At 41.3% G+C, this 72089-nt stretch overlaps 3 protein-coding genes across 6 annotated transcripts; all 3 read right to left on the reverse strand.

Annotated features, from left to right (window-relative positions):
• Nucleotides 1-8478: 8478 nt before the first annotated feature.
• ccn1l2 (cellular communication network factor 1, like 2) lies at nt 8479-13033 on the reverse strand. The gene is made up of 5 exons (XM_076731127.1): nt 12703-13033; nt 12314-12527; nt 11201-11563; nt 9927-10129; nt 8479-9704 (listed from the first exon to the last, which is right to left on the reverse strand). The coding sequence occupies exons 1-5, from the start codon at nt 12775-12777 to the stop codon at nt 9402-9404; spliced, it is 1158 nt and encodes a 385-aa protein (XP_076587242.1). The 5' UTR covers nt 12778-13033; the 3' UTR covers nt 8479-9401.
• A 16055-nt stretch (nt 13034-29088) lies between these two features.
• On the reverse strand, nt 29089-48645 carry fkbp15b (FKBP prolyl isomerase family member 15b). 4 transcript variants are annotated; one of them, XM_076731057.1, is made up of 30 exons: nt 48458-48645; nt 46075-46178; nt 45882-45960; nt 45654-45723; nt 45492-45566; nt 44424-44522; nt 44170-44319; nt 44000-44068; nt 42990-43133; nt 42654-42808; nt 42507-42555; nt 42283-42399; nt 40291-40375; nt 40073-40173; nt 39885-39972; nt 39521-39630; nt 38278-38376; nt 38023-38117; nt 37555-37657; nt 36083-36115; nt 35360-35531; nt 34653-34789; nt 34312-34467; nt 33983-34135; nt 32922-33014; nt 32572-32685; nt 31697-31804; nt 30714-31375; nt 30340-30448; nt 29089-30116 (listed from the first exon to the last, which is right to left on the reverse strand). In XM_076731057.1, exons 1-30 carry the CDS (start codon nt 48505-48507, stop codon nt 30039-30041), a joined length of 3657 nt encoding a protein of 1218 aa, XP_076587172.1. In that variant the 5' UTR covers nt 48508-48645; the 3' UTR covers nt 29089-30038. The 4 variants fall into 4 exon arrangements, with proteins under 4 accessions (XP_076587172.1, XP_076587173.1, XP_076587174.1 ...); XM_076731058.1 differs by having other exon boundaries at nt 39885-39954; nt 48458-48635; XM_076731059.1 differs by lacking the exon at nt 36083-36115 and having other exon boundaries at nt 48458-48644.
• A 2813-nt stretch (nt 48646-51458) lies between these two features.
• fgf17 (fibroblast growth factor 17) lies at nt 51459-56022 on the reverse strand. Its single transcript, XM_076731171.1, has 5 exons — nt 55991-56022; nt 55870-55906; nt 55435-55612; nt 53540-53646; nt 51459-51749 (listed from the first exon to the last, which is right to left on the reverse strand). The coding sequence occupies exons 1-5, from the start codon at nt 56020-56022 to the stop codon at nt 51459-51461; spliced, it is 645 nt and encodes a 214-aa protein (XP_076587286.1).
• Nucleotides 56023-72089: the final 16067 nt, after the last annotated feature.

Here is a 72089-nt window from a genome sequence, read left to right on the forward strand (position 1 = left end):
CTAATGGGATGTGGTTATGGTTAGCATGGTTGTACACGCAAATAGGTTGCATCAGTTTTTGGTTGCGGGAGTATTCCACAAACTTGCCCAAAGGGCAGGGGATCTTTCTCTGGACCCCTGCAGAAAATGTTCCCTGAGAATTATTTTGCAAAGTTTTCTTCTCTTTGACCATTCATCATTAAATCCATCATTAGAACATGGAAAGAATATGGCACAACAGCAGAGGAGCACACCAAGAGAAGGCCATCCACCTAATCTCATGGAGCGAGCAAGGAGAGTGTTAATCAGAGAAATAACCAAGAGGCCAATGGTGACTCTGGAGGAGCTGGAAAAATCCACAGCTCAGGTGGAAGAATGTGTCCACAGGACAGCTATCAGTCCTGGACTCCACAAGTCTGACCTCTACAGAACAGTGGTGAGAAGAGAGACGAGAAGAAGAGTTTGACAGACAGGTAGAGACACAGCAGACATGTGGGAGATGGTACTCTGCTCAGATGAGACCAAAACTGAACCCTGGTGAAAAACACTTTGCTACAGTGCACACCACCCTGATCACACCACCCCCACAGTGAAACAGTGGTGGCAGCATCTTGCTGTACAGATGCTTTTCAGCAGCAGGTACAGGGAAATTGGTCATGAGGGCAAGGTGGATGGACTGAAACATAATGCCTTGAGACTGGGGCAAAGGTTTCCCTACCAGCTGGACAATGACTCAAAGAACACAGAACTACACTGGAATGGTTCAAGGCAAAGACTGTTAATGTCTTCAAATGGCCCAGTCAAAATCAAGACCTCAATCCACTTCACTCAATCTGTGGCGAGACTTCAAAATTACTGTGCACACACTGTCTCTAAGATGACTGGCTTTGAGCTATTTCACCAAGAAGAATGGGCAAAAAGTTGAAAGTGTAAATATGAAAGGCTGGTGGAGACAAACCCCAAAAGATTCACCGCTGTAAAAAGTGGTTGGACCAAGTATTGACTGGGGTGCTTCAAACAGATGTCTGCTTACTGTCTTAATTATTGTTTGTGTTGCAACAAAAAGTGTTTTGCACCTTCTAAGTACTTTGTGTGCTGTCTTAATCAAATGATAAAAAGCCCAATAACATTAGTTTGAATCCCAGGTTGTAACACTGCAAAATGTGGAAAAGTCAAATGAATTCTTTTGCAAGGCATTGTTTGACACCACACAGCTTTGACCCTGACAAATGTCTACTGTTGGATAAGTTTTCATCAGTTGCCATAACCATCTGCAAAGGAGGTTGGAGGAATTTTATTTACAATTTAACTTATATATTTCACACATGTGATGGCCACCAACAGGATTTGGACCTACAGCTGTAAATTCAGGGTTGCTAACTGATTCCAAAATTGAGTCTTTCGGAAATCAGTGCTTAAGATTGTCCAAAAATGTTGGGAATGTGCTGTAAAGATGTACAGGAGATATCAGCAGATGACACATAGACAGGTTGTTAAAGACTCACTAAAGTTGAAGAGCTCACACACAATTTTTGGACTGAAGGAAGTACTGAAGTAGTGCAAGTTGAACCAAAGATGGTGCTGACAAACTATGAACAGCAGCTCTTCAGTAACACATATCAAAATGGAGTTTCAAGAACAGTCAACACCATCTGTAACTAGGCAGAAAAAGAGACGACTGTCTGAGTGTTACATGTTTGTTCATCACATACAAACAAAGCATTATGATCAGACAAATATATGTTTAGCTCTTTCCTCTAGATGAAGCTACAGTCAGTGGTTTGATGCAACAAACAGAACCTCTCTGTGTTTACCCATAGCCATTCAATTCCAGCCGACCCAAAGCTTACACCGAGAGCATCTGCTACATGATATTTGTCCGATAGCCTCTGTGACAGTGTGTCCCAGTTTCATAAAATATACAACAATCAAAACAAACTGCACACTTGTCGAGGGTGCACTATTTTTGCAATTTATATACAAGAAGTAAATGTATTTGTTACATTTAGGAAATCCCAAGTAGCACACATCACAGTTTTGTTGTCACACTGAATTTTGCCATGGACAGACACTGCACAGCAGAAATTGTGGACGGAAACACTAAATAAACATCAGGCACTACTGAACAGCCAGTCAGCATCAATGGATCCAACCCAGAAAGCTTACAATCACCTTTAGAATGAGGTGTGTTGTGTGCCCATCCTCCAGCTTCACTGACCTCACATTCTGGTGGGGTCTCCCACAAACTTCAAGGCTAAATGAACAGATTTAGGGCATGACCCAGTTCCTGTCCAGTTCAAGAGGGAAAACTCTTACTGTGCTGTCTCTTCATTTCAACTGAATTAAATAGAGCAAAGCAATCACAGAAACATATGTACCATCTGTAGATATGTAACTAGTGTATTTACCAGTTGTTTTTGGTTTGTGAGGAAAACAAAGAAGAAAGTAGCCATAGTGTTTCTGTGTAGAGACATGAGATGAAGACAGTGAGTGGAGCATCTGTCCTTCATCATGAGGCTGATGAACTGTAATAGTATGATTTAATTTAATTTAATTATTAAACATTTTAGTTCAACACTATTAAAATGCAGGTGTGCTGTCCTTCACAGGTAATATTTTCCACATGTAAGAAAATTGAAACCACAGTCTCTTAAATGTGGATTACCGAGATTGTAATGCACTTTAGAATCACTGTTTCTTCCCCCTCCACGCTCCTTTAACCTTTTAATTTTGATTTGCAAGTAACAACATAAATGGAACTGTTCAAATATATTTTGACTGAAACTCTGACACTTATTCCGGCTAGTGCTTGTTGTTGACTCATAATGAAGACATTAGGCTATCTGCTGCCAGCTCTTGCAGTTTGTTATCTCCTTGGTAAGTGCACATTCTGTGCAGAGGCAGACGGAGTGATAAACACAGACACAGACACCACTCTGTGTGTAATGATATTATGACAGTATGAGAGTCCAACATTGTGACCACAAATCCAAGCCTTTTCTGAAGGCAAGAAGAGGAGCATCACATCTCTAATCAATCAACATTTTAACTTAATAACTTAAATTAATCCAAACTCAATCTTAGTCAAATCAAAATCTTTTTGAAATTGCTGAAATTTTTCCATCAAGCCATATATATATGTGTGTGTGTGTGTGTGTGTGTGTGTGTGTGTGTGTGTGTGTGTGTGTGTAAAATGCCATAAGTACCCATACTGGACCCCCTCAAATTTGCATACTACCATAACAGTTGTAAGGACATCATCTCCATGGTGTGTCACTCCACCCTTTCCCACCTGGATAACAGCAATATCTATTCCCTATGTTTAGCATGTAACACCTGGATTTCCAAACCAACGATGTATGTCAGTTTAGACAACCATACATCCTCAACTTTCACCCTGAACACCGGCATCCCACAGGGTTGGGTGCTCAGTCCTCTCCTCTACTGCCTCTCCACCTATGACTGCATGCCTGTACATGTTTCAATACCATTATCAAGTTTGCAGACAACACAAAATTGGTTGGCAACATCAACAAGCAAGCGAGTCAGCCTACAGGGAGGAGCTTCAGCACCTGGCAGTGTAGTGCACTGACAGTAACCTCTCTCTTAACACCAAGAAGACCAAAAAGCTCATTTTGGACTTCAAGAAGAAGACAATTACAATTACAATTTGTCATTTGGCAGACGCTTTTATCCAAAGTAACGCACATGAAGAAAGTCACACACACCCTCATTAACTCAATGGAACAATCAGGAGAATCCTTACCAACTGCATCACAGTGGAAAGGGTTCCGAGGTTGGGGAAAACTGCACAATGTATCACAAGCTCTCCACATCACTAAGGCTGTCCAGCACAAGCAGTGTCTGCAGAGGGCGCAGACCCTGTCATCAGACTGTTTGCCTCCCTCCCCTCTGAGAGGTGCTATAGGACCAGCAGGTTCAGGAACAGCTTCTCTTCCGCAGCTGTCACCTTACTGAACTCACCCCCACCCCTGGATACCTCGTTACCTTCCCAATCAATGACTGAACTTTTTCCTTTCCCCCTCCACCCCAGACCCTTGCCCCCATACACCTTCTCTGACCACACAAGTCTCTATACTGTACATATCTGATCTATCATGTATACACTAATCATATCATACCTGTAGCTGTTCATTCTGTATATAATGTCTTACTATTAGCATTGTTTTAGTATATATTTTATACATGTTCCTGCACTGTCAACTGTACCTGCTGCAGCATATTCAATTCATACTGTTCATACTGTTGGTATGGTTCAAACTGTATGTAATATCTTTGCATATTCATATGTACCCTTTACTGTTTATACATATCTATATATGTATATGTACATTGCTGTGCACTTAACAGCTTTTTCCTTTGTGGTTCAATGAGAAACCACAATCTGTCTCTGTCTCTGCATTTCGTTGTCTCTACTTATACTGCAATCTTTTGCAATCTTATGCACAGAGTACAGTCTGTCTTTTGATATCCCTTTCAGACATGCAAACGGCAGGACTCTGTGGGTGGCAGTGTCATTTGGTCCACCACTTTGGTCTAGACTGAAATACCTCAACAACTATTTGCTGTATTGCCATAAATTTTTTAATTGTGCTGCAGATATTCAGTTCCTCCTGACTTTGCTGACCCCCTTAATTTTTATCTGGCATGATCAAATTTTCAGTTTGTTCCATACTCTGGTGTATGACCACATACTTGCAAAACTAACTAATGTACAACCTCATCTGTACTTCTGTGTTAAGTGTTAATTATCAAATTTTTGCATGCTAACAAACTCAATTAAGACATTATGGTAGTTACACCTGTTAAATATCAGCATGTCAGTATTGTCATTGAGCTGTTACCTTAACTACACACTAGTAGCAGTACTAGACACAGTGGTTGTAGTAGTTTTAGTAGTGATGGTCCTTTGAATCAGTTTTGACGTCACAGTGTTTACTTGACTGTGAACCCTCAGTCTAAACAGGATCCTTTGTGGAAATATTGACTTTAGTTCCATAAAAGATGTTAGCTGTGACACTCACAAAAGAGGATGAGTCATGTCCCACACATTCGTTTTCAGCACAACAAGCCAATAACAACTCACATGGAGACATCTGTGTTATTATCCCACATTGTGCTGAAGAGGAACCACTTCGACACTTCCTTTTTCAGAGTGCATGGTGGGGTGGGGATGGATGGATTTCCTCTGCTGTGGTCGGTGTGGCAGCCCAGGCCAACTTCCACCACTCTCTGAGGCCCTCTTGATTTCCGACATATTTCCTGTTCCTCTGTCAAGGCTATGCTGAAAGTCACAGCTCTCTGTGAGGCTGGACAACACCTGTAACTTCCAGTCTGGGTTCTCAGCCAATCTAAACCACTGTGGAGCATCACAGCACTGTAGGCTGCCAAGACAATCACAGTTATGAAGCCCCCTCACTGTGATGTGAAGAGATCCTTCCATCTGAGCCTTTATTTTCTCTTTCTTGAGGGTAAGCACCCCAGTGTCATATTTTTGTGGGATTAGTTTAGAAATGAGTCATCCTTGATGTCTCCTGAGTCCACAGGTACAGGTTTGTCATGGAGTTTGGAGTGGTGTGTTGCAGAAAAGGAGAGTCAGCAAATTAGTCATTTCTTAGTGGAAATCAGAGAATATCAGTATGATTCTTGAGCTCGGAGAATATTTTTTTCCCAAATTGTTTAACTCTGACTGCATTCTATGGTATCAAACGATCAGGTCATGCAAGAGATAGTTATAGTTATAGAAAGTCCCTGGACAAGTCCGACATTATAAGTCATGGTCAAGAACTAGTCTGTCAGTGGGCTTTGGTAGGATAGTCTAATGCCACAGTGACACCACAAAGATGTGATGCATCTCTCTCAATTGGAGTCTAGACTTGCTGTATATGAAAAATGTCATTAGGTGACTTTCATACAAATAAAACCCAATTCAACAGAGCCAAATTGAAATATCTTCCTAATATCTGCCAGCCTCTGATTCTCATTGTGCCATGAATGTCACTGAAATGTCAGAATGACTCTTAAACAAATGAGCAGTCAAACGTTGTCATGGGACACCAGCGTTCGTGTACAACAATCTTCTTGAAGAAAAATTTCCCAGAATTTACACCAACCAAACGGCCCAAGCAGACAAACATCGTCATCAAGGGTAATGTTGAGCTGTCTGAGTCAAGTGAGAGCCAGTGGCGCCATCAGTGACGAAAGCAGATAGTAAGGAAGTCTCCATGGTGAGATGGTATGCCATGTGTGCTTTTTGGCTCCTGCTTGACGGTCAGATTGTGAAAGAAGCCTCAGCCTTGTCTGACAGGGGATGCAGAGAGGGATATTAGTATCTCAACTAAGTTTAAGATAGTTCCAATAAGAGAACGTACTAACATTTTATCCAGCCCAGCTTAGAACACCCATGATGAAAAGCATTCAGACACTGGAGATGTAGGTGATGGTACTGACAAAAGCTTTAGATTAAACCTCATCTGAAACATGCTTCTACTGGAGGTGTGTCGCTCTCTTAGGACTGCACGACAGCCATATTCTGTTGACAGGTGTTTGCAAGAGTTTTGCAAACAATTCTGAGACATTTGGTTTAGTTATGGACAATCATGCTGTCTGAGAATGTGATCACTAAAAGTTCTGAGGTCACCATTGTAGTGGGCTACGCAGCATTAAAGCTTAATGAACTCTTCATGTAAACATGCATTAATACATTTTTGACCACAGGCTAAGAACACTTAGATCTGAAATCTTCTTTCAAAGTAGTTATGGTGAGCATGTTTGCTTACAATTGCACATATACAACAGATAAAGAGCGAGAGGAGTTGTGTTTGCAATATTCACTCTCCTTTTAGATCTGGTTTTCTTTCCATGTAACTCCTGCAAAACTGCTGAATGTATCTGTGTCTTTAGCGGCTATATGTCCCACTTTTTTCACCAGATAGTCTGCAACTGTGTCTGTCTCCTGTTTTAGCAGATAGTGATACTAGAAAGCACTTGCCTGCTGCTGCTTGAAACAAGCTTGATGTCAGCGGAGTTTGCAGGGTATAAAACCAAACAACAAGCTAAATGTGGCTTAACAGCTCTGTAAATCTATTTCAGATTTTACAGATTCATTGGATCCATTGTTAGAATTAAAAAGGATGATAGGTTCAGTGTTACCTTTAAAACCCAAGAGTACTGAGGATTTTTTCAACAAAATAACATTTGAAACAAATCATTTATCTTTATTTCTATTTACAGTATAATTCCAGGCCAACAGTTCTTTATGTTTGAGTACTCGGGTATCTGAAAAAGACTTTCATTTTTACACCACTAGTGGTGTGGCCCAAAAATGATAATGTCATTAGGTCATTCATCCGTCTGTTAATCCATCCAACACCATGGTTCAGAGCAATATATATTCTTGGATTACCAGACCACTGTGAGGTTCGCTGCAGATATTCAGCAGAACAAGAATCAGAGTCAGCTTTATTGACAAAGTATGTGTGCACATCCAAGGAATTTGACTTTGGTTTAACATTGCACTCTGTACTTACATAGGAAAAAGAAAAAGGACATAAAACAGACAAAAAAAAAAATAAAAAAAAGTAAACAATGGTCCAGATGGAGAATCCTAATGGTTTTATTCATCCTTATCGACTGTACTTCTAGCGCACCATAAGGCCAAAATAGACACTTGTACACATGAAGTATTGAAATCTAATGGCGCAATGACTTTGCTCAACACTGTCACACTCCCCCCAATGAATGAACCCTTTCAATTTGTGACACTTTCCACTCTCAGGTCAGAATGTTACATTTCTGGTAGTCTGTGTGTAGTACCCACCAACCAGTTAATATACTGCCTCAAGTGTGATCCCACCACCCTAAATATCCCTGGTCCAGTTGTAAGTGCAGGCTGGCGAATTGGTAGAGATGGAGCCCACAGCAGTAGATATGATTGGGTCAGTCAGGAGGTCAAAGTGTTCGGCCCTTCTCTCAGAAGGAGGCAGAGGCCAGGGTGAGGAATCTAGTAGTCCATCGTAATGTTTGTGCTTCAGAGCCAGCTGGAGCATTGTGTAAGGCCAAGAGGCAACTTGAATGCAGAGCTCTGGCTGAAAATGTATAGGCGACTGAAGCTCTGTGGTAAGAGTAAGACACTGAGGATGAAGGTGAGGGTGATGATTGCCAAACCAAGGACACTGGTGTGCAAAGCATGTATCAATGGCTGACCAACCCATGAGGAATGTTTCAATATGAAATTAACATATCAAAACCTTTTTGGCTCATAAGCAACACCATGCAGTCATGGCCAGGGGGTAGAGTACATGTATGATTTTGGTTTCTTTTGACATGTAACAATCTGAAGTTGCATCCCCAGCAGTCAGAATCACTCTCTGCAGCCATTTTGAGACCAACACAGTGTATAGACGGCTGAAGATTTAGAGTACAACTGCAAAGCCTCTTGATACATTTAATCTAATTAGCCAATAAATAAGACAATTTACAGGTTGATACATATTTATTTGATGTACAGGAGTTTACAGACAAAAACATCCAATGAACACTAGTAACATGTCTTAAATATACAGTATAGCATTATTTCAGCCCTCAAAATAAAGCATTGTATGTACACTGTGAAGGACACGCACACAAACAAACAAAAAAATCACACCCCGAAAAATGAGGTGATCCTAGAATTCACCACTCCACAGCTAAGAGTGAAGTCTATGCTTTAATCTACACAGTATACTGTAATAGCATGATGAGCACATTCTCTGTAAACTCTCTTGTGAAAGTTCCTTGTTCTTCAGACAGACCAATACACTTCCACCTACACACACACACACACACACACACACACACACACACACACACATACACACACACCTCATTCTACAATTCCACAATCAATACATGTGTAGGAAATGTATCACAAAGGACAGGCAATAATGGACACAGTCCCTATAGTCACTAATGAATATATCTTATGTCATCTAGTTCTTCCTCATTAATTAAAAATGCATGTCCATAATCCCCATCACTAATAAATGTCTGTTACTGGTCTAAACAACCTCCGTTCTGTTTAACAAACTATCACGTCGCCCTCTATGGAGAGGACACAAAGTTTCAAATAAATAAAAGACGTTTCAGTAAAAGCTCTCTGCCAAACATCTAACAGAGCAACACATTGCAGTGTGTTGTCCTCAGTGCTGCCCTGGTACTAGAAAGGTAACACACCTGTAGTGTGGTCAAACTGATGTGATCATGGCAGGAAGCTTAAAGTGCAAGCGAGCATATTGGATGGGGGGGGGGGGCTCACCCAGCTGACACTCAGGGAGGCAGTGGGTTTGGAGCGGGGATGGGGATGTTGGGGCCCGAGTCTTTACCCAGTGTGCCAGGCCATGGCTAAGCATGATCAGTCAGCCTTAGTGCCTGAATGTATGGATATCGTTGTGGAGGCTGACTGAAGGGCTGGAGGGCCCTTTGTGTATAGGACAGCTTGTTTTGCAGCTGCAGCGCTGGATCCACATGACATTTCTGTAGAAGCCCTCTCCATCAGAGCAGTGGAAGCGAAGCCTTACAGTGCGAGAGACGGAGGGCGTGCAGCAGCGGCCATCGGTGCAAGTCCCACAGGTGCGAGGGCGGTACCACTGTGCTGTTGAGCATCCAGCGAAAGTTATTCTGGCCGGTTCCTGGGGACGGACAGTTCGCTGACACTTCTTCCCTTTCTGGGTGACAGAAACAGAGCCACCATTTAAGTGATATCATGAAGCTCCTATATTCATCAATTGATTTATTTATTAATTTAACATGAAATTCACATGAATTCAGAGGATTTAAGAGGACTGCTCACAGAAATTGAGTTGAGCTTGTCCTGTAATACCTTTAAATCCTACTAAGATTTTTTGTTTATCTCCAATTTCTTTAAATTTCCTAATGGGTATGTTTACCTTGCTAGCGACAGGAAGCTGCAGCTCACATTGCCGGATCTGACACAGTCTAGTTTCTCTGACCAGCCGACAGTCTGGGTTGTTATTGGTCACTCTACTTGAAATGCCCATCCCACATGTGGTGGAACACTCAGTCCACTCTGTGGTTTGTGGGAAACAGCCGTATTTCAGTAACACCTCAGACATGGGGAATGCCACCACCTCTGTGGGAGAACCAAAAAACAAAAGACAGTGAGTGACAATCAAACAATGAATCCTAGCAACCATTTGAGCATTATGATGTATTTGTAAAAGAAAATGTCATCCAAATATTCATCATCTGACTGATTGACCATGATTTAAATTGTGGTTATATGATGCTTTGTTTTTTCTTTACTGGAAGAAGCTGGGGATGGAGATACGAGGCATTTGGCTGTTTTGTTTTACACACTCAGGTCCTGAATGTGTAAAACAGAACAGCCATGGAACACATTTTCATGAAGTTAGGCTTGGACCTTTATGGTTCCCAAGGGATGAATCATAAAGATTTTGGCAACGCCATGACCATAGTGTTCATGCAAAATCTTCACCTGTACAAAAAAAATATTAAAATCAAATGTGAGGCTTGTCATTATATTTACTAAGCACTATCATGCTCCCCTGAGGTTAAACCTTTTCCATTTATGAGCTTTCTTGCAGTGCCACCCTCAAGATAAATATCAACTTTTCTCATAAGATGACAATATATATTTAGATATTTTAACTGACAGAAAAATACGGTCAGGACTATTTTTTATTTTAAAAAAATTAAGCTTTTTACATTCCTGCTCCCAGGGGGATAACATCCTCCAATTCTAATGCCGACAAGACCTTTTCACTAGCAAGGTCTAGCAGAACTTTTTAAATGCTGTGAAGATTTTAAATGCTGTTTAAAGTGAGAATTTGGATTAAATATGTATAGTTTTATATATTTTTTAAAAAAGATGTCGAAAAAGAAGAAAATATCGCACAAGTGAAATCTAAAATGTATACATTTCTGATGAAATATAAGGGTAATGACCTGCACTAGTGGGGAACAAATATCACAGAATTACACCCAGATGCAAGTTACTGTTTTATGAAGTCAGAAGCTAAACATCTCACTGAAACTAGGTCAAGATGGATTCTATAGCAGTTTTGCGTTTTTGATTTGACCCATCTCCTGCACATCAAGATTAAGAATCTCCCTCAGCCCATATTTAGTGTTTGTGGAGGGCATCAGGAAAAGCATTGCTGGGATATGCTGCGGTGTTTACCTCTGAATGTGTCCCCTCTGGTGGTAGCTGGGTGCCGAGGTTGCAGATGGGCCTGCAGCAGGGCACTTATGTGGTTGGGAAGGGGCTGGCTGTCTGGCAGGGAGGTGTGTGTCAGCTCATCCGGTTCCTCACTGATGTGGTTGTCGTCATCACACACCCATTCCTCACAGCAGCCGCCCTCAGGTCTGGCCAGCCGGGGCCGTGAGCAGCGCCAGTCAGGTAGGGGCACTTGGTGAGGACAGAGGGGCATGCAGCCCACCACCCCATCCATGCAGGTGCATTGGTGCTGGCAGTTTGGCTGGAAGTCCTCACCATGTTGGTACACCTGCCCACTGAACTCGCAAGGCAAACCCTGGGCCTCAGCTGTCAACAAAATACAGGAAACAGAGCTGTGAAGAGGGACCTTTGGTCTTCATAGAAGGACACAATAGAAATCCTGCATTTGTGTGCAAACATAGCTAATACATCCTAGCCTGTCAGACCAAACTGTGCAAAGAAATTTATTTTCTAAAAGTGAATATTCCATGATGTCATGCTTTGTATTGTAATTCCATATTTAAAAAGAATGGCCAAAATTTGTGCAGCGGAGGCAGAAATATCCTGTCTGTCAGTCCCTACTGTAGGTCAATCTCCAGACACCCTGGATTTGACACACTTTTTATTAGAGCCTTCCTGCATGGAAAACACTCACATCTTTAAAACCACACACCCCCTGTTTGCAATGCAGATTTTCTGTAGTTCTGTATTATCCAAAATTAACCCTGATGAGAAGAGTGCCTCCAGAGCCTCAAAAGACCTTATACAGCCCAGTGGTACTCCAAGTAAACTGATCATCATATGTAAAAACATTAGAGTGGCCCTTTAATAGGTAAATATGAGTAACATAAGATGCATTTCACAGGAAATAAAATACCATTAAATAAAAATCAGAAAAGAACTAAACAAAGTATTTTTTTTTTATCCCTTTAATTATTTGCTAACCTCTTAAATTTTTATCACTGATCTAGTTCTCAGTACATTAGCATCCAAACAACTACTCTTGTAATTTAAACCCAATTTTCTTTAGCTCAATTTGATAATGTGCCCTTGTTCCGTTGCGTTGTCGCCCCTCACCTCGACACAGTCCTCTCTCAGGGTCTCCTCCAGCCCCCAGATGGCAGCGTAGCCCCTTGATGTGATCACAAGGTTCGGTGGCGCTGCAGTCCTCGTTGAACTGCCTAGCACAAACTTTACAGCAGCCACAGTGGTCAGTCACCCAGCTGACACCCGGCGGGCACAGCGGGGGTGAGGGGGTGCAGGAGCACTCAGCCAGGCACTCACCTTCTGCCTGAGAAACAGGGTCAGAGGTCAGGTCAGGATGTGCAAGTGGGTAGATGTTGTTTAAAGAGATAAAAACCAAAACAATTTGATTGCTGTTCATCTAAAATGATCTACAATGTCATAAACAGAATTTAATAAAGAGAAGGATTAAAAGCAAGCGGCCACAAGTCACAGCAACTCACCATCACTGCAGCACTGCCAAGCACAAACAGAGTAGAAATGATCTGCTGCAAAGTAGCTGGGCTAAGCATCCTCATTACAGCAGACTAACAAAAAGAGAAAACTGGTTAAAAAAAAAAAAAAAGGAATAAAGAATCGTAGAAGTAGGAAGTTGTCCAAATGGACTGTTCAGTTTCCAAAGAGGAGGGAAGTCTTGTTTTTCAGCTCCAGTATAAAAATGTATCCACACTTCAGAGTCTGTGCACCGAAAGGTACACCCGTCTGCTGTTACTTGCTCTCCCACAGTGTCTTGGTGTCGGCACAGGTCAGCACAGCTCAGCTCTATTTCATAGCAAGGTTTCCCTGTGCAGGGCCTGTACTTATAGACAGACATGCTCCCGCCCCCGCAGTGATATCATCAACTCTCCCCTTAAGACGACTGGAGAGTGTCCAGAGGGAGGAGGTGGAAGGTTTGTTGGTGTGAAATAGTGACACAGATGTGTTTAAATCACTGTCTACTAGTCAACACGTGACCTTAGGGAGAAACGTCATGGTGTCGAAATGTATGGAAGAGACAAATCTTTAATAGTTTGTAGTAACTGATATATCCAGGCAACCAAACAGTCATTCAAATATCTTTAAGGATAACCCCAACCCTCCCACACATATCCAAGGGTGTTACACAGGCCAGGTCTTATTCAACAGATGTCTGCAAGAAAAAAAAAAAAACAGTGGTAGGGCAGGTGTAATGGAAAACCTGAGTAGGGAATCCCACTCCATCGTGCTAGAGTCTTTAACAGGGGAAGTGGTGATGTGGAGAAAATCCCTGTGAACAACTCTTCCACCAGCTCCGGCCAACCAGCCGGGCTCTGTCCTCTGTACTGCAGTGTGCTGTGGGACACTGTGCTCAGGACATCCTGTGTTCCCTCCATCTCTTTCCTAATGGGCCGCATTCCAGGAAATACAGGCCTATCCTCAGGTTCCCATGATTGGTAGGAAAAACTCTGCATTCCCATTGTCATCTCAGGGGCATGTAAAAAGTGTTTTGTTGGAGAGCAGGAAGGTCCGCACATTAAGCGTTGGCTCGCACTGTCATGAAACATCGGAAATGTAATTTGGCACATTTGATAAGAAAGCTGAAGGTCTCCCCTTGTTCCCTAACAAACATGCTGTGTACACTCTGCTGGGAGAAACTACTGTGACTGTAGATGCAACAAATGTAATACATCCGTGTGTCAAAAATATATGTGTCTGTGTGTGTGTGTGTGTGTGTGTGTGTGTGTGTTTGATTGCGTAATAATTACTGGATATATGGATATGATGCAGTAATTACATATTACATAATTAGAGAATAACTGAGCGGCTCTGGATTCTGTGGGATTTTTGACCAGAATGGACTGCAGTGTAACATTTTCTAGCAGTGATTCCCAGGCTGAGGGTTAGAAACAAGAACGAGGGCACCAGATGATTGAAAGGATAAGATATAAAAAAATACTTCTGTTACACCAAATTGTGTTTTTGACAAAAACAATGTTACCAGATGCCTGCAGTACACTCAGTAGCTGTTCTGGGGCTTTTAATCATATCACATGATCCTTTCAGCGGATGGGGTTGCTCAGTTTTCATGGAAATGTAAATGCTTTGCCATTCTTCTGTGCATATAAAGGACTTCTTTTAGTGACTATTTTTGCTTTTTGCCATACGAAATAGTGGATATTTTCACATCTTCAGGCTTCTGTGGAAAATGACTCGTCATGTGAACAGCTCTGAGGTAGCCATTACGTAGCTCGACAATCACACAGAATTTCCTATTTGTTTTCATTCATCAAGTCATGCATCTATCCCACCAGCATAATTTTCAGATGACATGGACTCTGTGGTTGTCATTGTCATGTTGAGTAAAGAAATATGCAGATGCAGAACCCTGAACAGCTGCATCAAAACATTTTTGTGGCCATTTTCACGTCACCATTTTTCATGGAAGTAGCTAGACGAAGTTGAGACCTATTCTTAATCCCACCTACCAAGCTCTGATTGGTTTATTGTTTCTCTGATGATGGGAAACAGCCATATATGAGACCAACACTAACTATTTAATTAATTGAACAAATCAGAGATGTGGGTGGTGATTCAGTGGTCTGAAACCAGGCTAGTCATAAGGAATAGACATGCTGAAATCAGTATTTGCCTTTATCTGGAGTCGTGTCACCAGATGAATGTAACTCCAAAATTCACTCTCTTTTAGTTCTGTTTTGGTCTCCACTTATTTCTGAAAGAAACATTTGGCTTTTAAATGCTAAATGCTCCACTGGTTTCACCAACTAGTCTTTGTCTGCTGCTTGATAAAACATTGGATATAGTCTCCCTGATATCACCCATAGGTTTCTGAAGCGTCATTGTGAAGCTCAGTGACAGTGGCCTCGGTCGTCACCCTTTTGGCAGCACCTGACTCCAAAAACCTCCTGGCTAATCCGAAAATGGGCAAAGAGGTGGAGCATGGATGGAGTTGAGGCAGGTCAAATGAAACTTGGTTGCTGAAACCTAACAGCCAGCTGTCATTCAAATTGGCCATGCCCATAATTATGAATTTAAACGAGTAAGCTAAATAAAAGGTCACCCTCGATACAGTCGTCATGAACGGGGAAATTATCTGTGGAGACAAAAACCATTATCCCAGACTGTAAGCATCTTTATTTCTGTTGTAAAGTTGGGCATTTTAATATGGGGGTTTATAGGGACTGACTCGTTGTCGGAGCCAGCCTCAAGTGGCCATTCGAGGAACTGCAGTGTTTGGCACTTCCGCATTGGCTTCTTTCTTCAGAGGCTGCCACTTGGTGTGCTGGTACTTGGCAGGTAGTGGACAGAGGGTTCATCAGAGCTTTGCTGATGAAAATGGCTGCCTGCAACAGCTGAAAATGACACTATAAGCGCAGTGAGAGTGAAGTAAACCAACGTGGTATCAAGTGGACAGTGATGTGTAGTACATCACTATCTTGGGTGGGGCACCAAGAAAGAAGTGATAATCCAGACAAATAGGAGAAGTGTCTGTCAGGTGTGAAGAGCTCTACTTCAAACTTGAAGAAACATCTGCAAGATAAGCAAAGCTCCAAAACACCTAAGTACCCCTAGTTTCTATTTGCTTTCATGTATGTCAAATAATTCAAGTTTTTTCATTGCAGTTGAAGTTGCTCAGCTACATGCATTGAGCCCCAGCATGCTCCTGATTTTATGTTTACTTGTAGTCAAAGGAATCATTAATAAAGGGCTATGAAGGGGATATTGCATCCAGACTGCAGAGTTGCAGATTATGGGCCTTAGACTAGGCCATGCAATGATGGTAGATGTACAGTAGGCTATGGGCCCTCTGGACAATATAACCAACATGCACCTCAAAGAGGTTTTCATTTCTGGTTTTCTCAGTGGATAATGCTGTACTGTAAAGTGTGACTTTTAAATGACAGTAATGTTGTAATGTGACAAGTTACTTTTAAAAGTAACGTTACCAACACTGATTTATAGTCATGATCTACCTATTACCACCAACACCATCTGCTGCAGCTGGTGTTAGTTTTGGACTTTTATTAAAGAATCGGAATGCCATTATGTTTCAGAAGCCTTTTCACACTTCTGGCATTAATGAAGTCACATTTAAAGATGATTTAAAGATGAAAAAGACTAACCTCAGTGCCCCACAGCCCACCCTGAAAACCTCATCAAACCTGAGTGTGCTGAGGTGACGCAGCTCACTTCCTGAGTGCAGGTGTTATAGCACCAGACGAAAGTGGTGAGGTTACTTTATGCAAAGAGAGTACAACATCAAACTATACTCAGCCACCTAGACACCCAGCGGACTGGACTGTAAAACCACCAGGACGCTACGGGGGGGGTGGGGGTTGCTGGGTGAGACGGAGAATGGGGGAGAGGTGGGGCAAGAGCACCTTGTTGGGCAGCAGTAGGGAGGAGGGCAGCAGTCTGGATTCTTGGCATTCCTGGCCCACAAAGGCAGGATGTGTGTACTGGCTACGCTGCATCGGACACTGATGGAGGAGCAGGAGGAGGGAGTCAAGGGGGGGTGGAGGGGTTGCCAGTTTGGCAGCCTCCTGCCTGGCCATGTGCCAACCATTGTTTGTCAGCCAGGCAAACATTTCCAAAACACATGGAGGTCAGGAGTTGTTGGCGATTCATCATGCTGTTGCCCCCCTGTTTGTTTTCTCAGCTCGATATCTGACACCAACAACCAAGAGTCAGTCCTGTGAGTGTTTTTCACATTTTTCTTACAAACTTCTAACAAGGTAATGTGTTTCAACTTGTTTCAAATACAAACCAATTAGTATCTTGAATTTTCTGCTGTCATTTTGGAACCATAGGCACAACAAGACCCCTTTCAGTATGAGGTGTCCGTGAAATGTGGTAACAAACATGCAAATCCCGCTGACCAACTCAGAATCACGCTTTCATAGCAATCCAAAGGATAAACAGGAAGTGTGTACAGCATGCAGGAAGAGGTGCTGTAATGCCTGAGTCAACCACACAGGGCTGAAAAGACACAACAGGAACCCTGAAAGGGCCAACAGCAGCAAATGGACAAGACAGATCATACTGGACTCAAACAAGAGCTCATGAAAGGCAAAGTATGAGTTTGTACAATTTGAAAGAAGCTCAGTATCCATATTGTATGTCCTTATCTTTTGGACAACATTAGCAAATAACCTCAGAGCAGTGCCTTAACTTAAGTCTGACTTTGCCTTCACATAAGTGGCCATAATCAAAAGCTATTGTTGTTGTGGGAATAGGTCATTTCATTGACTCTGTCAAGAAAGACGAACGACTTCATGACATTGATTGACATGTTTTGAAAATAGTAACCGAAGAATGACGTCTAATTATTTTGATGATGCTTGGGTCTAAATTGTCCCTTGACAAACTCTTCATGAGTTTCATTCCATGACTGAATGATTCTCAATACATTATTGAGCTGAAACTTTTATCCAGAGCAGCTTACAGTAAATCCAACCATGTTGATACAATCCAAAATTGCAAGAAAGACAGCACTGACTTACTTCATAACATTAAATGTGATGATGAAGGTCCTGTTCGACCTAAACCTAAACAAACTGCGATCGTATCACAAGACACTGGATGAATGTCCGGTAAACCTATCACGGGTAGTCTTCATTTTGGGAACAGTCATATATGTCTTTTTGAGAGTCATTGCAGTCTAACTGTTGAGTCATGCAACAATCAGGTTGTTTTAATCTGTTTGTAGTTGCTATTTTTCTACTGCTACTAGCTCACATTAAAAGTCTGCAGCTGGCCTTTGGCGTTTGTGATGAGCCAGCTAAGCAAATGCATTGTGACAGAGGTTTGTGCTGACCATGACAGTTTTTCAGAAATGCTTCTAGAAAACAACAGGAATTTTCAGCACAGCATGAAAACATGGGAAAAAGGGTCCAGAAACACAGATAATATTTGACCAGAATTTCTCCCATTTTTCCAGGACATTGCAATTGTCCAGGAAATGTGGACTGCCACCAACAGACACTGTTATAACAGACACAAATTATTGATCTTTTTCTTGAGCTGACAGCATTAGGCTATTTACTAATAGCCTACTTTACATAAAGCAATTACAGTCTCAATAGTTTCTTCTCTTCAAATAATATTGCATGTTCAGGACTAGAGAATACATTTTTCTGCAGTATTATTTTCCAGACATGCACAAGAAGTATCTTAAACAGCCTAGCATCCAGTCTTATTCAGAAGCAGTGCAATAAATTGTACTAACACTGACTGGTCTCATTTATAGCTTCAGTTTGGTAAATATGCCACTAAAATGCACTTTTGACACTTTTTTCAAATTGCTGTAGGCTTAGTAAATATTTCCTTCTAATGCAAAGATTGGTATTGGATTGGTGGAGTACATTCATGGATTCATGACATTTTTTAGCCCCATTAGTAGCAGCTAAGATGCTATAAAAAAATCAGCTTTCTGTCTGTGCTATACAACAACTGTGGTATTGCTGGGTGCAAGGAACATCGAGGCCTCTACAGACACTGGTATTTTTGACATGATGGCTGCACATTCATTGGCAACCAACGTGCAATTAGGTAAATGTACATACATGTATGTTTAGAGTGGAATCAGCTGTATGAAAGTGTGTGTGTGAGGCTGCACCCCAGCCCCAGTCATGACACTGTCTCCACAGGTTACGTCTCTGCCACATTCCTCATGCTAGTGTCCTTAAAAAGCTCCTGGTACACTGCAGCCATCACTCATCCCAGTGTTACCCTGAATGGGTTCCATTTTTCCCTCCATACACATACTGTGTATACTGTATACACTCATACTGAGTAGCCAGAGCTGATCACCAGTTGAGTCTTAGATTTCGTAGATGAGTGTGAGCAGATTATGTCATGAGCTGTGGTGCATTTGGATGCCCATGACTGGCAGCGGGCATGTGCACATCAGCACTCTGGTACCGGCAGATAAAGCTTTCCTTCATGTTGGTCATTTTCAACATCCATCACTTTCCTACACATTGGCATTCATTTCTGTACTTTTGCTCTTCATTAAAGGCCACTAAAAAGCAAAAATATTGAAATAAAGGATGATATTAGATTGTTTTTCAAAAAAATATCATACTGATCTGAACAAACGCAGTGAACCACACAACATATTGTTATCAAAAAGCTCTGGCTAGATTTTTAGTTATTAGCGTAGTTCATGTCAATGGGATTTTGAAGGAGGTTTCCTTACTTGTGCAATTTCACTTCAGAAATTTCCCTTCAGCCCTTTATACACTTTTCTTTTTGCCTAAAAATTGTCCTTAATGTATCTACTGATCAGAATTCTTGTTTATTCCACTTTTTAGTACACAAGTACTTTGTGGAAGTTTTGTTTTGTTTTGTTTTGTTTGTTATAGCCCAATATCACAGTCAAATTAGTTCTATTTAGATAGCCCAATATTTCAAATCACAAATTTGCCTCAAGGGGTCTTTATAATCTGGATAGTATATGACACCCTCTGTCCTTAGACCCTGAATTCAGGGAGGAAAAATTCCCCAAAAAACCCTTTAATAGGAAAAAAACAGAAAAAACCTTGAGAAGACTAACAGAGGGATTCCTAAGTTGTTTATATTCATATTCTTCTTAAAATATCTTCACTTTTGCCATTTCAATGTTGAATGTTGAACTGTTGGTTGCAGTTTTAGCTTTTAGCAACATGCTTTTCTTGGCATTTCATAAAGGAGTAAAAAGCAGCTTAAAGTTCATATGTGATTACTTTGTAAGACAATTCTCTACATGTTAATATGCATGCTATGAAATCACTTTCAAGCTAATGGTAACATGCTTAACATGTGGAAAACATTTGCATAAAAACTAGACAAGCTGTAGAAGCTGTTCGACCAGAATCATTTTCAAAGTAAACATGTCATCTCTCTTAAATAATGTGTGAAAGATGGAAAAGGAATATTTATTAAAACACAAACTACCACCACCCATTTGGAAGAATTTGTTCCAAAGCACTATTCTCACTTCCTTTAACAAGGCTTTAGTTGGATGCGTTTTCATTAGCAGGATGAGGCAGTTCCACAAACTCATAAACTCTTGGGATGAATTAAAGCTAATGAAAAACTAGGCTAGTCCTGCATGCGTGGCTGCAGGTGTGGCTGTCCTGCAGCCACAGACAAAAGTGAGTCATGATTTGAGCTGGCAGCTGCCCAAGCAGCAGGGCAGAGGGAAGCTGTGGCCTGCACATTCCTCCGCAGCATCTAATAGGAGTGATGAAAGCAGGGAGCACAGAGCAGCAATAACTGCCCACAGTGCTAGCAATGCTAGCAATAACCTAGCCATTGTGTGTCTGGCATGAGCAGGTGTGCTGCAAGTACTGATGGACATATCCTTTCCACAGAGCGGCTGAGATATGAACCAAGTGGATTTAAAGGTGACCTGTGGAGTTTTCTTGTAAACAAAAAAAAGTTATTTGCTATATTCCCTCAGCGGAGGGGGAAATGCCTCGAGTGAAAATCCACATCCCCCGGTGCAAGCAAGACAGGTGCTCATCTGCCAAACCCACTCCACAGCAGCCCTCAGTCCTATTTGTGGGCGATTCCATTCTCTGAGAAGTCAGGTCCAGCAGGGCTATGACACACTTTCCCAGTGTCCCAGGGGCCAAGGTAAATGACATTCTGGCACAACTTCCTGGTCTGTTGTCTCAACATACCTCCATTAAGAAAGTTGTTGGTACAAATGATATCTCCCGGCAACAGTCCGAGCTCTTAAAAAGTGATTGTAAGTGTCTTTTTAAACTCCTGATGCTCACTGAGAAGGACATTTTTATATCTGGTCCTCTCAACCGTGGTGTTGGACGCTTCAGTAGGCTGTTACAGTTAAACAACTGGTTTCAGTCTCAGTGCTGCTGCTTACAATTTGGTTTTATTAACAATTTTAATTTGTTCTGGCAACGTGCCACAGCGTTTAAATGCAATGGACTGCATCCCAATCGAGCAGGCTCTCAAAGGTTGGTGGCAACTTATCGTATTACATATTTTCTAACCCTCTGGTCCGTAACAACCCTGAACCATGCACTGGACTTAGACAGACACCTGTTGACAATAATAATCACCCCTTGCAGCCATGTGCAGACAGTCCTGTCTGCAACTGTTGTTGAAAGGGGCTGAGTGCTCACAGTTTTGGCTCCACCTTGACCTGTACTCATCTTGATGTGGTTGGCCTGCCCCGTTTTAGCTTTAGTTTTAAACCTAGTCTAACTGTTTTCAATCTAATGAGTTATGATGATACTAAGTTGGACCTCATTCACACACCCATGGCCATTCCAGTCAGAATTTCAAATAGATTTAGTCTGTGGTTCACTGGCTGACCTGGCTGACCTCTCTAATTCAAGAGACAGAGCTTGGGATCAAGCTAGATGCACCAAGAAAAAAAAAAAAAAAAACATGACACCCTTCCTTTGCATAAAGATGGTGACAAAACTGATGTTAATAATTATCGCTCATCTCCAAATTGTCTTGTTTGGCTAAAATCTTGGAAACCTTGGTGAGTGATCAATTCAAATCATATCCCTCCTCATGTTCTTTACTCACTCCTTATCAGTCCAGATTTAGACCTAAGAACAGTACCATTTCTGCAACATCCTTGGTCTTAAATGACATTGCACTTGCCCAGGATAGTAAAATGTCCTGCGCTGCTCTGTTTATAAAATTGTCAAAAGCTTTTGATACTGTTGATCATTCACCACTCCTAAGCAAACTCTCCAACATTGCTTTTGATTCTGTCACTTGCCTTTTGGTTTGAAAACAGATCTCAGTCTGTTAAAGTGGGTGATGTTTACTCAGACACTTCATATTTTACCCAAGGAGCTCCACAAGGTTTAGTATTAGGCCCAATCTTGTTCTCAATTTCCATCAATGATATTGTCCCCTCTTCCAGTTACTGGAAATTTTTAGCTTTATGCAGATGAGACAATGTTATATTGTGCGGCAGCTTCTAGAAAATCAGCCATTTAATGTCTGCAGTCTTCTTGTGATTCACTTCAGCTCCAACTGCACAATCCTGTTAATGCTTAATTCTGATAAAACAAAATGGATGCTTTTCATCAAGTCCACTACGACTGAATCTGTTATGCATAGAAAGAGTGCTTCAATACAAATACACTACAAATACCAATGTATCTGGTTGGACAACAATCTAAACTTCAAACATCACATTAATGATTGGTAAATTGAGAACAGTACTTTTTTATAGAAATATGAATTGCTTTCCTATCTGCCGCAGGAAAAGAATTGTGGAATCATTATTTTTATCTGTAATAAAATACAAAAAGAGAACTGAAGAGTCTGTAGCGCTGAGGGGAACTGTAGAGTTGGTGATAATTCTCTGTGGTTTCTTGTTCCGAGCTATTCCTTTCACATTCCACATTTTATTGAGCCATTGTTATTATAAAAATACTGACTACAGCAGCTTCAATAAAACATGACCACATTGTCTGTGATGCCACTTGCAGAATGTTGAAAGGATGTTTTGAAGCTGAGATTTTGGATTAACTGGCCTCTATAACACGATAATGTTGTGACACTGGCCTGGCTGATGAAGTCTTTTTTGACTTGTTCATGGTACTCCCTCTCTTCAAATAGCCAGGGGTGCTGTTGCCACAGCTCAATGAACTTTTCCTCTCTTTCATTGTTCCACCTGACAGCAGCAAACTCAGCATCATCCTCCTCCTCCTCTTCCCCATGGTTACCTGGCTGCACTCTGGAGAGAGCACCTGATTGGTCAACGCTCAGGAACATGTTGTGGTGTGTTGAGATGTCACACTGGGTGTGTCAAGACCAAAAAATTCTGACATGCTAGACTTTTTGTTGGTGTGTCGTGGGGCGTCCAGGACATTGCACGATAGGCATTTAGCATTTCACACTACAGAGGTATAGACGCCCGATTGTCGTTCAGGATCTGCCATGGCGCTGGTAATTCGTCAACCGTGACAAAATCGTCTCAAAACCGGGCCAGATTCATGTAGTCTGATCCAAACATAAGCGTTCAGACATTCACACTAACTTTGTACAACAAAGAATGCCAACATCACACATTTCTACAAGAATAATCACTATATTCTACAGACAACTGTGGGTTGTGTGGTCCAGTAGACCCATATACACTTAACAACACACACCATAATTTTAATGCAGACCATGTGGACTCTCCCTGAAATGGTAATACTACATCTAATGAGTAGGGCAGTTTATTTTAGATTTTGAAATCTTGGCATGGACATTTCAATCCCAGTTACAGAGAGTGGAGAACAATATATACAGTGAGTTTATTTTAAAAGTTGATACCTAAAGGCCTAAAAAGAAGGCAAACAGAGTTTTGCAAACAAAAACGTGGGTAAAGGGTGGAGTTACGCTCCATGACTCAGATTGAAACTTAAGATACAGAAAGCCAAAAAAAGAGAAAGTAAAGCACAGTATTCAGAGATACTGTACCAACAAAGTAGGCTTGCATGAAAACACACTGAGTACAATTGAAGGAACAGCAGGATAAAGCTAAAAATGACAGAAGCCAGAGCCATCAACACAGATGCTACCTTTCCCTGAAGTGAATCTGACATTTCTTAAACTGCACACAGCATATTTAGTACACTAGAATAAACAAACTGGTATTTCAAAGGGACTTTAGTGTGGGAGCTGGCGGTGCAGCCAACTGACAGAGAGTGTCCTGTTAGTGGGCAGGGGAAAGGTGGCACCACTACACAGCACTGCCTGTGATTCAGAGGGGAAAATGTTATCACAGTAAAGCCGTAAACATAAAACGTTCCAGAGCTCCCTACGGGAACTGGGACACAAACACATAAAGCTCACTGTGCCTGAGGCTACTGGAAAACCAATATACAGTAAATGGAAATTAAGTCACTTTTAATCAAGAAATGACAGCACAGAACGTATTGAGTGTGAGTAAGAAACAGACCTGGCTACACTCAGTCTTGATGTAGCTCAGTGCAGAATTAGTTTCCTTCAGCAAACCAGCAAGATCATTTGTTTGCTCAGCAGCTAGCAGCATGCACTAATACCCGATGACAAATATTCAGTGTTATTGGCGTCTAAAATTAGGCAGGAGTGTTTGCAGTGATATTCAAGTGGATTGAGGTCATTTATTCAAAGGGCACTTTGAAATGTCTTCAAGGTTTGGGCTGTGAAAATTCTTGGTGAGTCTTGAAACATTTCAAAGTGAAAGAAATGGACTAACCCGAACAGACAATATGTTTTAAAGTGGCTGTTGAAATCTAAACTTCTTCAGCACCAATATACCACATATAAACCTCTCTGGCTACATTAAATAAATGACTGAAGTCAAAGTACTTCAAGGCCAATCGACTGTTAACATTTTGTAGGTGTGTCATCCTCCAGGCTTCATCAGTTCTTCTGAGCAGTGGTAGTCCCATGTATTTATATATGTGTAGGTCCTTCACAACTTTATGTCACATGAGTTGTTAAAGCAACCTTGCTGCCTCACAGGACATTAAGATTTGACCAAAATCCCAAATTTTGTTCAGTGGCAATGTTACAATTTTCTGTTGCTCTACAAAGATGTGGAAGGTAAAGATACGAGCAAAGCAGCCAATTTCTCTCCTGTTGGTGGCAAGAACCAACAAAAGTCTTCATGTACCCCCACATCTGAGGATGTCCCAGTGGATTCATGTTATTTTTGATGAAAATGTGAGAGAAATGCCCAAACAACGATTAGAAAAGTGTGTGTGCATTTTAACATGACTCCAGTGGACAGTTTAGGGCGGGTAGCTGTACCAGCTCATGGATGGATCGATACTGGCTGTCCTTGACCTGAAATCAGACTTGGAAGCTGTAACTTTTGCCATGTTTGTTGTTGTTTTACTGTATTTTGTGGGTTAGCCTGTTTAACTGGGCACTAGAACATGGTGGCTAATGTGGCTACTCCCACAGAGTGGGTGCAATGTTGGACTAATTCTGTAAAACTGAGTGATAGTCAAGAGAAATTGTGTGAACATGAAGTCTCATTTTGAAGCCCAATAAATAACAAAAGCACACAGTTTGATGCCCTAACTGTTTTTTCCTGTTGCTTTTTGTGTGTTTATACTGCAGCACTAGCTCAACTAATGTTAGCTAATGTGAACTAATTTGAAAGATGTGCTCTAAAGGTAACTATATAGCTATGTAGATATGAAAGAGAAATGATCAAACTGCAGGAATTAATCTGCTTGGCAACAATGTGTAACTTTGATCAGCAGCCAGCGGCTAACATGCTCAGACCAAACAAACACAGTTACAAAGTTGTAACGTTAGTGGATCATGGCAGTGAGGCCAAAGCTACAATGGATTCAGGCTGGAACACGTGGAGTGATCTAATTTTTGCTTTAGAGTTGATGGGGAAAATGGCCTGTGTGAAATGACCAATAAGAGCAGACTGGGCTAATCAGGAGGGAGGCCTTAAGAAGGACTGGGGCAAAACCAGCTCATTTCAGACAAAGAGGAAAATGGTGTTGCAACAGTGGACAGAGAAACTTGTTCAAGAAGACACCTAAAATTAAAGTACGAACCTGAAAATGAGCAAAATGTGGCCTACATGCCGAAACTCTGTATATGTATGTATGGTGCGTTTGCTGTCCTGTCTGTTCTGCATGAGCTCACCAAGCCAAGCTCCTAAAAATACTTGATGGACTGGCAATAAAGTTAATTTAATGCAACACACCTCATTCAAAGTGACAAAGTTTCAGTGCTTTCTGTTACGCTGTCAACATAGGAGAGATACTCAAAAAGGATTTAACCATCAGGACAGGACAGTGAAGCCCAGCATAGCACCAACATTTTAGGTTTAGCAGCTCTTCAAGTCAGCATGAGCTACTGAACGTTCAGTGATTGGATGTTTTGAAGCTTATATGTTGAATTAATTGGCCTCTAATATCTTGGCTGGAGTCAGAAAATTAGAAATTGTGGTACACAAAGAACAAAAGTGGATTCTGTAAGGCCGGGATCAGACTCTCGCTGTGTCTTGGTCAGGTGACTGGCAAGATGTTATGGTAAGCAATTGTAGTCAGGTTTTCAGGAGGGTTGTTAACAAAGGGCTGGTCACATAACGACAACGTTAACATCATAACCCAGTACACCAAAAAAAAGCTAAGACTCATGTTCACACATGTGTACACATCACACGTAACGGCATCATCACCTCCAAAGGACTAAAGAGCTGAGACAACCAAAGACGACATCCTGCTACCAACCACAGCAACAGACACATCAGCAACAGCAACACACACTCATTTGTTTTGATGCCATACTCAATATGAAAACTTTTCACATCACTTTTCATTCAGTCTCCTGCATGTTTCAGAGCCTTATTTTTTCCATCAAGTGGGACATTGTCCTGAATTGACCTACAGAAGTGCAGTTAACCACTTGTACTTGTGAAAACTGTTGAGAAAAGCCGGCCTCATCTTTCTCTCTGTAGTTCAAACAAACATGCTGATAAATACATTTTTCAATCTCATTCTCTTACCAGTTTCTACAACCTCTTCTCTGACCCCGCAGTCACCCTATTTTCCCACAGGGATCATTGACCTAATCAAAGTAACATAATGCCAAACCTCCAATGTTAAACACATCTGATATAAATGAATATAATGTGTTTGCCTTCTGGTTTAGCATTATAATAACTAATAATTATTTATAATAATATTCATAAGGTCAAAAGAGAAAAGACAAAATGCCTGATGTCACGGTTGCAAAAAAAAAAAAAAAAAAAAAGATATCACCCATGTTAATCAGTCAACGATGACACTGTGTTTCTATTCTGAAAAGCAGCCCTTTTACCACAATGGTTCAGTTTTTATATTCACATGATTGTCAGTGACTCTACAGCGACACCTAGTGCTCTACAGAAACAAAAACCCAACCAGCTTATATAACAGAACCAGAGTCAAGCTGATGATGCTCTTGAGCCAGACATTACAAATTATTTAATGACAACATATGCTCACTTTAATATGTAAGGCATGTTTATTTACTTGCTCACAGGAGACTGGTGGAGGAATTGTCCAGGGTTTGGAAAACCAAATCTTAAAGTCCTTTTTCGTGGGATGGCCGTCTTTGAATTTAGATCACGGACAAATCCAATTTACAAACAGCATAATTTGGCATTTAGTTGGACCTGTGGACACACATACCAAGCATATATGATGTTTGACATACATGTGTCTTGCAAACTGTATCTACAAAGCTTTTAACATTAAATAGAAAAAGAACTGGCATAGTGTTGCTGATGTCCTTTAGCTGACAGTCTGATCAGCAGAGTTTCAGTGAGTTCATACATGAACACTAGTGAATAAATAGTGAATAAAAACAGGCTGGCAGGCTGACAGACGCTCCAATTATGGGCTGGGCTGATCTGCATGTCTGGTGGTCATCTTTGGCCTCAGGGGCAGCAGCCAGAGTTTGACCCACAGGAACAACACGGTGGGCTGAGGAGGGGCAGAGGCCTTCCTCAGCTGGAGTTCACTGTCAGAGCGAGGCCAAGACAAACCAGGATCTGAGAGTTCAGTGCCTGCTCCGACTATAGGTGGGGGGGGCGGGGTGTCAGGCACTGAACTCTGTGGTTCAACTGAGACTTCAAAGGACTTCACCTTAGAAGAGCCCTGTTCCCCGACTTGTCCTGTTTGGGTTTTTCTAAACCACGCAACACATTACAGGGTTTAATTTAATTGCAGAAATTCACTTCACAGGTTGCACACTGTCTGCTTGTAAGGTAACTTGTTTTTCACCTTATTTCAACAGATTTGTTGATCTCAGCTGAGGGGAGGAAAATCAGTTTCTTGACAGCCAGTAGAGGAGACTTAGCAGTGTGGTCAAAAAGACAAATGGGAACAGCAGGCCAGCATAGCACATGACTAAAAATGGCTTTAATATTTGAAAAAACACCACATCGTAAAAGGCATAAACATACAATCTAAAAGAAGATGAAATGCAAATAAAGGTTTGTACAGAAAATGCACCATGATTCTGTTGATTTTATAGTCTTACTGTATGTTGTCACATCGTGTTTTGCTTTATATCACGTCATAGTATGATGTGTTTCAAATGCATTAATTACCCCATGTCATGCATTTATTCCATTTCGTTGCTTGAGATTATGTCTTTGCAGTTTGTCAAATCATATAATGTTGTGTTGTGTCGTATTATATTGTCATGTCATGTCAAACTCTCCGCTCAGCGTGGCAGAGGGACTGTGCATCACCTGTGCTGGGGGCCATAAAGTGGACCAGAACAAGAACTGGGAACCCACATCAGTATAAGCTTTGAGGATTCATAACAAACACGCTGTGCAGAAGGTTTATTCAGAACAGTCAAACATAATAAGGCATTCAGTTTTGAACAGTCTTTTTCCTCCTGAAAGAATGAGCAACTTCCATTTAGTCTATGATAGATTCCATACTCCTACCTGCATGATGTGGCACTTCATTTGGAAGCACCTTTACTCCACTGATCAACCAGGTTAGCTCATCTGACAGACCACGGGGCACCACACTGTGCAGAGCCACAGAAACTGTTAAAGCAGCATTTACAAGACTGCATGTGCAGTACATCCATTTTCAATCCAGCCATACCTTCAACAGAAAAGGCTGACTTTAATATACACCTCGGCCATATATATCATCTAGATACATGCTAAGCCTTCAAAAGTGAAAAATCTGATCGACTTCATTTTCCTGGTGACACACCTGATTCCAGCATACGTTTATTCACCTTGAAAGCTAACGTTCGCTAAAGCTAACACTGTCAATGAAGTGTGAAGTCAAACGTTTTCAGCTACATGTGCTTTCAAAGATTAGTGTCATCTTTTTTTGTTTTTACATTTTTATTTTGAATCTAGCTTTGCTCTCGTGTAAACTCACGTTAAATCCACTAAATAGTCTACAACACTGAGAGTTTACCTTTAAGTCACTGTAATCAAAGGTTTTACTAAAGGCCTTGAGCTTTCTGCCGTCTGTGCAGTTCATGCTCTGTCGCGTAGCAACACTGTAGCTGGAGTCCAGGGCGTGGAGCGCCGCCTGCTGGTCACTGATGATCACCCCGGCGTTAAAATGTACTGTGTATTTTAGGAATTATTTCAATAATAACGATTGACAAACGAATGCACTTTGATCATCAAAAGACTGACATAAAATCCATTGTACAGTATCTAAGGACAGTTTTATGCACAAGCACGGTTTGAAAAGTTGCTGATGGAACTCATTTGAAACTAGTTTAAGTGACTAAAAATGATGACCTGCAGACAAAAAAGTGATCTGACGCACGTAACAACATATCTCCATGTCATTTATTTTCTGCAATGAATTTCAGGTTAGCAAAACTGTGTAAAAGTTAAATTCTTAAAGCAGCAAGCTAATAATTAAAAACCATGTAATGGTGCAGTCTGAAACCACTGATGACAGGATTACTGCTGATTCAACAAACTAATCTGCTACAGTGCCATGTAAAAATTTGGGAATCAACTGCATCACCAACAGATATCACATAACTGATGACAAGTATTTGTTTTGATTCATCTGTGAATGACTGGTTTGTTATTTCAACCAAAATCAGAGCCTGGAATTGTAACTTTTGTGCTCCAGGATGCTGAGGCAGCAGCTGTCAGTCAGCAGGACAACACAGAGGTGAAGAGCCCAGCTGTCTGACTCCTCTGTCCAGTCGAGTTCTTCAGCAGAGGCATCTCATCATCACTGCTCCACCAGGCAGAGACAGCTGGTAAAGCACCTTGCGTGTTGTTGTTTTGAAAATTAAGACGCCAAACTTTCAGCATTCTAGTTCCATCTCAGTTCAGCCAGTCCAGATCATCATCGTCCTCTTCATCACCAAACAGAGGGGCCGGGGGGGGGCGCCCTTTCAAGCTCTGGAAACAAACAAGATAAGTGAAAACTTGAATACTGTCCATCAATGTTGTATTAATGGGTTTAGCTAACACAGAACAGAGTTTAGTCTCTTTAAAGAAGTATAATGTAGCGATAAAACACCACTGACTGACTAAACATCGAGACAAAACACAAAAGAAGGGCTGGGGTCAGAGGGTGACAAGGAGCGCTGAATCATCTGAGAGCTTAGACGTCCTTCCTCACCATCTCATCCTCTTCTTCCTCTTCACTGGGCGCTGCGGGGGCTTTGGCAGGAGCTGTGTTCTGGAAAAATGGCTCCTCTCCATTTTCCTCACCCATTCCCCCAGTCAGACTGAGACAATAGCAGAAAAAGAGCGGGGGTACGAAAAGACAGTGACAACAAAAGAGAAAAGGACCATGGAGGACGAAGCAAGCAAGAAGTGAGTTTGCAGGATTACATGCATTCATTAGTAAAGATGTTACAACTGGAGTCAAGTTAAATGAAATCTGGTAAATAACAATGAGTTAAGACTACATCTGACAACATGTGACCAAGTCCACAGGTCAAAACTGGTGGGTGGGCCAAGAAAAATCTGACACAGCAAACCAGGTCTCACCTTGTACCCTCTCCTGAGCTGTTCTGAAGTGCAGGTGGTGGAGGTGGGTTGGCTGGGGGTCCAAAGGTTTTCTGAGAAGCAGCATTCACGTCTCCTCCATGATTTATGTCAGCCGTGCTCTCCTTGTCCACCTCACTGCTCACAGCAGCATTCTTTTCTGACGCAGCTTCCTGTTCATTCTCAGGTGGTGAACTCTCACCAGGTTCATCATCTGGATCTGCAGACTTCTTGGCGTCTTTTACCTCTGCACAGGATTCCTGAACTGAGTGTTCTGCCTGCTCCTGCTCCTGCTGTACCTCAGACTCTGATGATGCTGTCTCTTGCAGTTTCACTTCAGTGGATGAAACAGGATGGAGATCAGTGGCTGCTACTGCCTCTGCTTGGCTTTGTGTCTCTGACTCTGTTGCTGTGTCCGTCTCCTTCTCTGCAGCTACTCCCTGATCCATCTGGGTCTCACTGACTTGGTGAGAATCCGATTCAACCACATGCTCTTCTTCCTCCTTTTCTTCCTCTTTGACTCCTTTCTCTCCATTTACATGTACATTCTGATGAGGTGTCTCCTCTCTTTGTTTCACATCATCACTTTCTTGGTCCTCCTCTTCATTCTTACTCAGACTCGGTGAAGATCTCTCCGTGCCACTGAGCAGCTGCAGGGTTACATTCTGGAAAAAATGATGTCCATATAATTTAGGAAGGTTCACCAAAACATATGCTTGGCACTAGTGTTTTGTTGTGCAAAGTCAGGTTTAGCTGAGAGTCATTTTTGCCAGTTTCAACAATAACAACCCTTCTGAGGCAGCAAGCTACAGACTGATCTATCCTGACAATAGCAAATGACCCTAACCCTAACATGGTCGCTATCATCTGGCTGGCCTTCCCACATGCAAAATGTTCCACCAAAATGAGCCATCCATTCATTTCTATGATTCTGTCCAAACTGCCACAGCAAGGCTGCTTTGGCATTTTATAGCAAAAGTACTTACCTTAATGGTTGTGACAATGACCCCCAGCACAGCCTGGCCACTGTAAGATTCACTGAGGTCAAACTCCCCTCTCAGAGAATGAAACACTCCGTTCATCACGCGTTTCACCTGCAAGTACACACAGCCAAATCAAAGTTCTCCATCAGTGCTGAAACTTAAACAAAGGTCATTCTTCCACTGTGAGCCGTGATATGCAGCATTAGTCATTATATGATATGCTAATGTGTCTGTCTCTATAAAAACAAACAAATAAATGAATACCGCATCTACAGCATTTTTGTCTCATGGTGCATCTTGAATCTTGATCAAAATATGACTGAATATTTCTCACCAGGGACACAATTTCACTGCAGTCTAATGGAAACTTGTAGATGAGTTTCATTTCATGCATTATTACTACTACAGTAGGTATAGATATGGGTTTACAATCTGTATCAGGTTATATACTGAAAAAAACTAAAAGATTCCAATGCGAAAATCAAAGCCCTACCTACTATAGACAGTGTTAGATATTCTAGGCTTTATTGTATAATGTCGAGGGCAGGGGAGCCATCAGGTTATCAATAAAAGTGAATTGTACTGAATTGGATTTGAACGTGTGAGCATTCATCGTACTGTATCCCCCTGCAGGTTGTGACTTCCTGTTCGTGGGTGGTGAAAATCCCCCACTGAGAGGGGAGGGGCTGAGCTCAGCCATCTTTCACTGACATCTGGTGGTGGTGATGTGCTACTGCTGATCATTTTTGATATTCACTCTGACAAAGTTCCACGCTTGTCATGAATGCTGGAAAACTGGTGGGACTAATTGTGCCGCACCCTCAATTATTTGTTCCAGTCGTGCATGAAGTGTGGGTGTGTTTGTGTTTGACTCTCACCTCTGCTGCAGTGTCTCCTGAACTCTGCTGCTCTGCCAGTTTCCTCTCCAGTACAGCCACTCTTCTTTCCAGTTTTTCCCTGACAGCTGCTCCTTGTTGCTCCAAGGTTGTGTACTTAAAGAGAATAACAGTGATTGTGTATGTATGTGTTTGTAGGGGGTGGCCCGGATGCACCCAGGAATAAATAGCAGCATATAATTTTTGTGAGAAATGAATAGTAGTTGTATACGTAAACACAATGTCATATAGAATTCCGGGAAAATGACATCCCTGATGGATGCATTCCCTGCCAATGATGACCATTTAATCTAATTAGAAGCACAAGCTGACTGACGAATCGTCCATCTTACTTTTTCCTGAAGGGCCTGCAGCTCTTCGGTCTGCCCTCCATGTTGTAGTGAGCTCTGTTCTTCTGCATCTCTCGACTGCTTCAGAACCGTAAACTGTTGAGAGTGAGAGAGGCCAAAAATAAGCCAGTCACACATCATATATTCACACTTACATCACACTACATGACTAACTTCTTGTTTCCAATTATGGTTACTGCAGGTTCAAACTGAGATCTCTGGTTGCAGCTAACCAAATTTAAAGAAAAACACAAAAGCTGTGGTATTTCTGACTGAAGGTATGCTTCAAAAAATGCATTACAGACATATGCTCAGAAATAAAGTTCTCACTTTTTTCTTCTACTCTGAGAACTTAAAGCTAATGCTAATGCTTTTTCTACAACTGGTGGTTTCATTTTGCAAACAATAGTTACAATGAAAAGATTTAGATAACCAACTTCCCAGTTACCTAAAATAGCTGGCTAGTAACTATCTCGCCTAGAAAAATGTCAAGGCACTTTATGTATTTGTTTTCTTTGGCATCAGCTAGCCTGTGTGTCAAAAGTTGTGTTCAAGGATATTCATGTCACCTGACAATGTTCATTAAAAAGTGCAATCAAATGTTAAGACATTAATGCAGACCGTACTGAGCCTGCTCTGCATTATGACCTTGACCTACTAACTTGCCCCACACGAAGACAAAACAAATACATGATATAGTTCTTATATAAAGCGATGACATGATTATTAAAAGGGGTGCTGCAACCTCATTACGTTGCTGGACTCACAAGAGACAGATTTTAAAAGAGGTCGAAATATGTACAACAGATGCCAAGATATTAGGACTTTGGATCCTAGTATGGGTCAAGTTCTAAAAACACATTTCCTACATTTCTCACAATGTATCCCTGATGACATCATCAGGATTATTATTAAAGTGACCATAATGTGTAAAGTTTGAGTTCCTCTACAAGTCAACAATAAGACAAACTCTTTGATTACACTGAATGGAGTGAGTGTGTGTGTGTGTGTGTGTGTGTGTGTGTGTGTGTGTGTGTGTGTGTTACCATGGCTTGCTTGTCTACCTTTTCTTGGAGCTGGGTTAGCTTGTCCTGTAGAGCATCTCTCTGCTCTGTTACTTCAGCCAGCTCTCTGCTGTGCTTCTCTTTAGCAGAGGCTAACGTCTGTTCACACTTCCCCTTCCACTCCTCCTCCAGCTCCGCCTGCATTTGAGACAACTGCAACACATACATGGTACAAACATTAATGGTACCACTTCAGATAAACACTAACAGATCCAAAACATATTGAAGGGCGTTCAGAGACCCATTGGAAATAATCAAACCATTGCATTATCGTTCATGTTCCTTCAGTAGTATATTCTGTGCAGAAAAGCCCTTTCATTGAATGCTACCTGTTCGGATGCAGCATTGTCGGTGCTGGTCCTGGCTTTGCGCAGTTGAGCTCGGAGGTTGTCCAGCTCCTGCTGGCTGCTCTTGCGGAGCTCCTCCACCTCCTCATCCCGACGCTGACGCTCAGCCTGCCACTTCTTTTTCCTCTCCAAAAGTGTCTGAATGGGAGGGGAACCAACGGCTTGTCAGCATTTACTATTTCACATTTCAGAAACTCCTGTCTCAATTATTTCTCAACAGTTTCAAACATTTCTGAACAGTTCTTTTACACATTATCTTTGTTTCCATGGTGATTTTTGTGTCCTGTGATATAGTGACAGGCAAAAACATGAAGCACGCTTACTCGTTCTACACTCTCTTTATCAGTCTTCAGGTCCTGTAGTTCCTCCTCCATGTTGTTGGCTCTCAGCTCCGTCTCTTTGCGTCTTTGCTTCTCTGAGCGGTACTGAGCGTGGGCCCTCTCTGCTGCCTCCTTCAGCTCTGAAACCCATCAACACAGCACTGTAGATTAGTGTTTCCTTACAGTTAACACGGGCTGGACTAACATGGCCTTGGTCACTTAGTGTGTAACATTGTTTGTTGTCAGATTTTCTTTTGCCTTTTACGCTCCAGAGCCATGTTCTTTGTAAAAGCATTTACCTTAAATTGACTGTTGATGATTTGACACAAATTAAATCGCATTAGTGCTAATAATAGGAGCGAACTTTTGTCTGCCTGTTTTATCTTATTCTTCCAGGAAGAGGAAGTTTTGGGCCAGGAGTGGGGAATGCTGGCTGGGAGCAATGCGGGTGACAGAACCAGGCTCAGCAGCCTCTACAGACATTATGGCAGAGGCGAAGACACCAAAGACATTGATGGAGGAAGCTAAGAAGACAGAGTGCCCGAGCAAGAGGCAAGAGACAGGAGTAAATCTCAGACTGGCTTTCAGTCATTGGTTAGAGCCTCACAAAATAAAAGGCTGAAAAACAAATGTGTTACTGTTGGACTGTACAACTGGCCATATTTACAACAGTGGTGTATAAGTGAATTGCATTCAACATCAGCACAGACCTTCCAGCTGTGTCTCCAGGGCAGCGACTCGTTGGCTGTGGCTCTCACTGTCCTGCAGCGCTGAGCTCAGTTTACTCTGCAGCTCCACGGCCTTCTGCTGCTGAGCTGAAGCTTCTAGCTGCAGCTGAGAGAGCCGGGCAGTGGATGAAGCCAGATCCTCCGTTAGACGAACCTGATGGAATCGCAGGTGGATAGGGTGAGGGGTGAGTGGAGGGAATATACCAGTAGCTGTCTTCAGTGAAGTAAAACCCAGGCCACACAGAGACAGAGTAACAACAGAGTGACAGCCTGGATGAGTGGCTACTGGTGCTAGTGTTGTGAGCAGCATGACCCTGTGGGGGAAAAATGGTGAGTGATGACTGATGGAGAAGATGGAAGGGAAAAAGAGGAAAGAAAAGTTAGTTCAAACGTTAATGAAGTATGATATAAACAGGATGATTCCGGTGGCTGTGGTCAGATCTGGGTCAAATAGTAGATCCATATAATTCTTCACATTCTGTGCAGCATGTTCGGAAGTGTGGAGTGATCAGGACTAACCAATCAGCTGACCAATACTGAACTGTATCCAAAGGGAATATCTGAAATCATTTACAGAGATTGTCTAAACTTACTACTGTCTTTACTCTGTTTGCTGAAAACAGCTGCTGATTTGAAGGTTTTTCTTATTTTGCAGATACTATTTGACCCCAGACTATTAGCAGTATACAGAGGAAACAGGCTCACCTGGCCAGAGCCCAGGTCCTGAGGCAGTGCATGCTGAGAAGAGAGAGCAGTGAATGCTAGATTTTCCTCAAGAGGAGCACAGCAAAGAGTGAAGCCCTCATCATTAGCATCAGAGCAGGAAAAAGACAGTAAATGCTGAAGTAAAAACCAGCCCAAGCCCCACTGAAAGTGCTGACTTTAAAGTATATTACTGAGGTGAAAAGCTTAATGTCAAATTCAGGTTAGTGCTGCAACGATTAATCGAATAATTGATTAGTTGTCAGCTATTAATTGATTCGAGTCTTTTTTTTAAAAGTCAAAATGCTTCCAGCCTCTTAAAAATTTTGATTTTCTGGTTTCTTTACTCTATGACAGTCAGCTGAATATCTTTGGGTTGTGGACAAAACAAGACATTTACGGACGTCATTTTGGGCATTTTCACCATTTCCAGACCTTTTATACACCAAACAACTAATCACTTAATCAAGAAAATAATCGACAGATTAATCGACAACGAAAATAATCGTTATTTGCAGCCATAAATACATACAACAATAGAAGATAATGATGCATGTATTAAGTTCCAAATTTACCACTCATCTCGAATGCAGCACAAAATATGTGTTCAGTAAGTTTTGCAAAGTCATTTTGTCCATTATGATGATGCTGTGAAAACATGAAAATGGACCTTGAAAATGGAAAACATTCTGCAGGTTGTAGCAAAAGACAGAGCTGCATCCACATGCTAGATTTCATCTGCCAGATGGTAACAAAATAGATAGAAATAAAACCAATCAGTCTTTAATTAGACAGACATCCACTTGGCTTTGTGCTTTCAGCCTGACAGATACAGGATTTTTGAGGTGATATATAGATATATATTACTCATTTATGGAAAAAATTACAAACAAACATTATTAGATTTGGTTATAAAAGATCAAGATATGTACTGAACAGAACATTTTACAGTTCTAAAATAAGCATGTCAGTGGTCTCTGCTGGACAAATTTCTACACGGTGTCTAAATGTATGACTTTTTTTTTTTTTTTAAACACCAACATGGACATACCTATGATAAAGTAAAAACAGCTTTTAACCTTGGTCCCACCAATGCATCAGTTGAGTTCTACTTGAAAGACAGTGGTGAGATACATATTCCCCCACGTTTCATAAAAATCAGATCCTCAGTCTGAAGGCACATTCACACACTGCAAGCCACCTGGTTGATGTCATGCTGCATCCAGTGTGCTCTGACCACATGCACATGCATGAGCAGCAGTCTGCAGCCACAGAGGTCTGATCAAGCGTATTATATACATGGCAATACTCTGGTGTATGTGATGGTTTGGATCCGTTACAAACTACTATCTTCTTACTAATACTGCAGTTGGTCAGCACTGCAAGAGAGTGAGATCGTCCTTGCTACAGTGTGAATGCACATCAGTCTCCAGTCTCAGCTGTCCCCCTCTTCACCATTGAAGACAAATCCTCACCTTGTCCTGCTCAGCCTGCAGGAGTCTGGCCTGGCTCTGCTCACTGGTTGACTTGAGGGAGTCGTTCCTCTTTTCCAGCAGCAGGTGACTCTGCTCCATGTGCCTGGACAACCACAGCACGACTACATTACAGACCCATTCAGACTGAAATCCTCCTGATTCTGAATCAGTGTGGTCTGTTGTCACCAACCACATGAAATACAGAGGAGATACTGACAATTGAAACCTTTTTAGTCTTCAGTCTTATTTCCATCTTGCTTTTTTAATCCACTAATTGCATTTTAAACAAAATCAATAATGAATACACCAATGATAACATAAGACACATAATGGTGGCTTCAAACAGAAGAGCTCCAGACTATCATGTGACAGAGATCATACTGTATACATTTCTACACAGCAGAAATAGTGGTCGGACATGATGTTTTCGCCTTCTGTCAGCCATAATTGGGGCATTTTCTGACTCACCTCTGGTTCTGATTGATGAGCTCTCCGATTTTATGGTTTTGCTCCTCAATGCGACTGCTTTTCTCAAAGACTTCCTTTCTTAAACATTCATTTTCCTAAAAACAAAAAAGGAGTGACACACAGTTTGATTTGAAGTTCCAATACACCAAAAGATGCAATAAGAAAATCAGTATTTGTGTTATAAAAAGAGATGAGGAGAAAACACGAGTAACAGAGCCTCAAACAATACAATGCACTGTACTGTCGAGGGTGTACCTGGACAATTCTTTGGATGTTGTGCATGATCATGGAGGTTTCCATTGGCATATTAGACACGCCCATGGAAAGACTTCCTTGCCTCTGAAGGTCATCTATCTGTTCAAGGAACAGAAAAACAAGAACCAGACATAAAGTGCCACTCAAAGCTTTGAACACAGCTTCTCATTTAATGGTTTCTCTGTTTGAACACTTTCTACATTATAGGTCAATACTGAAGATATTAAAACTATGAAAGAACACACACTGTGTGGAATTATGTGGTGACCAAAAAAAGTGCGAGCAAAGCTAAATATTGTAGGTCCTTCAAAGTCGCTCCCTTCACTTTGATGACAGCTTTACACACTGTTGGCCTTCAGCTTCAGGAGGAAGTGACCTGGAATGCTGAAGGAGTTCCTGTATATGCTGAGCACTTGTTGCCTGCTTTTCCTTCACTCTGTGGTCCAACTCATCCCAAACTGTCTCTGCTGGGTTCCGGTCAGGTGATTGTGGAGGTCAGGTCATGTGACGCAGCACTAAATCACTCTCCTTCTTGGTCGATAGCCCTCACACAGCCTGGAGGTTTGTTTTGTGTCACTGTCCTGATGGTCAACAAATGTTGGTCCCATGAAGCACAAACCAGATGGGATGGCATGTGCTGCACAATGCTGTGGTCGCCATGCTGGTTAAGTGTGCCTTGAATTTTGAACACTGTCACCAGCAAAGCACTCCAACACCATCACACCTCCTCCTCCATGTTTCACAGTGGGACCCACACACGTAGACACCTTCCGTTCACCTTCTCTGCATCTCACAAAGACACAGTGGTTGGAAGCAAAAATCGCAAATTTGGGCTCATCAGACCAAAGTACAGATTTCCATTGGTCCAATGCCCATTCGACCATGAAGACCTGATTCTGGCAGTCTCATCTGTAAAGCTGATGTTGAGATGTGTCTCCTATTTGAACTCTGAGAAACATTTGTGTGGGCTCTAAGCTGAGGTGCCGTTAATCTGCAGTTTCTGAGGCTGGTAACTGTAATGAACTTCTCTGCAGCAGAGATACCTCTTGGTCTTTGTTTCCTGGGGTGATCAGAGCCAGTTTCATCATAGTGTTCTCTGAGAACTTTGATGTCTTCAGTATTAAACTACAATGTAGAAAGTAATAAAAACATGGACAAGGAGCATCCAAAATTTTGACTGGTACTGTAGCTCCTATCTATTAAAGCTGCTTAATGAACACATCTCTGCACATAGAGTTCATACCTTTGAGGCCAGCTGATCCACTTTATCTGCTACTTTTGTGACAGATAACCGGATCTCTGTGTTATGTTGTCGGGCCTCAGTCATCAAGAAGGAAGTCACATCATTGGAGCCTAAAGAAAACAGCATCATCGCAACAGGATGCGTCATTTGTAATAATTTCACTTCTTAAACACAAAACTTTCGTGCAGCTGTGTAGTATTATTGACTATTGAGGGTGCTGTGCAGAACTGCATCATGAAATGGTCAAATGGGTCTGACAGTCACTCTATAATCTATATCTATATATATCTAAAACCCTCTCCATTAACCTAACACTGTTCTGGTTTGATCATAATGTGTTCTTTGTTGAATTGCATGCTCTCACCCATGTATGGGACAGTTTGTGCAGGGTAGACCTGGCCAACAGGCTGCAGCTGAGACGGAGCCGCAGAGGTCTGTGTGTAGGAGTAAGGCTATGAAACAACATCATGCAGAGATATAAAGAGATATTTCCAGATGTGTTCATATGTAGGTACTGGTGATACATTAGTATAAAATGTGGTGAAGTGTCACCTGAAAGGCATGGCTGCTGCCTGGCAGCCCAGGCTGTGGGGCAACAGTGGTCATAACTGGAACTAAGGCAGAAGGTGGAGCTGTGTGAGGATGAGGATGCACTGCAGGAAAAACAATAGAACTTAACAGATCATATTTAGGGAATTCATCAAGAAATTGTAAAAATACTGTCCACCATCGTAAGAAAATTGTATTAACAGCACGTGGAGGAAGTTTACCGTGTACTGAAGCTGGAGCAGCAGTGGATATATGCACTGGAGATGGAGCTGCAGGCTGATCCTTCGCTCTGCTGCCACTGGTGTCCTGGACATGAACACATAGTGGCAGATACTCAGTAAAGACACCAGATATGGCAGATCAGGGGCACTCCAGCTATTTTGCATTGCATTTCCATTATGTTAAAAAAAAAAAAAATCAATTATCAGTGCAGGAGAGGCTAAGGTGGCCTGAATTTAAGCTGCTGAAGTATGGGTCAGGCTCCAAAAACACCGGATCCTACACTTCCCATAATGCAATTCAAAATGTTATTCATTAGACCCTCCCTGGCTGGGAAATTCCCACGTTCCCTTTGCTACATGTCATCCCCTCCCTCTCTCTTCAGCTGCAATATCCAATAAAGGCAAAAATAAAGAAAGAAATAAAAGCCCAAGCACAGATCGCTCCAGTGATGTCATTATACAGCTGCAGTCACTGTACTGCACGACAGCATTATAATACTCCCACGACCTGTAAACTGATTTTAGCAAGTCAAATTGAAATCACTGGAGTGTCCAATAAGAATATTCAGTTAATACCAAAGTCAGTCTTTTTCACGGAAGACGTTTTGACGTGAAGAGCACAGGTGTCAATAATTAAATGGATAATTGTTCAATTCCATTTAGCTGATGCAGTTTCACGCTCCTGGTATTGTTGGCGGGCTCACTATCACCATTTACTGGGACACCTGAATAGAAGAGAGGCGTTGTTGATGTTATTAGTAACACCTGAGCTTTTCCTACCACGACAAGTCACAAAGTGTGCTGTGAAAAAGGCCCATTAATGCTTAGCTGTGCACCGTGCTGCAACTGCATCGGTCCATTAATCAATTAGTACTCATCATTTAAATTCATTCTAAAGTATCAAACGTGTTAGTTAAAGGTTCTTTGTCAGGCTGCTAAATTTCTCTTCTACCATTGTAAGTTGAATATTTAGATTCTTCAGTCTCCTGTAACTTGTGGAGGGCATTAATCATTTCTCATATTTTTGACATTTAATATACAACATAGTTAACTGATTCATTCGAAAATAATCAATAGATTAATCAATTAAATGCTTCTTTAGTTGCCCCAAACAGAAAGTGATACTTTGACACGCACGTCGCATCCTTTTTTGGCGATATACTGACATTCTATTGGCTGTGGGCCAACTGTGACTGGGTGATTAAAGGATATTGATTCTCCCTTTTATGAGCAATTCCTCAAGCGATGCAGATGGTGGGCCGAGCTGATTTTTCCAAGCTGAATGATTAATGGACCAGTGTGTAGGTTTTAGTGACATCTAGCAGTGAGGTTGCACACTGCAACCAACTCAATACCACTCGCCTCACTCTCGCCTTCCAAGCCTGTAGGAGAATCTTCAGTGGCCTCTAAAATGGCAAAAAATGCAAAAGGATTTAGGGCCAATAGATGGTCCTAAATCCTCCACCCTGGACCGTCAAACTGTGTCATCTTTTTCAGACACAGATGTGGGTTTCTATGTCATCATTAAAAAAAACAAAGCAGGTTAGAGCATTTGAGTGGGCTTCAGACTAAAGGATGGGGCTCATGTTATTCTAGATTTTTCTCATTGCCAATAAATCCCATGAAAAGATGACCCTCGTCAACCCTGAGCCCAGTGCTTCCGACCTAAGACAAACATCTTAAAAAATGGCTCACAAATTTATAGTGTTGTTTTTAAATAATTTCCTCAAACAGCTAATCACAGAAGTTTTGTTGAGAACCACTGCTCTAGAGAGTATTTCAGGCAGCAGGCTGGTGTGTTTGAGATTGAGTCAGGATAAACTACATTGTGTGTGTTCATGGTAATGAAGGAACATGTCATGATGTGTCAGGCCTTGGACACACACAAAACACTGGTTAGCAGGACACATTCATTGGTTTTGGCCTTTTCATGAACTTTTTTGACAACAGGAAACACAGAATATCAGCACACTTTTTCATCAACAGACCCACCTCAAGCTCAGAGTCACTGGATTCAGGCTGGCTAGCCACGCCTGTCAGAAAGGGCAACATGGGCTGGCCCATCTTTGCCATGCGAGAGATCAGCTTGGCTTTTGTGGCGTCTGGATTCTGAAGTTAGAAAAGTAAGCACCCCATCAATAAAGCTGCAAAACAACTGACGACAATTAATATCACAGTACGTCCTTAATAAGAAAGAAAGCAGAGTGGATGCTCACTGCCAGCTGCTCACTGAGCGAGTTTGACTTTGCACGCAGCGGTGGCTCCCTGGAACAACGAGAGATGGTTAGGGAGAAATGAGCTTATGTGACAAAAGAATTAAGAATGATGATGATAATAACGATTTCCAGAGGCTTAACTCTCACCCTGGTATGCCTGAGCCTGAACCAGTTGTCTGCACTGGGGGCTCTGGGGCCAGATTCTCCACACTGGGGGCTGGAGAAGGAGCAGGAGAGGGAGCAGCAGAGTCTCTGGAGCTGGCACTCGCCCGATCAGACCCACTGTCCTTGGAAAATTTCACCTATAGCCCAAAACAAACAGAATCAGCTTCATTTCACACCTCAACAACATTACAAGCAACTAGGGGTAAAGAGGTAGTGACAGAAGTATTCATGTGGCCCTCGAATGATCAGGTATGTTAGAAAAAGTCAAATACAAGACAGAGGAGGGAAGGATGTAGAAAACTGTTCAGTGGGTGTTACCCGTCGAAGCTCTGATTCAAAAATAAGAGTGCTGTTAGACGGGACACGGTTGGGGACTCCCTTGGATCCGTAAGCTAGGCTGGGTGGGATGACAATGAGACGACGGCCTGCCTTCTTCATGCCCAGCATCCCTTCCTCCCAGCCCTGGTTACCCCGAAAAGGACAGAGAGAGGGATCATGAGGTAATAACATAATAACAGGACAATGATGAACATGATGCAGGCACACTTTAGGCTGGTCATTTAAAGCTCGGCTGGTTTACTTCAAAACACAGTATTAGCACATTTTTTTCTTTCAATTTAGTCATTAAGACAGGCCACTAGTTTGTTTCTGCACCAGTCAGACTGACTTTACTTTCCATTTTTACTTTTGACATTGGGAGAGGAAGTAACTGGTGCAAACATATTCAGGGGAGCTAGTCCTGTAGATCATTTCAAATGAGTGCTCTGCAGTGTTTGCTCAGTGTTTGAGTTCAGTGAAAGGTCAACTCATGTTCGAGTGAATCTACTGATAAGCCCAAAGACAGCTGGTTAGGCCACTGATCTCGCCTCGTCACACAGGCCCCAGGATGATAGATCAATAAAATGTTGATGTCCTGTAGCTGCAACATTTTTTACATGATGTTTAAGTCTAAACTTTAGTTAATTTAGAAACTTATCTTTCAAATGTTGCTGGGCAAAATGACCAATCATTGTATCCACACTATCACATTTCTCTTGTTTATCCTCTGACTGCACCAACATGTGACATCCAAGCATCCTCACATTACCAATTTCACAGTATCTGGAAATAAGAAATATTGCAATGAAACATGTGGAGTACAGTATGTATGTGAAAATATCTCGACATTTTTAAAAATGAAGCAAACACAAGAGGATACCACCAGACTATGAAGTACAAAAAACTAGAAGTCAATCAGAATATTTTCTAAAATTATAGTGATTGTATTAAAAGGAGTGTGACTGACCTTGAGCTGCTATTCATATTCAGAACAGTATGTTTCGACTCACTTTGATCACTTTTCCCGCTCCAACTTTCAGTCGTAGCAACTTGTCTTTGTTGAGGTTGGAGTCAAAAACCTGAAATTATATTTGAGATTCAGTGACTTGAGTGCCATCAAGTCCAGAAAATCTACAGGACCTGGAGACAAATTGATAAAATAATGACTGAAGTGTGTGACCTGTCCAATGGCGTGGTCCTGCAGGAGCCAGCCTGTGTACACCACCTCCAGAGAGTCTCCGTTCTCCACCGCCTGGCCCTCACCAAGACTCAGATCCTGAACCACCACAGTATCTAAGGAGGCTGCACTGTTTGCTTTCGCCAAACACACCTGACACACACCAAAGGAAAGAAGTCATCATTTGTTACATAACTCGTGTCATCTAGCGAAAGCTTGTACCGGCCGCATGTCAGAATGATGAAGGTTTTGATCACCTCTTTGCAGAAGTCCGATGAAGTTTTCTCTGATTCAAACATGAGGGACCAGTTCTGCCTCTGGTCATCATAAAAAGTGCAGTAATTGTTTGGCTGTACCTGCAGGAGAGAAAGAACATGTGGTCCAGAAGACAGAAAAGACCAGATAACAAACACTTGAGCTCATTTGCGTCATTTTTCATCAGTCACACATCAGTCATCTGCACAGTCGTAGTGAATTTTGACATGTTGTTCCTGTTGTTATGTTTACAGTTACTTATCTACCCAGTGACAGACTAAAGTGAGTTCGGAGTGTGCTTCTGCTGCTTTTATTTCAATTTTTATATATATTTTAAAAAATACTACAAATTTAAGGGGGAAAAATCTTCTTTCTTTGGCATTTTGATTGGGGATGGGCACGATTAGTTAACTGGCTGATTAAACATTGCTACCCTCACTAGTAGGTGCCAGAAAGACTAGTCATTTAAACTTGTTTTACTAATGAACACATCTAAATTACAGGATAAGTGTTCATAATGCACAGCAGGGTTTCAGTAATCCAGTAATTACTGGTTTTTGACTGGGAAAATCTACTGAAGTCTGATATCTAAATCTCTGTGGTCATAATGTCTGGTGAAATTAATTCCAGTGTTAGATGTGAAAATAATCTGGGTTTATAACCTGTTTTTCCCCACTACTTCTCTGTCTTCCCTCTCTCTCGCTCCTCAACCGAATCCATGAACAATGGGTTTATTTTGACCACCCCAGTGTTGGTGATTGTTGGAGCAGTGGAAGACAAACAAAGCAAATTTTGATCAGCTCTATTTTGTTCCTGTCAAGTTTGAATGAAGTGTTTTACAATGATAAAAATACTACTTCTGTAAAAGGAGTCTGGTGGCTTTGGCAAGAGCAACATCGAGGCTGCTTCTGTTAAACAAGGATCTTACTCTTTAACAGTAAGGGATCCTTTCTATAATAATCTGAGCCTGTCAGTGATAAAAGCAAGCACTTTTAGTTGACATACACTGAGGGTGCACGAATGCATGGAGCCCGTTCACACACATGCATTCAACATTCTTTCTGTCTCACCGTGAAAACAAATCCAACATGGATCTTGGCAGCTGTCACTTGTTTCTGCTGGCTCAAGTACAGAAGCAGCTTGTACTGTACAAAAGAAGCGGGGCATTATACATAAAAATCAAAAGTCACACCAATAATCTCAAACAAGTGACCAATTAGCAAAGCTCCAACCTCTTTTGTTGCATGGTTGCCCAGTACGGCTGCTCCCAGCTTGCCCTGCTTCACATACTGTCCGTTAGTGCTGCACATGGGACAAAAAAGGCAGAAAGGCTTTTCACCTGACTTGCTGTAAGATGATCTGGAGAGTCATGACTTGATTTATGCAGCTGATTATGAAATATATTTTCATGTTTTGAAGCTGAAAAATTCAACAAAACACAACATAAACGGGGTCCTTACTATCTGAAGGTTTGGGCTGCTGTGGCAAACAGCACTGCAGGAGCTCCAGGTGCTGCAGCTGGTTTCTGGGTAGCTGGTGCTGTAAACAGACAAAAGACTCAAGATTCAAAAGATTCAAAAAAAAAAAAAAGATTCAGCCTCCACATCATGGCTGAATCTGATGTTACTGATGTCTCCGTTCAGATGGTCTCACCTGAATTGGAGCTCTTTCTGGGCTGTTTCGGTGCTGTGTACTGGAAAGACTCATTCCCCTTACTGGCTTCCTGGTCTAGTCCAAACAGGGAGGCCAACTTGGCCCTGCAAGGAGATCAAGCGTTAAGATCATCTAGATATAGTTATGTTTGCCATGAAATGTATGATCCGCTCTATGGTTACACTCTTGGAATAAAAATACCCTGGCCTCAGAAACACATCAAGACATGGCGTCTGACGCAGCTCTGACTGTGCAGTCAGGCTAGTTCCTACTCACAAGGGTAAAGTCTTTACTCTTCATTCCAGGGATCGCAGCAGTTACTGTGGCTGCCTGTCACACTTCAGCTTCCAACACCATTTTAATCCACATGAAGGTTTAAAAGTCAAATACATAATGGACTACATCATGTGCATTCAAGCTGCACAAACTTGCTAAAAAAAATGTCCATACGACTGTGGGGCTGCATTTTCATGATCAATCAATCAGTCGTTTTTTTGGATGAAGCAATGAGTCATTTAGTCTACAAAACGTCAGAAAGGGATTTAGATAAGGTCATCACATTCTGAGCCAAAGAGATGTGATGAAATATTTTGTCATTTAACAGACAAACAAACAACTCACGGTCCACTTAGTAGCATTACCTGGAGATTTGTACCTCATCCCATGGTCTTCAGTTTCAGACTGAACTTTCATCCATGATTTTTATGTCATTTGCACTGATACAAAACTGAGAGAAGCAGCAGATCCTCATGTTTGAGGGACTGCCATCAGCACACTGTTTTGATTTTTGCTCGACTAATGACTTAAACGATTAATCAAATATCAAAAGTGATGGTGATTCATTGCCTGATGATTGACTAATCCACAACAGCCGTAGTGCAGAAACAACCAGACCATTACTACACCATCACAGACTGCAACTTCATTACATCGACTACCCCAATCACAGGCACCAATCTCATTGTTTTCAACACACAGGAAAAAAACCTGCAAGGCTAGACCAACATTTCTGTAAAGTGTCTGTGGTTTCAAAATAAGACAAGTTTTGGAAATCTGCCCAGCTAACTGTACTGACCCCTGGAACTCCTTCCACTGGTAATCATTGGTATCTCCAAAAACGGACATGTTGAAAGCTTTTAGGCCTTCATCCCCAATGGTAAGGAACTGGGATGAGGAGAGCCAGTCTGTTTGCATGTGTGAGTTAAAATCCTCCCAGTGTACGTTCCAGCGCCTCTATGCTGGCTGCCCCTGATCTCTCAGTTGCCCGTGCAGTAACACCACCGTGGTAGATTCAACAGCATAGCCGAGGAAGAAGCTGAGCAGCTCCGACTTCGTGCTGGGTTTCCACTGAGCAGAGACGGGCTGTGGCAGAAGCCCTCACCTTACTTCTCTAACAGGCAGCATGTGAGAGGAATTAGCCACCATAACACTCCTCCCTCCGCTGGCTGCTTATTCCACCGGCTCCTACACACTGTGCTGCCATCACAATGGCCTGAAAACGTGGCAAAGCTGTAACTGAACGCTTCACAACTGAGAGACATGGGACATTCATAGTCACCGAGTGTGTCAGAACACAGGGGTCACACTTTAGATTCCTGAAACAGCTCATTTGTCAAGGTCACAGCTGAATAACCTACACATAAATGCCTATTTTCAACAAATGAACTGTTTCCTTCTTTACTTTATATTCTGGCAGCCTTTGAGTGCTTGGACTTGGCTCTGAAGCACTGTGCTTTGATAACAGGGATTCTGGTTATTAAGACAGTAATTGAGTATGTCAATGGAGATATGAAGGCATGTGATGAGCAGATCAGATGTGCAGTGGATGTGAAATCAGTGGAGCTGTGTCTTGCTATAAGGTCGAGCCATGTTTTCAGTTCTCCGCAGAGTGAAAACACTTTGTGGCTGCTGTGGTTCTGAGCTTTCCTGGACTGTACGCACCAGCACAGAGTTAACTGGCGTACTAGGAAAGACTTTTAGAGCTATCAAACGTGATTTTCCAATTCGGCACATACAATATGTCCTTCAGAGTGAATTTAACTTAATTTATGTCGAATTTCATCGTGCTGAAGTGGTTCACAGTGCTTCTTTTGGTATTTTTGTATTGGCAACAAAAAATCATTTTAAAACATTAACTGAAGTATGTGTTTAATTGTGAAAAAGTCTAAGTCAGCCTAATAACAGAAGAACTTACCAAAAATCGCCGAGGCTTTAGGCTATTTTCTAAAAGACATTACCTACAAACAAGGTCGCAATAAGTGACCAAATATCAAATCAAATTTGGTTCAAACAGAACAGCAGCTAGCTTAATGCTAGCTGAAAGCTGCTCAGCTAGTTAGCATGTAGCCTACCAGCATTACCTTATTTTAACAAACAAACTCACCCTCCGCTGGGAGACAAGAAGTCCCCATCTTCATCATCTCCGCCGAACATCTTTTGAGTGTGAAGCCTTTTCTTATAAGATAAAACAAATGCACAGATCAGTTAGCAGTTTTTACATGGCTAATTTTTTTTAACTATGACTTCCCCTTCCTGTTTGTGGTGGAATCAGCTGACTTTCCACCTGATCCGAATTCAATTAGCGGTAGCTACCACTGGAGGGCGCCAAAGACTATTACAGGATTTCAAATGACTCCCCAAAGGTAGTTTGCTCATTACAGGATTTAGTCCTGAGGAAGAAGGCAGCACAAGGTCATCCTGAGTTGAAAGTGCTGCTTAGTCATCAAGAGTTCACACTGAGGAGATGCTGCTCTGTGGTCAGCCACAACCTCTGACCTCACAGAAGGGCACAGAGGAGGACAGAATTTCTTAATATAGAAGCAATACTGAATGGTGTGAATGGCAAAGGCATTAACAACAAATGAATGAAGAAATAACGACTAAATTCCTCCCACACATGAATACTATTTGAAGTCAGATTTGGAAAAGAGAAATTAAAAATAAGTTATATCAGAATAATGTTTATATTTCTATTCTATCCATTGAATCCTCTCATCTCAACATGTGGATGTGATGCGGCTGACTGATATTATTTGTTGCTATAAGAATATCTGTAAATCTGTTTTATTGGAAAAATCAAAAAGTCTTCCCCATAGGTCTATTTCTATTAACTGCAATTACTTTTTATTTACTATTTACAATTTAACTTATTCTAATACGTTTTGAACGTTTTTGTAAATATTACTGTATTGCATTTTATGAATACTTTTATATTATAGTGCTGAATGTCATTCACGCTGTTATATTTCTTGTGTATTCTTTTTATAACCAATGTGATATGTGCACTCTCCTTAATAAAGTCCTGTAAAAGTTTCATTTCACCAAATGAAAATAGTTTTCTCTGAGTCTGTGGCGTTTCAGACTTTGTATGCCATAACAAACAGAAAGTGTTGTGTGCTCTCACCAGCCTGTTACCAAATGTTTTCCTATCATCATTGCAAAAATAGATCTCATTACATTCACATAAACACAGCCACATTTCCTACAGTCACTTTTAATTCAGCCTAAGGCTCATGCCTTCCTTCTTTGCCAAGTTCATTAAAAGAGCTATATTGCTTGGCTGAACTCCAAATAGCATTTTGATCTGTCATAACACTGTGTCAGTCCTGGCAACACATACATCTAATACAATTAATCTTATGTGTGACGTGAGCGCTGGCGGTTGTGAGGTGTTGATGTACTACTTGGACTCATCCTTTCCCCCCATCGCTCCTATATTCCATCTTCAGGTTGATCCAGAGTGAATTGCCATCACCTTTTTTTCTGTTCTGATATTTTCTCCTCGGCTCTGAGATAATGATGGTATGCAGCACATTCAGCATCATTACAGCAGTATAACAGCTAATACTATTTACTGTTTTAATTTACAAGCAGTTGTAATTATATTCTGTACAACTGGCAACACTGACAACAGTTCATTCTTTTCTGACTGCCGGGCAGTTTATATGTACCACATGCTAGCAGCGCGGCACTCGGGAAAGCAGTGTGGGTCTGTCAGTCAGTCCACCACTTAAGTCCACATTGATTTATCTCAGCACTATTTCATAGATTTCTATGTGCTTTGGTTCAGATGTTCATAGTACCCACAGGCTGAATCCTCTTCACTTGACTCACCTGACTTTTCCTCTAGTGTCACCATGAGATCCACTAGAGATCCCAAAATCCCAAACTTTCTTTCTAGTTCAGGGTGATATTTTGAAATTCAACTGTGGACTGTATTTAACAAGTGTATCACTTAGATCATTAAGATAAAACAGATACTGATATTTATCTAAAAGTTGAGTCCCACCACCTGAATGTGAGTTAGGAGTAAGTACATTTCAGATCAGGTTAAAATATATTCTCACCATTCATAACTTCCTAGAGGTCCCTTTTAGCTGAAGAATATTTTGTGCTTTTGTAACATCATACATCATTGATATTCACGAGCCATTTTAAGTTCTTAACACCTAAGGCTGATCACTGTAATGAGTGTAATGAGTGCATGCTGTACAGTAGATACACAAATTAACATTAGTAAATAATGATGGAACAAAGGTGTGCTGATGATAACTGTTCGTCATTGTTAATGCAAACTGTATGTGTTTGACATGATTCTTTAAACTGTTAACTTTCACAAATTCAATCATGGAGATTTATTTATTTATTTTTGCCTGATGCTTCTGCGGTTTTTGTTCAGAAGGTTTGGCTGTTTTAGAGCTCCTTTAGTTGTTCTGTCGAAAAAATGATAGATTTCAGCTGTAGCTGATAATTTGGCTGCAGTCAAATCAGTTATCACATCAAACATTACAACTGCTATTGAGTCACTTAGAGATTCTCCATGAGGTTTATGCACTATTTCATTCCAACCTCTGCATTAAATAATCTGAAATAATAGGGGCTGAATACTTAAGTTAACGGGAAACCTGTCTAGTACATGAGATGACATGGCACAGAAAGTCATTTGATGATCGATTTGAACTTAGAAAATGCTTTTTATTGTATTATGGATATATTTTGGTTGACTGTTCATGCAGCATGTTAAATCCTTGGAGCAGTGGTTTGACCTTGGATACGTATTTGGTTCCTATCACAGAAACAGCCATCTGTTTTCCAGGTAATAAAGTGTTGCCTTTATCATGCTGCAGGTTGTTGCTATCCACCTGTCATAAAGTCCCTTAATCCTTCTCAGCTCCCCACCAGTCAACACATACACACAGGACAATTAAATATAATCCATCTTCTTTACTCTCTTTCAGTATTTACACATGATCATTTTACAGCAATATTACTTTAGATTTATGGCATTTTAACCATCTTTTACCTATCAAAAATATACAAAAATAGAATCGCATCTGTTTCTTCCTATATCACAACTGTCATCAGTCCATTTCTCTTGCTGTATGTTAGGAAGAGGTACGTGATTTCCTGTTCCGCTTCGCTCGACGTGTGGCCGGAAATCGAATGAACTCAAAGTGTTTGCTTTGGTCCGTGTTGGGGAAGGGAGGCGGGCCCGTATGTAGCCTCTTGATGAAATGTACCTCTCTCTGGTTCTCCCTGGTCCTGGAGGCTTTGATGGGCCTCCCTTTCCGTGTGAAAGCCACATACCAGCCCTCATACTTGGCATTCTGGAAGGCTGTGTAATTGTTCTCCAGGACTATCTCTGTGAAGATACAGTCCCTGCTCCGGCCGTTGGGCTGCGTGAGGAGACAGAAAAGGTTGCTTATGTTAAATCTGACTGTCTGATTCATTCATATACACAGGAGACAAAAAAGCATCCACATCAAACACCTTTATTACCAATATGTAAGTCATAAGATTTCAAATAAGCCTAAACATTATTAAAACAGGACAATGTAATCTAGAAAGTAACACACTCTTCCCTCTTAAGCCTTGCTTGGTCAGATATGACCAGTAGCTTACGGTTTCTAATGTTAGCTAACATTCGCAAAATTAAGAAAGATTTTGCAGTATAATGTACATTACCGAGTCAGCCAGCATTAACCACAATTATCACTTGTAACCACATTGGTCACAATTCAGCAAGAGTTTCACTGTGCACTCTTCAGTCATTTTAAAAGCTTTAAACTAGAAGGCTACATAGCCTCATGTTTAGTTATCTGGAATTTTTAATACAAATACAATTAGAAAAATTTCAGTTTCTTCAGTTTATTTATGTTTAAATAATACTTTGACAATTTGGCAAATTCACTGAGTTGCTTTATTGCTGACAGACAGATGAGAAGATTGATACCACTATCACAGCTGTCCATTGAGTATGAAGCTACAGCTAGGTGGTTAGCTTAGTAGCCTGACTGTGAAAAGGGGGCAAAATCTGCCCATGAGCACCTCTACAGCTCACTAGCTAACACGTTATATCTCATTTATTTAACAGAAATAGTTTGGCTTATAATGTTCCTGTAAAACCACAATGTGTAGAGTTTCCTTATTAAACAAAATTATGGGCAAATTAAGCTGAATTTGGACAGAGCCTGGCTAGCTGTTTCCTCTTGTTTTCAGTCATGCTAGGCTAAGCTAACCAGGTGCTGGTGGTACCTTCATATTTACAACACAGACCTTCTCATCTAACCCAATTCTGATAAGCATTGAAAATATCCAGCCTGGGCTACTTATAGCAAAAAAAAATGCTGAAAAAGAACTGTCCTTCTAAAAGAGTAATTTCATCTTCATTGACTCCGACTGTCCTATTTACAAGAGTTGAGACCTGTTTGGCAGTGCAAGTCTTTCTCTGAGGGTACTTTTTATCTGCGTATAAACAGACATTACAGCAGCCACAGTTTCTAGGATACACTTCTGAACCATGATGAGAAATAGATTTATGACTTGTCATGCCAGCCAGATATGTGAATCCATCTTTTCCATTTCCATTAAGGAAGTGGAGAGCTGACATATGACCAAACACACAGGCGGTGCATAATGGGAGGGTACTTTCCCCTCATCGCTGTCAGCCATGGCCAATAGGACTGAGTGACTATCACTCAGTCCTCTGAGGACTCCTTTTTTCCAGCACATCATGTCCTGGGGTGACTGACAAGCTATGAGACCACAATGACAATGGACTGAAGCTTTAGTGTGGGAGCTACACTGAGTTTTGTATTGCCACAGGTTGTTAGCTCTCATGACAAATACATCAGTGGATGTTTAATTTATGTTCCAGTGACATGTTGACTGTAGAGCTGTTTGTTCACTCACAGATGTGGTCATATGCCCACCTTGCGTGCAAAATGAACTGGTTGGGACTGAGGGAAACATTGGTTTTGTATTGATTCATACACGCTCAGTATCTGTATGTTTGGCAAATTTTCGAAAAAAGAAATTTTGCCTTAATGTACAAAGAGCATTTGCTTTTTCATTAAATATGTCACAGCACTGATTAAACACTGCCATATTAACTAAAATCAATATACTGTGCTGCCACTAGTCTCTTCATTGTCAAATAAAAGAAATCCAGAAATGTACATTATACCTTTCCAACGAGTTTGCCCTTCCGGTTCATGCAGAGGTAGCGCCCACTTTCTGCACCTCTTATCCTCACTCGACTGCCAAAGGTATCGGTCTCAACAAAAAGTCGAGCTGCCAGAAAGAGAGAGGAGAAGGTCAAGGAGCTGAAGGGAAAAAAAAGACAGCAACGCCACCAACCAGACTTTCTTTTGGTTTGTATTTTCAAGAGTTCTGTGTAACATCCCAAACAAATAATGTGCAGTGAAACACGCAGTTCCCTTGACAATATTTAGACTATAAGCTCAAATCTCTATACATTGATTATGAGGCTCAAATATGAAGGACTACAATTTCTACTCTACTGCACAGTGTCAGACATCAACAGTATTTAAGGTCTGCTCTTTGTTCATTAACGCTTCTGGTCTGCACTTACATCTCAAACAGAGACAATTGAGTATGTCAAAAGTTTAAGAAAATTCATGATGCTACCCGTTACTACAAGAATTATCTTTTATTTTCATGTAATTTTGTATTGAATTATCATGTTTTCTGTGGACTGAACAGAAGCAACAAAAACTGTTGAGTCAATAAGAGCCTTGAGATTGGCCTGAGAAACAGGAAATTATACTTTTGACATCAAATGATTAAACAAATGTTATCACTAAACATTAAAGAGCTTTATTGGAAGCAGAATATACATCCTCAATTGAATTGTCCTGCAGTCAATCATGGCCAGTGGGAATTACAACAGCCTTGTGTATTGGGGCTATAGCAACAAAGGACTTGTCCTAATCAGCCGCTAATTCGCCAGACGATGGCTTCATGGATACAGCAGGGAGGCTGAATTAACATATAGGCCTGAAAACACCTCACGGAGGGAGGGCCAAGCAGGCTGGAGGTGAAACTGCTGGTTGTACCCAAGGACATCAGTCCCCATCAGGGCCATTGTAGCTGCACTGTCAGCCACCAATAAAGTGTGTTCTATTGAAGAGCTTCACTTAATTCATCTGAATAATTGCTTAACATGTTAGTTCCATTTATTGATCTTTGTTTACCAAGAGTTAGCAAAAATCACTATCAATATATACAGCCATAAAGGCTCCAGCTCAGATTTTACTGAGTGAACTACTTGACGTCCTAGGCCTACATCATATAAATGTATCAGAAATAAGCATCTGATTTTCTGAAATGACTAACCCAGTGATCTTCTGACTAATGATGCCAAGATATCCCGTCCACTGCAGGACAAAAAGATTTTTAAGCAGTTTGCTTATTTCTGACGCAGACATAGACGGTGGCCGGAAATGACAAATATCCCCGTGACTCAATTTGTACAAAATGAACCCAAAATTTTTAAATGTTCAATCATATATTATGTTGTAGTTGTAGGCCTATGTAATGATGTCACTTGCCAAGATTCTATATCTATATCTATCTATTATAATATTTTTTTGTGTTGTGTGCACAAAGAGCAACATGTTTAAAAAATACATCTACAACTTCAAACTGCTTAAAAATCTTGTTATGTTTTTTTCATCCAGAAGGTTATAGTAGATTTGAGGATCCTGGAAATGCCTTCAGAATGCGGGTAAGCGTTTTTAAACAACCTTCTGGGTTTTTCAAAGATTAATGGAGTTGATTTTACAGAAAGTAGGATGCTTAGTCCTGTGACTGCAGAGGATTGGTAATACATTAGAGGCACAAACTGGGGCTCCGAACCTGATTTAGTCCCAAAATAAAATGAAATATATCAGACTGTATCGTTTGTTGTCTTTTAAGTACTTTGGCTGTGACGCAAAATAACGCAAAACCTGCTGTAGGATTCTTATGGGGCTCTAATGTTGGATGAACTCCATAACGAAAAATAAAAGTAGTCAAATGTCCCACAAGACGAGCAGCAGGCCTGGGGTCAGCTCTTACCGTACATATTTCCATCCTCAGCAGTGGCGGTGACCCTTTTGCCCTGAATCTGGACGTGCTTCCCGCTGGTGCGGCTGTAGAGCTGGTACACTCTGACCTGTCTGCGGCTGAGCTGGTCCGTCACTGCGCCCTGCGTCCTCACATACTGCTTAAAATTAGGAGACGGGTGATTCTCCCCCTTATTTATGCAAAGGGAAAAATAAAATACATAATTTTTTCTTTCTAATCTGGGATAGAGAAATGTATAGCCGATTTTATAACCACCAGAACAGGCTGTCCTACACATCGAATTCTCCTTCACACAAATAAAGCGAGTAATATTCGTTACACTCAAATGTGAAACTCAGAAGTGATATATTACAGCTCTTTATTATTAATAATATTTTTATTCCTTCTTAAAATGAACAGGGTGGACCAAGTATTTAGAGCGCTTACCTGGGCATGGCACCACAGCACGAAAAAATGAAAAGATCTGCAGAAGTAACAATAAATGAAGAGTTATTCAGAAGTCACATCATGGAAAACGCACAAGCATACAATCTGTCGGTCGTCTTACATGTAAATACAACGCTGGTTTATTCCATGCATTCTTCTTTTTATTTCATCCGATCAAGAAACAGAATCTTGAAGCAGTTAAATCCCAGAAGGATGCGGTCAATAAATCCACCGGCGCAGCCACAGTGTTGCATATGCACTCCTGACCTGTCCATCCACACCAAGCAAGTCCCTGATACAAGCACCTCGGAGTTATTCCTCCTCACATTTAGCAAAAACCTGAGGCAGCTGACTGAGCGGTTAAGAGCTCTTCAACAGATCCGTGCAGCCCATCAACAGCAGATACATCCATTATTAAAAGAAAAAAAAAAAAAAAAAAAAAAGCTGTTAGGTGGTTCTTTCCATCGCAGGGGTAAAACGTGAGGGGTCCCCGGCTCGGTGCAAGTCTGGTTGGGTTATGTCCAGGTTTTGAAAAGCCCTCTGTCTCACCGAGATCAGGCTGCTCACTGGTTAAATGTTGAAAGGCAAAGTCCCTCCCTGAAATCTGTCTATTGTGGGTGGGCACAGAGACAGGAGCCCTAATGATGATTTAATATGGAGACGCAGTTGTGCAGAAAAATCATTCACATTCTTTGAGATTTGCAAAAGAAAACGCCAAAAAAAAAAAAAATTAAATATTCCACATCCAAACCCTGAAGTTAGCTGCCAAGACAGCAATGCTGGTTTCAGAGTTTTACTTAAAATTTGATTCAAGTCTATCCCTCAGTCTGCCTTTAATGCAGATCATTACTGTAGCACTGTATTTAAAAGTGGCAGCCTAATGACACCTTGGGTGTGGCAATTAGGTGTTAAAGAGCCCATTGCCCCCTCATCCCCCAATACACCTCCCCTTTTATCTTATGTTAACTGGTAACACTTCCAGCTCATGTAAAAGGGGCCAAAGCAAATCATATAGACAAAAGGCCTGTTTCATCTTTACATAATAACCAACCAACATCCCAGGAGGAGCAGGATGCTGTTTTTCCTCTCGCTTTGAAAACAAGTCATTTGCAGAGAAATGAAGCAAAGAGAAAAGCAGACAGGAGAGACAAGAAGCAAAGAGAAAGAGAAGACGAGAGAGGAGAAGGGAAATAGTTGATACAAATCTGTATATGTGGGTAGCTGCTAAGTCCAGATGAGACAGTTTGAACAACAGCGTAACACGAAGCTTCAAGTGCCTTCACATCTTATCCTTCTCACGTTCTCTTGACCCCACCAAAACCATCACCCCTGTCCAGGGCAATAAAGTGATAAAATGCGGCAGTTTGGCATCTCTGACATGTTGGCCTGCTTTTGACTGGCTGACAGGAGCCAGCAGCAACTGATTCCACTTGTTGATGCCACTTCTTAAGACACCACCAGCCAATCAATCCATCAATCAGCTCCGCTCTTGTATCACAACAGTGAGTACTGTTTTAGTCAGAAAGCTAAACAGGCATTTAGTGATGTGAGTGATGTGTACTGAGAGAGCCAGGTCACAATTCACCAGCTGATTGGAACATGTCTGTCCATTTCAGAATCAAAACACTTTTTAGTTGACTGACCTTTCATTCAGCATTTGTGTTAAGATAAATAATAATGTAAATAACACTGAGATCAGAAATGTACCCGTACAAAAACTAATGAATGCACTGTATACACACTCCATTTACATGCTATACACTACAGAAAAATATAAGCACAATGTCCTAATCTTAATTTGTGCTTTGAGAAAATGATGAAATCCAGGGGTTTGAACCCTAATCATTACCATTAACAAAGCTGTAGTTTCACTGAAGTGTCCCACTCATTACAGCGGAGCAGCAGGCAAACAGGGTCCGAGAAAAGGCTCACATACATGGAGTGCCATCATGATCAATGTTATTAAATACACCTGTGCTTTTTCTGTTGTGAAACAGGTCGGCTTCATAATGAGGAGCACCACAGTTGGTATAAAACATTGGTTGTGATTTTAGTCTGCATGTTGTTTCTTCTAAAATAAAGTTGCTCCAATCTTCAGGACTGGGAATTAGGGCCAAGTTACATGGTAAAAAAGAAAAAAAAAAGCTGCTATGCGCAATATAAACAGTAAATACAACATAAATATTAATGACTTCTCATGGTTTTTCATATAGCAGCAGAAGTGCTAGACTTCATGCCATCCTCCGCTGCATCAACCCTTTTCACTGGGTTTCAGTCCAACATTGTGCTGCGGCCCACACATGTTGGAAAGCTGTAAAGCGGTTTAGTCTTCCTTCTAGAAGCAATGTATTTTAGCATTCATTTGCTCTTGTGGAGGTTAAAAAGGAGGCCCACGATAGGTACCTATAGCATTGGTTCTGATTTGTAGCTGAGTTTCGGTTGATATCACCTCTACAACACTGGACGCAGATATTGCTAATAATCAGACTGATCACATTGTCACATCTCATCTCAATGCACATTCACCTGTCAAAGATAACCACAGACATTTGATCAAAAGCCAGCTGTCAGACCTGTGGATGGAGACGGCCAATCAGAGGCTCAACCAGGACCTGAGAGGTGCATCATCATCATCTATCATAGAGGAAGCTGAAGCAGAGGACAGCGAGGGAGACCCAGAGCACAGATGGTGCTTATTTAGACCACACTATACATGGGTGGGGGGGGGGGGGGGGGGGGGGGGTACCAAACATCATCTCCTGGTAGTCACCTGAGTACCTATAAAAAAGTCATGTGCAGCCCTGCTTTTATCCCATCCTGTTCCTTCATTTACTTTGTGATACAAAGCGACAGCGAGCTTCACACAGTGTCTCATTCTCACTCACTTTTGACCTACGCCATAGCCTACGGCCTAACCTGGGTGGAGGCCCTTAACACATTAGTTGACTCCAGCTTTAGCTAAAGCACAGTGAACAGTGATTTATGTGGAGAAAAGTCTATGTTAATTGCTGTCATTGCTTCTTACTAATACAGTTTTCTGCAGTGAAGAGCTGTGGGTCCATGGTACCAAGTCACATTCTGCCGAATGCAGAAACATGGCCATGCAAGAACACTTCTTCGGCTTGTGGCTGCAGGGGCTGCAAGGATAACAAGGGTAATTTTTTGTTTGATGATAGGGTTGTCCGTGGGTGTCGAGTACTTTTGCAGGAGCTGCTGTCAGCACTGTGGAATTCACAGATCTCTGGCTATGCTGTGTTGTCAGTGATATGTTTAGGTAATGGAATATAGAAGAAGAAAAAGAGGAGCGAGGGCCTCATGTAATGCCATTCGTCTAGCTTTCCTTCCTCCAGCTTCAAGCACATAAATACATTGCGATCACACACGTGTTTAGAGGTTAGGGTACAAGAGAGAAACGCTGTCTATTTAGTGTGAGCAAAACAATCAAGTATTTAGTGTGTAAATGTTTTTTGTAGCCCCTTTGTGGTATTTCCATGGTTTATCCACAGTGACAGGCTTAGCAAGCCGGCCTAGATGTCCTCCAGCTCCTTCTGGGGATCAACATTGATGTATTGCAACTTGGCAGATACGTTAATGAACAACATTTCCTCAATAGGTTAATAGAAAACGTAATCCACTTGGCATTATTTCTCTTTCAAAATGAGTCATATATAAAAGTCATTTCTCTGAGACAGGGCTGGATCCTCTGGTAAAACGATAGTTTTGCCTTCAGGTTCAGCTCTCTCTTCACCATGAGATCCTGCCCACATTACTGCACATGCTGCGCTGGTCCACCTGCCAGTCTCAGGTCCCACCTCGCCCTCATTCATGAACAAGACCCAGAGACTGACTGGGTCACTTAGGGAAGCAACTCATTCCTGAGGGTCATTTGTTGCTTTGTTCAAGTTGTTGGAATGCCTTTAGTCAAAACCTCTTTTTCTTCTGTTAGCAGTGTGTCCTGAGAATGACAGTGTTGGTTGGACTGTCTAGTCATCCCACACTTTGGTCCAGGTCGACATACTGACCTCAAACGACTGGCCAGAATGCCATCATATTTGGATGACATTTTCATAGCTGCCCAAAAAAGATTTTTTTGCTTTCCTTTTGAGACATTTTCTTCTGTTGCCACCGTCAGGCCAGAGTTTCAACTCACATACAACAAGCATAAAAATCAAACAGACTGAGAGTTACTGTTACTGTTAGTGTTGCTGAGAACACTCACGCCTGCAAGGAGCTGAAATTTTCCGAAAATCTCAAACTAAAATTCCAGCTCATTGTTGTCCAGAGGCTTGCGGGTTGATCTTGCTGTGGACAGTACCATAAATTTCTAAAACAACATGCAGTCCTAGAGTTTTAAAAATCCATAGTCTAGTAATTCAACTCTTTATATATATATTTTATTTTAGTTCATATTCATTTGAAGGCAAATGCACCAACATTTCTTAAAGTCATTTTGTAATTTACATTTATTGTAATTGTAATTTATTTGTCTTCATATTGATGATCATATTAGGTACTAATCCCAGTTATGATGGAGACAAATAGTACAGTGTGCATAAATAAGTTTATGAGATGAAATCACATAAATGATACAAATACATTTGTAGTCTTGTTAATACAGTGAGGAAAAAACGCTTTACAGATTTTTGAGCAGTTGCCAATTTTCCAACACTTCAAAACAGTGAAACCCATTTCCCATAGAGCTCGGGCCTTCCTCGGGGCTACTGTAGCTCCACTGACAAGTGAAAGGGGAACTGGGGTCTCCAAACAGCTCTGACCACATCGTAAAAATCTCCGCCATAAAGAGCAACTGGCCACTCTTTCTGACCCTGCAAAAATAGAGGGAAGGGTTCAGAAAGTGGGTGGTCCCCTTTATGAATGATCAAAAGAGGAGAAACTTAAAAAAAAAAAAAAAAAAGGGGGAAAAAAAGGAGGATTCACTTGGACGAGCAGCCTGCTCCTCATCAGCAGCATCGGGGCTTTTCTTGTCCTTCCCGAACCCACAATCAGGTCAGTCTTCACTGCTCTCAGTTGACTGATTCAGCAGCCTGGGAATGTTACACTCAAAATGCGAACATAACAGTCATCTGTGATTGTGCTTTTGGCACTTTTTGTGTAGATGAACACTTATCATATACACTTATACACTGAGAGGTAAAAATGTACAACTCTGTGCTTATTACGAAAGCTGCTGACCCTTAGATATCGCCCTGCCATTTGCAAGCTGACCATTTGAGCTTGCCAAATTTGACACAGCTGACGCAGGCAATAAATTTGAACAGGTTCCCCACCCCCTTTATCCATAATGAGTGCTGCCCTGCAAAGCCTTTGAACACACACACACACACACACACACACACACACACACATACACATACCAGCAATCCTAATGTGATAATAATAGGATAAAGTTGTATGATGTGATGAAAGACAAAAGCATGTTACAAATTCAGAACTCTGCAAAGAGTGAAAATGTGTCTAATGATGATGTCTAAAAATGTAACATTCAGGTCAGACTGATGTGTGTGAATGACTAAATAGGAAATGAAAGAGCTAATGGGTGACAGACAACTTTGTCAGGGCGGCCAGACTGTGCAAATCCCCTGAGTCCCTGAGTGCTGGGATGTCCGACAGGTGATACCCAAGTTGCTGATCCGTGATTAACACTCACCAGTTGCGGACAGGCTCTGACTGCTTCATCTACAGGCCAAGAAGCTGGGAACATGTCAGACTGCAAAACTAATAAAGTGACTCACACAACTGCCCTTCTCAGAACCACGGACACAGAGAGAGAGGGAGGGTCGGGTGTGGGGGGGTTACAAGGGGTGGTAATGAAAATAGCTGGACATCCAGCTACGCTGAGGCTACAGAGTCAGACAGGGCCCAGCATCTGTGTTATTTTTAAGGAGCAAAATGTCACTGAGCAATGAACATGCTCAAGGCGCATATCTAACAGGGTTAGATGCAAGGTCACACCAAAGCCAGATCACTTTCTGAAGACAGACGCTGTTTTAAATGGTAGTGACTCCTTTGAAGTTGTAACCGAAGTTCCTGAGAAATTCATTGTTAGCTTTTAATTGATTGGACTGGTATGTGCACATGTAGTCTATGTCAGTTGGCAGAAAACAAACTATTTCTATTCTTACATACAGTATAGTCATGGATAGTCAACAGACATTTAAAGCCCCTACATCTAAACAAAAGTCTTACTTTGGTTTACTCTATTCACTGCTTGTAAGATTAGTAAGTTATGATTCTGGTATGGTCAGCCCGGCTCTTATATTGTTATCGACTCTATCTTGACTATTGGTCATGATAACATTTTACTCACCACCTCTGTTGTAGAGATTTGGGGAACATTGCAACAGGTTGAACAACACTGAATAGGGCAAGGAGTACAAGCCTCCAAGCTTTCAGAAAACGTTCCCTGTAGCTGTACATACACATACATATACAATATACAACATATACACATGTAAAGACACAAACATATCCACATATCTCAAAATACATATTTAGATACAGACAGGCATGGATATGTAGACCTGGTAAAAAAAAAAAAAAAAAAAAACAGCCACAAGGCCATATGAACTGTTCCAAGCCAAATGACTTGAGTAATTAAAGCATCGCCTATTCAAAATCCTAATTATTAGCTTGAAAAGGCAGCTAGTTGAGAGGGAAGAGATTTGCTATGATGCAAAAAATAAAAATAAAGGAATGAAGGATCGCACTTCTTTGATCCAATTGGGAGTATATAGTTAGCTTGCTATGTAATGATGTCTAGTATCGGGAGTGTTTCCATGTCTCTTCAGTGAGCTTGATATTTCAGTTTTGTTCCCTGGCTGATTTTCTTTTGTCCAGAGAAGTTGAACAACTAACTTGGGCTATCTTAAATATTTTAGAAACATGTGTCTTGGTATATGGAACCCAGGCCAATATGGTGTCAAACAAGCTCTTTGCTAGCAGGACAAGAAAATTGTGGTGTTCTTTAGTAAAGCTGTTGGCTCGGAGGTACCTCAAAAAGTGTGTCTTTTGTCTATTACGGTTGTTTTGAAGAATTTTAAATAGTCTATCCATGAAGAGGTTGATAAAAATGCTCAAATGTTCTGATGCCACATTTGAAATGCTGCATACATCTGTGAGGGAGAAGATGTTCATGTGACAAGAGCATATGGCCACTAACACCGCTGAAATTATAGTGCTTTCTAAATTGGTGCCAAATTCAGAGAAAGCTTTTCATCACAGGATTGTTGACATGTTTCATAGTTTCTCAAAATGGAGACTGGGGAGACTGTGGGATCAGAACAGGTCTCCATAAGATCCCAGGTGGGGCATTTATTTTCATATACTGAGATCCAGTATGTTAGTGTAGCTGACATGGACGTGTTCTCTGTGACCATCACTCTAGAGGTTCCTGGAGAGTCATTGTGAGGCTCAGTGACTGTGGGCCAGGCTAGTTCTTAGGCTGTTCTCATGTAGTCTTTGTGTTAAACACCTCTGGGCCAATCTCTGCACTGAATGCACAGATATCGAATCAAAAATGTGTCCTAATTTATTATGGCATTAATCTAGTATTATTTGCTCAGAGTAACAGTATAAAGGCCAAATACGTAAACATGTTTTTACTACGCTTATTATGCTATATTAGTTGCCACCTACAACTATCCTCACCAAAGCTAAAAGGTGCTCTTGAGAATCTCTGGCAAGGGAAAAAGCATGCAAACAATTTGACCTCTGAACACTAGCATTGGGAAACTGGCCATTTATTAGAAATTAGTTATGGATGGAAAAACATGTGACCTCCTCCTCCCAGAGGACACATCAGGCCATTATATTTGACTGGTTTGGGATTTCAAGGACTCATTGATAGCCATTTTCAAGATTTATTCTGTCATCAGTTGACGGCAAGACTACAGACATATGTCACTGATGTCACTGGGCCTTGCAGTCAAAACATGTTTCAGACCCCAAAGGAATTCCACAGAGAAATCCTTTCAAAATAAAAGGATGTATGCAACTGAAGCCAGGAGGAAGGTATTTTATATGTTACAAGGGGTGTCACAAGTGTGCACATAATAAAACAGTAAATGTAGTAAGCCTTTCTAATCATCCCCTTTAGCTTTACTTTGGGATTGAAGTTTCCAATAGCTCATATACAAAATATTTATTTTTCTTACAATTTGCAAAAATCAGATAGAAATAATCTGATTAAAATGTCTCATTAGATTCAATTAGGTGAAGGTCTTTTCACTGTGCAATTCAGCTCAATTACACAACAAACATATGAACATATAAACATGTAAACTGAATGATGTCCATATGATGTGGGCAATACTGACTGGGCTATATCTCATTTTAAATCAGTGGTGAATGAGAGCCCAATGCTTATTGTTTGACCCTAAGTGCCAGCAGAGTGATGCCAGCACTTAGACTTTATTGTTCTCAAGTGTGTGTCTGAATCAAAAGAAAATGTATTCCTCTTGTTTTTTCAATGACAGCTTGTGAGTTTGCTGATTTCTTTCAACCTGGCATGGGGTGAACAACATTCACCCCTGGGTGCACATTTACACGCTGTCAGTCATCTTTTCTGGCTGCCTCTGAGAGGTTTTATCAAACAGCGTCAGACATCCTGCAAACAAATACATTCATTTGATGTCATTTAATATACCACATTACAGGATTAATTAGTTTAAGTCTAAATCTGGTGAGAGTGTTTTTTGTTCTCCACTCGAGCTTTACTCCAGTCTTGTAAGCTGCAAAGCGTCTTTGACATCAGTATTTCTTGTCCCCATTAATGGTTTTAAAGCATAGATGTCACATATTTCCTGTGATGCTCACTATTGTGTTTTTGAATTTTCTCTTCTGCACGTGTTTAACTTAGTGTTTGTCTACACAAAAGCATGTTAATATGGAGTCCACCAAGTTTCACACCTTTTCCACAGCTGAAACTCATTTAGACCAACACTGTCTGTCTTTACTATTTGTTATCACTTAATCTGAAGGTCATTTTCTTGATGAATTGATTCATTGTTTATAAAAGTGTTTTGTACAACACAATGACATTCAGTTTTTACTTTACTATTAGAAAAACAGCAAATTCCAACTATTTGGAAGCTTTCACTTATCATAGTAACCTATAGTAACCTTTATCAAAATAGTTGCTGATTAATTATCTGTTGATTGACAAATAGATTAATGGGCTAATAGTTTCAGTTCTAATTAAATTAAGATCACCTGGATCTGTAATGATCTTAGTAATATATGTAAATAAAAAATCAATTAATAGAACTAAATCAATTCAATTATTTAAGGATACAAATTATTGCATGTATGCATATGTAATACCCAAAAGTACATGCATTATGCACATTGTGTGTGCATTAGCTGGTCTGTAAAAGCCCATATACTGTATGTGAATAGTGCAAGAAAAGATTCATTTCGTGCGCTCATTAAAAACAAACTGGGTCAGTGTTCCCAAAATCTAAATGGAGGTGAAGCATTATAGTTCCCCTCCCTTACGCCTGCCTGTCTTCCCCTGAACCGGCCTCACTCCCACCCAGCATGGCTGCCCTGGCTGGTCTGGTGAGAGCTGGAGCCCCCAGTAGCAAGCGCTGGGCCCCAGTCCCAGCTGGTGTGCTGTAGTGGAAAGGCTTGATGTGGGGCTGCAGCAGCTGTCTGCTCCATCCGCCCCTTCCTGCTCTGATCTCTGCTCTGCAGTTCACACCTGATCAACAACGACTGCACTTCACATAGGAATTTTCCATTTTCTATTTTCTGTCACCCTCCATGGCTCACCCCCACCACACCACGGCCCCCAGACCAACAGCAAGACAAGTGGTGCCCTACAACTTGGTGGCTGGCGACAGTGACACCCGCACCAGTGGGTGACACAACTGGTATTTCAGGCCTGCTTCCATGACTCAGTTGCTGTGGAGGAAATGGAGAATTACTGGTCCTCTATTGTTAACTAAAGCCACTGATGTTAATTCTGATGAAAGACAATGACGATGCTAATTAGGCTCCATGTCAGTGAGGAGACAGTATGGGGAGCTAAAGGATATCATTAAAGGTGCTATGATTAGCCTTTTGGCATCAGTAGATCATTATCACATTCACTTTGAGAGATAAGTATATTTACCTGAAACAAACATGCAAAAAAAACCCAGAGAATTCTCTCAGTCACTCTGGGCCTATCTATCCAGAGTCTGACACTGTGTGCTTCTGGGACAGATTTCACAAGAAATCGACTGGAAACCACATAGCTAATTTCACATTAGCTTAAATGGACACTGATTTTTAGCTGTTTGGAAGGACTTTTATGAGCTTATTTGTTAAAACAAACACCACATGCTACAAATTACATCTAAAATGTGATCATTTTAAATAAAACTTTTAGGATGAAGGAAATATTGTTTAGGCCCAAAATTTCACAGAAAAAGCTTTTTTTTTGTTTTGTTTTTTTTGCTTCCACAATCCCTCGTTTGAAGAGTGTCCTCAACAAAAATCAAATGGCACTGGCAATTTATCTGAATGCTTAAATGACCTATGTTTGTGTTTTTCTGCAAACAGTCTCCTGTGGCTGTACAAATAAAGACTGCCCTCAAAAAAGATGGATGTAGTGTGACACTGGATCATGGAGGATTGGGCATTCAAAGCATTGCATTGGTTTCTTTAAACCTGCCAGGTTGGTTTTAGTTCCTTCAACTTTATCATATCTCAACCACAGAGGCAGGAGATGAAAACAAAAACATTAATCATGTTGTTGTTGTTTCTCAGTGACTGAGTCAAGTGTTGTGGATGAACACAACCCTGCACTCTTACCTGGCTGTGACCTCCACGAGGACTGCCATCAACCCTGGTCAATCTCTCCTCGCATCTCACCTCTACTGGCCCTTTGTTCCTCTCAAAGGCCCCTTCACCGCCAATGAGGGCCCAGGCGCAGTGGCCCTGCAAACTCTAGTGCTGCTGACAAATGCATAGAGCCATTCGGAAAGCCATCAGTCACATGTTTCACAGACATAATGACATAAACAAACAAGGCTGGTGCTACTTCAGCTAAGAGGAGGGAACACTGCCATCACTTGGTGATAGTGGCCATGTGGAGATCGAGACAAGTAAATATCTTATTAATCTGCTTTCTGTCCGTAGTACTCAGGATAAGAGCAGGATGCAGAGCAATGAGGGCATGAATATATGATACACTGAAGTGAAAACATTTTAGGTAACACCAACAACAAATCTTCCCCATGACACGTCTTTTATTGCTGAAATATCACAAAAACAGTTCTGCCTGGAATAATGGGGATAAGTGTCTTACCCATGCAGGAGGAGGGGGTCGGATCAGGTGGTCATGGAGGGGAGCAGCGTAACAGGACACTTTCAAAGACAGCACTTAAAAAAATACTTTAAAAAACCCACAAGTGCGTCTCTTGTTTCTGCTCACCTGCGAAGTCCAGGCATCAAGCCCTGAGCAAGTCGCTACAGGACCCATCACTACGGCTGCAAGCGCAGAAGTGGCTTTAACACCAGCATTGATGGTTACTGTGTGACATGCTCTCCCATATCATCCCTGAATTGTCTCCATTAGGCTCTAACAAAATGGCATTAGCACTTTCAGAAGGTTGGATCTCACCCGAGTTGCCGGTGGTGAAGTTGCATTTATCTAAGGGTGCTCTGATAACAGCGTTTGATCTTGTCTGGTTGAGTAGAGAGCAAACACTGGTGGGGGTCAAAGGCGTTTGCAGAATGCCATTATCCCACTCAGTCAGATCACAAGTGCATGAACTAATAGGGTGATGTGGAGCTTCAAACAGGCGTTAGCACACTATTACGCAGCGAATAATTGCTTTTTAATTACACTATAATTAAGGAAAGCTGTTTTTCATGATAAAGTCTGTGACCTACTGTGAGGAGGGTTAAGTACCATACATCTGGCAAGCGAAAGGAGGTAGATTAAGGTGACATGCTGTGTCAGAAAATAACATGTAACATGAATAGAAAAATTACAAGAACCAGTTATGCAGCAAATGTTTTCATTTGAGATGTTTAGTGTCTGTCACCAACAATGTGGCTGATCAATTTAGACTAAGTCTATAGCCATGTTTACCATGTTAAGCATCTTAGTGTAATGTATTAGCATGCTACCGTTTACTTATCAGCACTAAACACAGTATAGCTGAGGCTAATGTGAATGCCAAAGTGTTGGAGAAACTGAAAATTTGACCAGATGATCCCATACATTCGCTGGGAAGTCCGAGTTTCATGGCAATCCATGCCACAGGTCTTGAGATGTTTCAGTCTGGATCAAAGTGTTGGCCCAACTGACCAACAGTGCCATGCCCACAGCCATGCTGCTGGTATGGCCAAAAATATCAAACATTCTCTGCTTCTAGTTTGTCAAATGTGGGGATTTTCTGCTTTTGTCTGTTGTATGTAATTGTAAATGTCTTTAAATTTTTGCACTGTTGGTTGGAAAAAAACAAGCAACAAAAGCCTCTTAGACCCCACAGGAGTCTTACAAATGTTTTGTCCAAATGTCCTGATCAAAATGTTCGTGCAGGGATGCAGGACAGAGGATCGGCTCCCAGCAAAGCTCTCAGGTTCAGACAGGAGGCATCAGCAGACTGAGGCAGCAGTCAACAGCAGAGCAGAGATAAAGCCTGAGATCTGACAGCGGATACGGTTACATGTCACTTCTGATAGCTCCCAGCATTCCTGAGAAAATGTCTGCCTATACCTCACTTCAGCACTCCGGCCCCCCTCCCTCCCTCTCTCTCTCTCAGGTTGACAGGCTGAGCAGCAGACACAGGGGTCCACAGCAGGGTGCGTGTGTGTGTGTGTGTGTGTGTGTGTGTGTGTGTGTGTGTGTGTGTGTGTGTGTGCGTGTGTGTAGGAGAGGGGTGTAAAAGCATCACCCCCCTCCCTCATAGCTCCCAGCTCCTTGGATAGCTCCGGTCACACTCCAGTTCAATTAGAAGCAGCTCCCTGCTCTCAGGCTGGCTGGGTGCAGACAGCGGGTCAGTAACAGACCGAAAGAAGCAGACACCCACTCCTGACACTGTTTGTCTTTTACACCAAAGAAGAAGAAGATGTACGAGGACAACATGTGATCCATCATGGTTGTTTGGGGTTGTTGGGAGGGAGATGTAAAATCCTCATCAAAATAAGGCATGACTTCACTGTCTGTATCTGTGTGAATACAAGAGTTTCCCCATGGAATTGTATTGCTGATGTTTTGTTTTTTTGTTTTTGTCTTTTTTATGATTTTACCAGAGGTGGTCTTTATCTCAGGAGGGGTGGCCTCCCCTGGAATGATTATCACATTATCACACATTCATACACCAATATGCACATCAACTACACAAAGTACAACCCTGAGTCCAAAAAAGTTGGGAAGCCGTCTAAAATGTAACTAAAAACAGAATGCAATCATTTGTAAACAAAGTGTTTACCAGCAAGTTTTATGAAGTGGTCCTGAGCCCATGTAGTAATCTACTTCATACAATCATGTGTTCACTAAGTGGTGAACCTCTCTCCATCCTCACTTGTGAACGACTGAGCCTTTCCAGGATGCTCCTTTCATGCCCAATCATGATACTATCACCTGTTACCAAAGAACCTGTTTACCTGTGGAATGTTCCAAACAGGTGTTTTTGGAGCATTCCACATCTTTCCCAGTCTTAAGCTGCTGCTGTCCCAACTTATTTGAAACTTGTTGCTGCATCAAATTCAAAATAAAAAGATATTTATAAAAATCAATGAAGATGAGGGGTAGCTGTGGCTCAGGAGGTAAAGCAGTTGTCCATCTTTCCGAAGGTTGGTGGTTCAATTCCTGGCCTCAACAGTCTCCATGCCGAAGTATCCTTGGGCAAGATACTGAAACCCAACACTACCATCGGCGTGTGAATATACAACTCTCATAATGAGCAGGCGGCTTAGCTACGATATGAATGTGTGCACGAATGAGTGAATGCAGACTTCAGTTGTAAATGCATTTTGAGTGGTCTTCAGACTAAAGAAGTGCTATACAAATACAGTCCATTTACCTTTTGAAGAATTAAAAATATTGTCTTTGTACTGTTTTCAATTGAGGATTAGCAGATAATCACATTCTGTTTTATTCATTTTTTACACAGCTTCATCAACATCTTTGGAATCAGGGTTGTATGAATCAATAAATCATTGCTCATTCCAGCATGATGGATAGCCGCTCATATTCACACCAGATCTTAGCTGTTCTGACACCACATTGTGTATGAACTCTTTCTGCAGATCATAATGCAACAATTGTTCCCCCTACTCTCAGTGGTGAGCATGGTCCTCTTTAGACAGCTCAACAAATGTGTTTATCCTGCACAGTAGTATGGGAATGCAGGTTATACCTGAAAGGCATCTTTGGGAACGAAACAGGGTTTGTGGTCATTTTAATGACTACATTATGCACTGAAGTTTGATTTAAAATAATAACTGACCAAGTACTGTTTGCAAAAGACACTCTAAAACTCTCAACTGAAATCCCGATGAGATATTTTCCAGATTAGAAGCTCTTCAAGAAGGGGGACAGACCCTCTGCATAACTGTCTTTCACATAGATGAGATCAGTAATGCCAAAATGCACAAGAAAGCATCATCTGGAAACTTGGAAACTGGCCAATCAAATACTCAAGACAAAATACCTTATATCAATTGAAAAATAAATGAAATAACAAAAAACATGAATAATATTGAATGTGATGTAATTTCATGATGTCGTGATCAAACAGGTCTAATGCAACTTCAGTATTTGCGAGTCCATGACATGAAAGTCAATGCAAAAGCAGCATGGAAGAGGCCTACTTCATGCCAGCGTCGCTCCGACAGAGGGCTGTCCCGAACTGCCATGAGTGGGTCCCAGACAGTCTGTGCCGAACTGCACCACAGTGAAACGGAAAGAACCAAGGCTAACACAAGTATTGTACCAAACATTTCAAGGCATCATTTATGGTGCTGCTGAATTGTATTGGTCATATTGACATACTGACATATATGTTTCCATTAATTTGTCCTGCCTATCTTTCATCAATGAAGCTGAATAACAGAAAAACCTCTCTATATAATAAATGCAGCGCAACAGCACCACAGACTACATCGTCCAAGATAATCATACAGTTGAAGCACCAGTTTCGCCAAAGACTGAACATTAGAACCAAGGCAGAAGTCATTGTAGGACTGAAAATAACCTTAAGATATACCATGACAAAATATTTTAAATTTGCACTAATTGATATTTTCATGTTAACATTAAACTGATTAACTCTAATGTGCAGGTGTTACTCGTCATGACAAACCCACCGAGAATCATCACCAGCTGTGCAGTTCCTCTTAGCTCTCTGGTGCATTGTAGCCTCTTTTAGATATTGATTTGTGAACTCATCAGCGTGGTTTCCAACAGCAGCAGGCAGTTGTTTTCAGTGAAAAAGTTCTGATAAACCTGGTAAATGTTCATTACCTGCTCAGTTAAAAGCTAGCTGGTGAACATAGTGAAGCATTTGTCAGCTAAAGTCACATATCTTTCACAGGTGCTGGTGGAAATCAATTCAGAGCGAACAGGAAATATTGAACAAACATTTATCAGACAGACAGAAACATGGCTAATGTTGCTCTGTGTCTGCTGGATGTGTAAAAAGGCAACTGTTTGCTACCATGTTCACCATAACAATTTTACACAGTGCTAATACATCTATGTTGTGTTTGTTCTACTGCCCCCAAGAGGCCAAAATGCAATCATTGCAGCTTTAACCTAGATATAACTCCAAAAATAGAGGAAATATCATTTAGCAAAAAAAAAAAAAAAAAAAAAAAAAACTTTGTTGCATAGTGTTTTCTGTAGTGGGATTAATGGATATCTTACATCGCATTTAAGTGAAAACAATTATAATAACTAGATGAAATAGCCTAATAAGAGGAAGCTCCATGTAGTTGGCATTTGACAACATCTGGCTGAATGTTGTCCACTTTTTAATAAGTGGTTAATACGAGCAGCCATTCCAGCACAATGTGTTAGACTAGCTCTTGACCAGAAGGCCATAATACTAACAAGAACAAAAATGTTGCCACTCCATTATTGCACACATCTGACAGGCCCACTCTCTTTAGAAAAGTCATACTTCCATGTCTTGACAGTTGTTTAAGCCCCCAAAAAAGTGCAGAAAAAGGAGAAAAATGCAGGACAGTGGTGAAATCCC

The sequence above is a fragment of the Chaetodon auriga genome, chromosome 5, assembly GCF_051107435.1.
Source record: "Chaetodon auriga isolate fChaAug3 chromosome 5, fChaAug3.hap1, whole genome shotgun sequence".
Classification (NCBI taxonomy): domain Eukaryota; kingdom Metazoa; phylum Chordata; class Actinopteri; order Chaetodontiformes; family Chaetodontidae; genus Chaetodon; species Chaetodon auriga.

What these genes read in the sequence shown, in the direction of transcription:
- ccn1l2 (XM_076731127.1), bottom strand. Translation starts at nt 12,777, where the DNA reads ATGAGGATGCTTAGCCCAGCTACTTTGCAGCAGATCATTTCTACTCTG. An exon ending in CAGAGGGGACACATTCAGAG is followed by an intron (nt 10,130 to 11,200) that starts GTAAACACCGCA and finishes GTTCTCCCACAG; the next exon opens with AGGTGGTGGCATTCCCCATG. An exon ending in AGCTTCCTGTCGCTAGCAAG is followed by an intron (nt 9,705 to 9,926) that starts GTAAACATACCC and finishes TCTGTCACCCAG; the next exon opens with AAAGGGAAGAAGTGTCAGCG.
- fkbp15b (XM_076731057.1), bottom strand. Translation starts at nt 48,507, where the DNA reads ATGTTCGGCGGAGATGATGAAGATGGGGACTTCTTGTCTCCCAGCGGA. An exon ending in GCAGCCCAAACCTTCAGATA is followed by an intron (nt 45,724 to 45,881) that starts GTAAGGACCCCG and finishes TCCCATGTGCAG; the next exon opens with CACTAACGGACAGTATGTGA. An exon ending in CTCATCAATCAGAACCAGAG is followed by an intron (nt 37,658 to 38,022) that starts GTGAGTCAGAAA and finishes GTGGTTGTCCAG; the next exon opens with GCACATGGAGCAGAGTCACC.
- fgf17 (XM_076731171.1), bottom strand. Translation starts at nt 56,022, where the DNA reads ATGCATGGAATAAACCAGCGTTGTATTTACAT. An exon ending in TGAGGATGGAAATATGTACG is followed by an intron (nt 53,647 to 55,434) that starts GTAAGAGCTGAC and finishes TCTTTCTGGCAG; the next exon opens with CTCGACTTTTTGTTGAGACC. An exon ending in AGGGCAAACTCGTTGGAAAG is followed by an intron (nt 51,750 to 53,539) that starts GTATAATGTACA and finishes CTCCTCACGCAG; the next exon opens with CCCAACGGCCGGAGCAGGGA.